This window comes from Saccostrea cucullata, unplaced genomic scaffold, assembly GCF_032062105.1.
Source record: "Saccostrea cucullata isolate Sc308-1 unplaced genomic scaffold, CSIRO_AGI_Scuc_v1 ctg5425, whole genome shotgun sequence".
Classification (NCBI taxonomy): domain Eukaryota; kingdom Metazoa; phylum Mollusca; class Bivalvia; order Ostreida; family Ostreidae; genus Saccostrea; species Saccostrea cuccullata.
In genome coordinates, this window is record NW_026938739.1 from 11105 (window position 1) to 83193 (window position 72089).

Sequence of the window (72089 nt, forward strand, 5' to 3'; positions counted from 1 at the left end):
TTACAATTAGCACTAGTTATTATTATTATTATTATTCTTTTTTTTCTTCTTTGTTCTTACTTTTTTTCCGCGAGTGTTCTCAGAAACTGTTCACCCAACTGAGCTAAAACCTTTTTAGGGTTAATAGGTGTGTAGTGTAGGTGTGCGGAACGAAGGTCATTTTGCGCGCATACGCATGCACGTGCGTGCGCGTGGTATGAGTGAAATGACCGATATACTTAATATAGCTATAACTTTCGCATTTTTTAACTAAATGACTTGAAACTCATTATATGAAGACATATCAATAGTGTAGATAATATGACACTGTCAAATTAGCACGAACTCACGCGCATGCACGTGCGCTTCGCTCTGATTGGCTGAAACAAAAATCTCAATATCTTTTCAGTTTTTTTATGAAATTATATGAAATTTAAAATACAGGCATACTTTAGGATGTTCTACAATATGATATATAGCAATTTTCTTGAAAACACGCGCATGCACGTGCGCTGCAATCTGATTGGCTTAAACTTTAAATGGCTATAACTTCCTTGTTTTTCACCCAAACAGGATGGGATTTAGAACATAGACAGATATAGTAAACTCCTACAAGAAGGTATGGTCATCATGCACATACATGCACGTACGTTCACGTGAGCTTCGATCTGATTGGCTGAAACAAAAATTTCAATATCTTTTCTGTTTTTTGACGAAATGCTATGAAATCTAAAATATATACATACTTTAGCATGTACTACAAAATGATATATAACAATTGTCTTGAAAACACGCGCATGCACGTGCACTGCAATCTTATTGGCTTAAACTGTAAATGGCTATAACTCCCTTGTTTTTCAACCAAACAGGATGGGATTTAGAACATAGACAGACATAATAGACGCCTACAAGAAGGTATAGTCCTCATGCACGTTTGTGCACGTGAAACGAGTAATATTAAAAATACGCTTAAATGAGTGTATTTATTAATACTTCTTGATTAATTGATTTGATATTAAGTATATTAAAATATATAAATAGTGTAGACAAGATGATATGGTCACGCACATGCATTCAGATGAGCACGCGTGCAATGCTAAAATTTAAATATATTTTGTATTCTTCTGGAAAAACGTTTAAGTCTAAATTGCATAAAGTGTGTCTTATTTAATAGCGCTTACAGGGAATATGGCACCAAAAGGGAGTTGGGGAGCGTTTGGGGAACATCTGTAACGGTCCCCGTTACAATTAGCCCTAGTTATTATTAAGGTCTTCCGTCTTCAGCGGAAGACCTTATTGTTTTTCTTAGGTTTCTTTTCCACTATTTTTCTTATCATTATTTTTTTCCTTACCGATTTTGTGCATGTGAGTTCTTGGAAACGGCTTGATGGATTTTCATGAAACTTTCAGGTCTGATAGAACATCAAAAAACCTAGAAATAAAATTTTTTATTTTGATGACGTCACTTCCGGTTCGGAGATATTCGCGATTTTGTCATTTTTAAAGGGTCACTTTGTCCGGCAATGTTCTCAAAAACCGTTGAAGATAGAAGTATGAAATTTTCAGTGATGATAGAGCAACCTTTGGAGAAGTGAATTGAGTATATTACAACTTCCGGAAATTTGAAGCGCCGACGCTCGCTATGGCGCGAAAATAGTCCTATGAAGAATTTCAAAAATTTTGACACCTTTTCAAAGATAACTTTTTACCTAGAAATATTTTGTTAAGACATGTAGAACAAAAGAAGTGTAGAATTACAAGATCTTTCAAATGATATCTCGAAAAAAGGGCTGGCCCCTAACATTAAGGGCCTAGAGGGGCCAAAAGTATTTTCTTTATATCTCAAAAAGTATTGAGAATTTGTAATACGTCAAAGAAGCAAAGTTGTTCAAAATATCAAGCTTTATCTAATGGCGTCGTCAAAAAACGTCCGGCGACGTCACTTCCGGTCAAACCGGAAGTAGTCATAAATTGCATATTTTGCTGTTCTTGACTGGTTTTTGGATATCATATGTCACTGGAAGCTTAAATCTTAATTTCCCGTCCGTCGTCGTCACTTCCGGTCAAACCGGAAGTTGCCGAAAAGCTTAATTTCGCAATAATTAACGTAGATTTGAAGGATAAAACCATTTTGTGACTTCATCACTCTTTTTTTTAAAAATGAAAGTTACTTTTTTTCGGAAGACCTACTCGTTGCTTTGCAACGAGCTCGGCTCTAGTTATTATTATTTTTTTTCTTATTTCTTCTCTGGTACTTTTTTTGTCCGCGAGTGTTCTCAGAAACTGTTCACCCAACTGAGCTAAAACCTTTTTAGGGTTAATAGGTGTGTAGTGTAGGTGTGCGGAACGAAGGTCATTTTGCGCGCATACGCATGCACGTGCGTGCGCGTGAAATGAGTGAATTGACTGATACAGTAAAACTGTTATAGCGAAGTCCTGGGGACCTGTGAATTTAATTCGCTGTATCCGTAATTCGTTATATCTGTATAACGAATTCGTATATCCATTATTGCAAATTCGCAATATGCATGTTTTCCTTCAGGTATTACTACCAAATATGTTAGGGAAGCAGATATTACAAAACATATCTTCGATAACTAAGGTTTTCTTTTGAATTGAATTTTATGTATACTAATTCTAAAAGGAAATAAAGTCAGTTCAATTTATAAATTTTTTATAATCTTTGAAAGTTCGTTATAAAAGATGTAAATTTCATTATATTTACACTTAACGGGACTCAAAATCAATTCGCTATATCCGTAAATTCGTTATATCAGAGTTCGTTATAACCGTAAAATTTTACAAAGGTTTGTTAAGAATTTTGCCGGTGACCCAAAAAAACTTCGCTATATCCGTGAATTCGCTATATCCGTGTTCGCACTAAACGAGTTTTACTGTATATTTAATATGGATGTAACTTCTATATTTTTTGATGAAATGTTTTGAAACTCATTATATAAGGATATATAAGATGTATAGATATGACGACATGGTCAAATTTGCATGAACTCACGCGCATGCACGTGCGCTTTGCTCTGATTGGCTGAAACAAAAACCTCAATATCTTTTTTGTTTTTCGATGAAATGCTTTGAAATTTATAACATAGTCATACATTAGGATACCCTACAATATGATATATAAAAATTTTCGTGAAATCACGTGCATGCACGTGCGCTGCAATCTGATTGGCTGAAACTTTAAATGACTATTACTCCCTTGGTTTCCAACCAAACATGATGGGATTTAGAACATAGAAAGACATAAAGGACTCCTACAAGATGGTATGGTCAACATTTACATGCATGCACGTGTGTGCACGTGCGCTTTGCTTTGATTGGCTGAAACAAAAATCTCAATATCTTTTCTGTTTTCTGACAAAATGCTTTGAAATTTAAAACATAGGCATACTTTATGAAGTCGTACAACGTGATATATAATAATTGTCATGAAAACACGCGCATGCACGTGCGCTGCAATCTGATTGGCTTAAACTTTAAATGGCTATAACTCCCTTGTTTTTCAACCAAACAAGATGGGATTAAGAACATAGACAGGCATAATGGACTCCTACAAGAAGGTATGGTCATCATGCACGTGCGTGCACGTGCAATGAGTAAAATAGTGTAGACAAGATGATATAGTCATTACGCCCATGCAATGTTGTTTAAATCTTAAATGCATAGATTATGCCTATTTTAATGAAACTTACAGGAATATGGCACGAAAAGGGAGTTGGGGAGCGTTTGGGGAACATCTGTAACGGTTCCCGTTACAATTAGCACTAGTTATTATTCTTTTTTCTTCTGACCAAAATTTTGTGCAGCCGATTTCTCGAAAACTGTTTGGTGGATTTCAATGAATTTTTCAGGAATTATAGGTTATTATATGAATTTTATATAAAATTCCGTTTCTTGGAAAATTCTCTACTAGTGCCAAGTTATGGGCAATTTCCTGATTTTAAAATGCAATTTTGTCTTCGAATGTTCTCGAGAATCGCTCAAGATATTAACTGGAGACTTGTTAGAGATGATAGACCATGAGTTATAGATGTGCAATTTTGCCTTCGTTTGTGTCATCAGTACTTCCGGTCGTTACGGGAAGCGAATTTAAAATTGTGCACTTTTTCAACTTTTTTTGTTTTTCAATATTTTTCTTTGATATAATTAACGTTAATGAAGACCCTTCTGGAAAGGCCTAATATATGATTTATTTAAGAATTGATCAATCAACAAACTAGATATTCGCATTTAAAAATCTGAAGTGGGTCCAAGATGGCGGCTGTCTCCCTTAACACTGCCATTAAGCTAGTCAGGTTCTAGAAGGTCAGCCGAGCGTTTGGTTGAACGAAACTTCTACCAAACAGATTTATGAAATGTAAAGGACTCGTTGAAATTACGTTGCAATTCTGTTTATAATTATAGTCTTAATCCGAGGTCTTCTCAAACGCATATTGAAATTGCTTTTGTGTGTTTCTCAAAGTATACTACAACATGACTACAAGAGGAAATACGATAAATACAACCTTTTGTGTTGCACGACGAAAAAATTATCCTTAAACCATGGTTATAAGTAATACCTTTTCAATAAACTTGCCTGATTAAACAATTACTATCTTTACTTGACTATTGTTTATTTTCCACGCAGGCTTGTTACATATCAAATCAATAGAAAAGACAAAAATTAAGAAAAAACAAAGATTGTTTAATAAAGGTAATATGAATATTTTTTGTAATAAATGCAAGTTATTGCACAAAAATGGTATCAGGTACCTTGACCTACAGAGGGCGAGAGATTTTTTTCAGCGAAAAATTCCAGTCTTGTCATGAATGTGTAACTCATTTCTAAATTTCATTGAAGCTATCACATCCATTCAATAGAACAAATATTTCAAAGGAATAGCGTTAAGAACTATTCTTAATGTTTGGCGCGAAATAGTGTATCTTGACCGGACTTTTGTTGTAATAAATGGTCTGATGTAGAAATCAACAGAAATAAGAAATAGATAACATTGACATGCCTGTATATGGAGTTGCATGGAATAAAAAGTTGCATACATATCGAATAAAAGAAAGTAAACAGTATCATTTGTTCGTCAGTGATAGATTATCTCTCCTAAAAATTACTGTTAAAACTCAAGTAACAAATTCCTATGTGATTTTTATGAGCAAAATTGGGCTAGCTAGCTCTCATTTCATAATTCCAAAATGAATTTAAAAAGAATGTAATTTGTTTTAGAATCCAAAAAGGCAATCTTGCGACGTTTCCATTTTCAATTTGAAGCGGGTTCTCAATGGTGAAATTGGTAGTGCAATGGATGATGGCGATTCGGGTTCAGTCCCCCTTGTGTCCGATTTTTTAAATCACTTTTTCAGTTTGATTTTACGGGGTTTTTTTCGGAATCGGACGGAAGACCTCTCGTTGCTCGCAACGAGTTTCTTTTCTAGTTATTCTTATTCTTTTTTTGACAAAATTTTGTGCAGGCGATTTCTCGAAAACTATTCAGCAGTTTTTCAAGAAACTTTCACAAAATATTTGTCATAATATGAAGTTGTTACATCCAAAGAGAAATTTGGAAAATTCGCTTCTTGTGCCAAGTTATGGACAATTTCCTGATTTTAAAATGCGATTTTGTCGCCCCTTTTTGTCGAAAATGGCTAAGTATATAATATGGAGACTTATTGGAGATGATAGATCATAGCTTTCTGGTTTGCAGAATCACCTTTTTGTGCGTCGTCAGTACTTCCGGTCGTTACGAGATGCAAATTTTAAAAAACTGTTTTTTCTAACTTTTTCGTTTTTCAGTATTTTTCATTTATTTTTGGTATTTTAATAAAAACCCTCCTTATGATGCTTACTATATAATTTGTTTGAATGTAGACAAATCTATACTCCATATATTAGCATTCAAAAATCTGAAGTGGATCCAAAATGGCGGCTGTCTCTGTCAAAGCCGACATTTCACAATAGGGGTTTACGGAGGCAGCTGAGCGTTTGCTTGAACGAAAGTAACATAAGAATAAATGAAATGTAAAGGAATACTTGGATTGTCACGTCGTAGTTACGTTGCAGTTCTGTGTCAAACTAACGTCTTCTATAATTGGTTTTGGCTGGTTTTCAAAGTAGAAAAAGAAAAGACTAAATGTGCAAATGAAATTCAATACCTAATTTCTTTTGTGCACCGTGGAAAAACAGATCTTAAATCATACTTATAAGTAATACTTTCTCAAAAAATAATATCAATTAATATTGTAAGTTTAAATCTTAACCACTGTTTTTCCTATTCACACTTGTGTCATACTAAACTAATAAATAAGACAAAAATAAGAAAATGATTTTTTTAAGATCGCTTCATGGAGTTTATTTTAACATTCTTGTCTCAAAGACCTGATTCAAGTTATTGAGCATAAATGATATCTGATTCCTTGACCGCTGTAGGGCGAGCCATGTTTTTCGGCGAAACGTTTCAACCTTTTTCGATTAACTAATCAGGATAGTTCTGTTTCTGGATAAACAGGAAATTGAAAAAAGTTAAAAATTCATAACCGTTTCACGGCTTTAGTGTTACATGCATATATACAATATGGAAGTTGTAAAATGTGTTAAATATACTTTCTAAACCTCGAATCTAAGGCTATAAGAACGTTCTTTTTTTAAATTTCATTGAAGCTATAACACCTATAAGGCTATTTAATAGAACATTCCAGAGAAAAGGCGCGAAGATTAACTCCTGGCGTTTTAAGAGAGAAGCACTGTTTCGTAAATATATACAAGTAGATTTAGAGTAGAGGTCCTGATAGCGTAATATTTAGTGTGTTGGAATTTCATGCTGGCGACTTGGGTTCAATCCCCCTTGTGTGCAAATCTTTTTTACTTTTTCAGCTCGATTTTACGTTTTCTTTCCGGAATCGGACGGAAGACCTCTCGTTGCTCACAACGAGTTTCATATCTAGTTATTATTATCATTAAGGTCTTCCGTCTTCACGGAAGACCTTATAGTTATTGTACTGTTTCTTATTAAGGTCTTCCGTCTCCAACGGAAGACCTTATTGTTTTCGTTCGGTTTCTTTTTCCCTATTATTATTATTTTTTTCTTACCGATTTTGTGCACGCGATTTCTCGAAAACGGCTCGCCCGATTTTCACCAAACTTTCAGATCTGATAGATATTCATCTGAATCTTGTCGGAAATTTTCGTCATTAATGACGTCACTTCCGGTCGTGAGATATAATGATTTTCAGATTTTTAGAGTGTCGATTGTCCTGAGATCTCCTCCTAAACGACTTAAGATATCGACTTGAGATTTTCAGTGAAGGTAGAGGAAGGATTGTAGATGTGACATTTTGCATATAGACCTTTCCAGGTAAAAAGGCATCGATGCTCGCCTGGGCTCGAAAAATAGGCTCATACGCATCTCGCAAAAATTGATACGTTTTCTTTTATATCTTTTTACTTGGTAGTATTTTGTTAAGACATATATAACAAAAGATGTGCAATATAGTAAGACCTTTCATTTGATATCAAGAAAATGGGGTTAGCCCTTCAAATTAGGGGCATAGAGGGTCCAAAATTCTCTCGCCTTCAACTCTTTAATGATCAATATTTTGTGATACATTACTGAAGCAAAGATATTCAACTTAATGATTTGCAACAATATATATTAAAACTTTGATCATATGTTACGTAATAAAGGGTCACAGGGGGCTAGAATGCTAAATCTTTGGCGCTCTATATCTCGAAAAGTGTGAATATTTTGATAAGCAATTAAACAAAAGATGGTCAAAATAATGTTCCCTACAATATGCATATTTTTAATTTTTTCATTTTTCATTTTTTTCGTCGACACTTCCATTGAAAACCGGAAGTACATGTCGTTTAAATACATGTATAGCAATTTTTTTTCATTTTCTAATGAATGTAATTGTTCATTATAGAGATTTAAAGAATACGTAGCATCTTAATATTTCCACCGGAAGTACGGTTCGTTCAAACCGGAAGTTGTCAAAAAATGAGTATTTTCCATCGAAACTTTCAGGGATGATTACTGCCTGCTTGATGTAGAGTTGAAAGTAGATTTGGGCATATACGGTCGCACCGGAAGTGAATAAGTAGAACCGGAAGTTGATTGGGATTGACAGATCCTACATTTTTTGTGTTTCTAAACATATTTTGAAGAATTCTTGTGCCTTTTTGACATTTTTTATCCTATCAATGGAAATATCCCAACACAGGTCTTATTCCATCAAATATCGGACGGAAGACCTACTCGTTGCTTGCAACGAGATCGCATCTAGTTAAGGTCTTCCGTCTTCACAGAAGACCTTATAGTTATTCTACTGTTTCTTATTAAGGTCTTCCGTCTTCACGGAAGACCTTATAGCGATTCTACTGTTTCTTCTTATTAATATTATTTTCCTGACCATCTAATTTTGTGCACGCGATTTCTCGAAGACTACTGTGTGGATTTTCACGAAATTCTCAGAAACAATGTGTTGTTATCTGAAGTTATTTTATCCGAGAGATTTTTTGGAAAGTCGCTTCCGGTGCTAAGTTACAGACCTTTTCCTGAATTTAAAATGACATTTTGTCCGCGGTTAATCTCAAGAACGGTAAAAGATATTAATGTGAAACTTTCAGGGATTATAGATCGTGATATTCACTATCCAGGACGCGACCTTTCGTTCGTCGTCAGTACTTCCTGTTGTTTTCAGATGAAAATTTAAAAAGTCGAATTTTCTAACTTTTTTGTTTTTCAATATTTTTGAATTATTTCAAAATGTTTAATAGAAATCCTTCTAATTAGGCTTAATATATAATTTGTTTATAAATTGATAAATCCAAACTCTAGATATTAACATTTGAAAATTCGAAGCGTATCCAAAATGGCGTCTGTCTCTGTCAACTCCGACATTAAGCGCGTAGGGGGTTATGGAGTCACCTGAGCGTTTGGTTGAACGAAACTAACATAAGGATAAATGAAATGTAAAAGAGTACTTTCATTGTCACGTCATAGTTACGTTGCTATTCTGCTTTAACTAAAGTTTTAATTCGAGGTCTTCTCAAATTGATTTTATCTGCTTCTCAAATTAGAAAAAGATGAGACTATATGTACAAATGAAATACTTTATCTACAACCTTTTGTTTTGCATCATGGAACAACAGATCTTGAATCACGATTGATATACAAATGAATTAAGTATTCAAAATACATATGTGAGGCTCAGAGATCATATGGTCATCTGAAAATTTTATGTTCAATTTGACGAATACATGTACGGTGATAATAATAGAATTATTTTGACTTCTTCCTTGGAAAGTCCAATATGAATGAGTGTATATTTAGAGGCAAACACCATAGTGCGGGTATTACTGTCTCATGACAGCATCTAGTTCCATTTCCAATTGTTTTCTTTATGATAAACACTACAAAAGTGAACCTTGTTAATTTCATGGTAATACCCTGTGGTATGTATATTTCTCTATTACTGAAAGGTCAGGTGTCAACCTGCATGTATATCACTGGCGTATAAATATACTAAGAAAAAATAGATGTTTTGTTTATGTTTACTAAGTAATTTGATATGATATATCTTTTTAACAAACAAAATAAATAATGAATTATCTTCGGCTCAAAAGCAAGTCACTAGCGCAACGCTGTCCACTATCACCGAGGGCTCGCGAGACCGAGAACTCCACTTACTGGTAAACAGCCACATGGAGAAACTGACATTGCCACATGGATCTGCACGTACTCCATCATCTGATACAGACATCGTCCCTTAGTCATTACCACCCAACTTCTTACGCAACTCAACTTCTTCTGTTATTTTAACATCCATACAAATCGGTTTCCTGACCATGCTGACCAACTCCCGTTTCATCAACTGCAACATTGCATTCAATATGGCGGCGGAGAAGTGACATAGTGCCTATATATGTTCGTGCTTCCGACAACCTAAATCTAGGTCACATATATAATTAAAGTTAACAAGATTACTTTCATCATAATTTAAAATTCTTTTGTTGTTTATTTTATAAATGTTGATATTTGACTACGGTAACTAAATAATCAATAAATTTGTTTCGTGTTTTTTGGGACTATTTTTTTTATAGTAAAATTTGACATCATGGGGCCTTGTGCATTTCAAATCTACTCAATTAGACGGTATTTCGATTTATTTTAAGATGGTTATTTCAAGTAAAAATGGAAACATAAGGAATCACTGTCTAGTTTTGAGAGTATGCCAGGGACATCAACAATAGTGGGAAACATGGGATAATTTTAGCATAACGGGCTTCGCCCGTTATGCAAATTATCCCATGTTTCACAATATTGTTCGCCCGTTATGCAAATTATCCCATGTTTCCCACTATTGTTGATGCCCTGGCATACCCTCAAAACTAGACAGTGATTCCTTAAGAAATCGCCGATTTTCAGTGTTTGTTTTCTTTATATTTAAATTATATTATTATTATGCTTTGAAATTTATCAATAAATCAATTCCTATACATAAAAGGAATAAATGATATTAATCAGAAAACACCCTGTTTACTGGGAATAAACGTAGTTCTAAAAACTTGTAGTGTTGTGCGTGATGTTTTGGGTAAAGAAACATGGCGATGAAGGAGTTGCCTATCCCGTTAGTATATAGGTCCCTGACCATATACAGGTGAATTAGGGCTTCAAATTTTGACCTTTACTCGTCACTCAGGGTCATTGAGCAGTGAGGGATCTTTATTCTGCCAATGCCTACTGTGACACAGGACCTCGGTTTTTAAGGTCTCAACTGAAGGACCCCAAACTTTCAATTCAAGTGCTGAGTGTAGGGCAAAAGAATAGTTGCTACCCATTTATTTTATTGACTTAGGTCTGTCACAGCCTAGATTTGAACTCACAACCTTCCAATCACAGAGCGAGCGCTCTAGCGACTGAGCTAAAGTGAACGTTTTTTTTTTATAGGATATCCAGTGTCTTTAGGATATCCATACAAAAACAGGTTTAATCTTGAAAACAATATTTTTTTACCCAATTACCAGTTTTATTCATTCCTTTTTTACTAATTAAACGAAAATAATCCTATGAACAGTATATTCTTTGTTTGTACAAGTTTTCACCTTAATATTTCCACATGAAATTTTAGCTTTTACTATCTGCTTTTTAAAATAGGATTAGGAAAAATGATAATCTTCCTTTTAATAAAAATGTTTAGAAATTCAAGCTTTTAACTGTTTTTCAGTCTGTTTTTGACATCCGAGACATTAAGACAGTGTTTATGGTCATCCTATACCCAGTGAAATCTCTGACAAACAAACATGTGGGCAGAGAGGAGATTTTGACAAGGACAAAGAATGCAAATGTATTAACTGTGTGGGCAGTGTTCTACTGCACAAAATTATTTGGCAAATATACTGCAGTGTTTTAAGCAAAACAGATTCTCTCCATTTTTTCCCCTTTTTATGAAATGTACCCATAATAATAAAATTAGTCTGACTAAAAATACATAAATTTCTCCCCATAAGTCATTTATATCATATATATCTATATGAATTTACTTTTATTGCCTTAATGTACTTAAATTTAATGAGGATTTAAAACTACAATTTTATTTTGGTAAATTAACACATGTACATACAATTCATTTATTCACAATATAGCCTTTTTCTCGGTTAATTTACTTATTTAAGGCCTAAATGACTAAGAATTCCTCATAAATCAAGGTCAAAAGAGAAAATGCCATATCCTTTCACCAGTAACAACTGAGCATTATAACCTTGCCTTCATTCATTATGTATCATATATAAACCCATTATACCAGGTTATTTTTTACTCTTAGTGCATAAACGAATTGGATGGTGATAAAACACTTGTCTTGAAATAGAACAATGGGAGACATCTTTATGCTAATGAGCCCTAACACCTTCTTGACAGTACAGTATAGATTTCAGTTGAAGAGACAATCAGACACAATAATATGTCAGCTGATTTTAAGTGTCAAGCTAAAAATGCGGATCATTTATAATATTGGTTAATGATCGAAGCCAATTGTAAATTAAGAACAGGAATCTTAAGTAATTTAAGAGTGACAAAATAACTGACCAAACAATATGACTGCATGAACTGATCTTTGTCAGCAGTTAAACACAATACCTGGCTGTTCTTGATGACAATGATAAATAAGAGGCCCATGGGCCTTATAGGTCACCTGAGTATTATGCAACAACTTTCCAGTGATTGAATTTGATTCATGTTTTAAGCCAGATGCTATGACATTCACAATTTTGAAAGAGGCACCATTGATCATCATAACCATACACTTAGCAGTTGCTTAGTATGGTTACTTAATACCCATAGGCAGGGTTGGGGAACAAAAAATGCATTTCAACTACTCAGTAATATTCAGCAATAATCAGTAGTGCCCTTACCACACATGAACCCCTGATCCTTAGGCCTAGATCCACACATTGCACAATTTTTGAAAAGGCATCTACCTGGTATGCTTTTCAAAAATATTTGATTAATACCAAGGAGCAAATTTCAAACAATTCATTCATTTTCAGTACATGTACCGGTATATAAGTACAGCCCCCCTCTATGGTACCCCTGACCCTGGGGCCTTGAAATTCACAATTCTGGAAGCTTAGGGCCCTTGATCATCATAACTATATAGGTAGTTTATCTGCTTAATACCCAGGAGCAGAGAAGAAACTTTCAAAGATTTTATGTATTTTCACTATATAATCAATAGAGCCCCACCCTAACACCAGAACCCTGACCCTGGGGCCATAAAATTCACAATTTTGGAAGAGGCATTCTTGCTCATCATAACTATGTACTTAATTAGTTTATTTGAAACCTAGGAGCAGAGAAGAAAATTTTCAAAGAATTCATGTATTTTCACTATAGAATCAATAGAGCCCCGCCCTAATACCAGAACCCTGGCCCTGGGGCCATATATTTAACAGTTTTGCTAAAGGCACTCTTGCTCATCATAACTATGCACTTAGTTAGTTTATTTAATACCTAGGAGCAAAGAAGAAGATTTTCAAAGAATTCATGTATTTTCACTATAGAATCAATAGAGCCCCGCCCTAATACCAGAACCCCTGGCCCTGGGGCCGTAAATTTCACAATTTTGCTAAAGGCACTCTTGTGCATCATAACTATGCACTTAATTAGTTTATTTGATACCCAGGAGCAGAGAAGAAGATTTTCAAAGAATTAATGTATTTTCACTATATAATCCATAGAGCCCCGCCCCAACACCAGAACCCCTGACCCTGGGGCCGTAAAATTCACAATTTTGGTAGAGGCACTCTTGCTCATCATAACTATGCACTTAGTTAGTTTATCTAATACCCAGGAGCAGAGAAGAAGATTTTCAAGGAATTCATGTATTTTCACTATATAATCAATAGAGCCCCACCCTAACACCAGAACCCCTGACCCTGGGGCCATAAAATTCATAATTTTGGTAGAGGCACTCTTGCTCATCATAACTATGTACTTAGTTTGTTTATTTAATACCCAGGAGCAGAGAAGAAGATTTTCAAAGAAATAATGCATTTTCACTATATACTTATTTTGCCCCGCCCTAGCACTAGAACCCCTGACCCCAGGGCCTAGAATTTCACAATTTTGGTAGAGGACTCAATGCTGATTACAATCATGCAAACAGTTTGACTGCTTGATGTCCAGGAGTAAAGAAGAAGATTTTTAAAGATTGCATTAATTTTAGTGGTTTTTGCCCCACCCCTCAGGCCCCAGGGGGGCAGGGATCATGAAATTCATAATTTTTGTTCCCCTTTACCCATAGATGCTTTGTGCTAAATTTGGTTGAAATTGGTTCAGTGGTTGCAGAGAAGAAGCTGAAAATGTTCAAATGTTACTACACAAGACGCACAACACATGACGATGGACGAAAACGGATAGCAATAGGTCACCTGAGTTTACTCAGGTGACCTAAAAACTGAGGTTTGCATGAGGGTCCATAATTCAGAAAGTCCCTGTCGTCAGGAGATAAGAGAGGCTCCTTGTTTATCAGACCCTTACCCAAATTGAGATCAATACATTTATTAACAGTGCCTAATGAAAAAGAGATGACATGCTTTGAGGAAACGAGTGAAATGGAGGATTTATATTATTGTCCACAACTATTGTGCTTTTTTCCCATAATACCTTTGTTGCTAAAAACTAAAGGATGACAAATTTATTCAGTGTTCACTGAAGTCTAAGAGTGTGTCAATAATTGTAACCTCTAAATAGCATGTCACAGAAGACCAGAGATAAACATTTAGCTTGGTTCTTGCAAAATTAAATTATTAAAGTACATGTACTACTGAGATAAATGGAAGAGACATCATATCACACAAAACACTGGTAGCTTAATTATAGTGACCTTGATTTCTAATGTAAGAGGTGATTTTTTTTTTTATTTGTTGAAAAAAGAATTTACAAAATATTGGGGTTGTCAAATTGATAAAAAAATTGGTCATCAATGACTAGGCCCCAAGACCAAAATCTGAGAACAGATTTGAGTCAAAAATTTTGATTTTGAATAGCTTGTCATTTTTAATACATACATTGACATTCCATAAAATATTTGCAGGTTTCTATAATATACCGTGCAAGTGGAAATTTTAGTGAGAGGCAAATTTAGCGATTTCTACCTAAAATCTTGTATTTTATTTTTAGCGAGAAGTAATTTTAGTGATTTTAAAATGCTAACTAAAGAAGCTATTTCAAATAATATGCAATTAATTTTTAGCGATATTCAATTTTAGCGATGTCAGCACCCTTGCTAATAATGCCAAAATTAAATCCTCGCTAAAAATTCTACTTAAAGGGTATTTCAATTTAAACACATGTTAAAATTTTGTTTCATTATCAAAATTATTTGAAAAGTTATATTGATTTGAATTGAAATTTTGACTTAAGTCTGATCTCAGTTTATGGTCACGAGGCATGGATGGCCCATCTTTTCATCCCAGTCATGGATTACTAGCTCATCCAGTATATGAGGACTCTTTCATTATTTAACAAGAGGCCCATGGCCTTATAGGTCACCTGAGCACCTGTCATTTAAAACTTTCAATTGAATTTGGTTCGTGTTTTAAACAAAAGGCATTGACATTCAAAATTTTGAAAGAGGCACCATCATTGCTCATTATAACTATACATTTAGAAAGCTTAGTTTGGTTTCTTAATACCCATAGAAAGAGTAGGAAAACAAATAAGAGGCCCATGGGCCTTATAGGCCACCTGTATATCATATACGTAACAGCTTTTCAACAATTGAATTTGGTTCGTGTTTTAAACCAGAGACCATGAAACTCACAATTTTGAGAGAGGCACCATTGCTTATTTATAATAACTATACACTTAGCATGCTTACTCTGGTTACTTAATACCCAGAGGTAGATCAGAGTAACAATGAAAACAAATGCATTTCCACTTTATAACCAGTTGTGCACCCCACCCCACAGGAACCACTGACCCTGGGGCCGCATATTTCAACATTTTGGAAATATAATCAATAAATTTTATTTCATCATAAATGGTTTATCAATAACAAATAGCAAATTTTAAAGCAATTATTTATTTTCAGACTCTGTAACCCACCAACCCCTCATACCCCTGACCCAGGGTCCTGGAAATTATCTAACCATTTTGGAAGAGGCACCTTTATTCAACACAACTATGTACTTGCATGAATCACTGGCCCAGGAGCAAAGGAAAAGATTTTCGAAGAATTCATGCATTTTCACTATATAATCATTAAAGCCCCACCAGAACCTCTCACCCAGGAGCCCTGGCTTGGAGACCATAAACTGAGAACAGACTAAGTCAACAAGAAATCTGTGAGCCAATACTCACTAGTAATACCCCCGCTCTAATGTAAATAAACACTATCTTGTTAAGGGTCCTCCACACACATACAGCTTATGTTCTCATATTATTGAGCATTACTTTTAACAAGCATATCAACCTTTAACCAGAAGTCTCTGTCGAGACTGTAGCTCTACTGGTTTGTACTTATAACAAAGGATGAGAAAAGAAGCCATTGCCATCAGACCAAAACTGTAGAAGGAGTAGTGTTTTAAAGGATTTTCACAGACATTACTAATTTTAGTAACAATGGCAACACTGTTCATCGAAATCAAAAACCGATGCATCATTTTATGCATCTTACTGCAGTCTACTTGTGTGCCAAGTTATATTGAAATCAAACCAAAACTGTAGAAGGAGTAGCGTTTTAAAGGAATTTCACAGAAAATTCTATTTTCAGTAACCATGGTAACACCGTTCATCAAAATCAAAATCCGATTCACAATTTTATGTATCTTAGTGTAGTCTACTTCTTTGCTGAGTTATATTGGAATCAGATCAAAACTGTAGGAGAAGTAGCATTTTAAAGGAATTTCACTGAAAATTCTATTTTTAATAACCATGGCAACACCGTTAATCAAAATCAAAAACCGATGCACTATTTTATGTATCTTAGTGTAGTCTACTTGTGTACCAAGTTATATTAAAATCAGACCAAAACTGTAGGATGAGTAGCGTTTTGAAAAATTGTTTACAGACAGAAGGACAGACACATCAGACAGACGGACGGACGGACACCTTACTATTGCATAAGCTCTTCTGGTCTCTGACCAGTAGAGCTAAAAACTGACCAAGGATAAAAATGTAATTTATATGGAATTTTTAAAATAATAATTTCAAAAAAATTTTCCCAAGGAGTTTTCATTTGTAGGACCAAAAATTTTGTCTTACCCTATCGTATATTTTTATGCTCACAGAATAACCATAAAAATTTAATTTTATCGATCAACATATTTTTTAGAGAAATTAATTTAATTTATAAACCAGAAGTCTCTGTCGAGACTGTAGGTCTACTGGTTTGTACTTATAACAAAGGATGAGAAAAGAATCCATTGCCATCAGACCAAAATTGTAGGAGGAGTAGCGTTTTAAAGGAATTTCACAGAAAATTCTATTTTTAGTAATCATGGCAAAATTGTTCATCGAAATCAAAAACCCTTGCACTATTCTATGTATCTTAGTGTAGTCTACTTGTGTGCTCAGTAATACTTAAATCAGACCAAAATTGTAGAAGGAGTAGCGTTTTAAAGGAATTTCACTGAAAATTCTATTTTTAGTAACCATGGCAACACCGTTCATTGAAATCAAAAACGTATGCACTATTTTATGTATCTTAGTGTAGTCTACTTGTGTGCAAAGTAATACTGTAATCAGACCAAAACTGAAGAAGTAGCGTTTTAAAGGAATTTCACAGAAAATTCTATTTTTAGTAACCATGGCAACACTGTTCATCGAAATCAAAACGGATGCACTATTTTATGTATCTTAGTGTAGTCTACTTGTGTGCCAAGTAATATTGAAATCAGACCAATACTGTCAGAGGAGTAGCGTTTTAAAGGAATTTCACAGAAAATTCTATTTTTAGTAACCATGGCAACACTGTTCATCGAAATTAAAAACTGATGCACTATTTTATGTATCTTAGTGTAGTCTACTTGTGTGCTAAGTAATACTGAAATCAGACCAAAACTGTAGGAGGAGTACCGTTTTAAAAGAATTTCACTGAAAGTTATATTTTTAGTAACCATGGCAACACCGTTCATCGAAATTAAAAACCAATGCACTGTTCTATGTATCTTAGTGTAGTCTACTTATGTGCCAAGTTACATTAAAATCAGACCAAAACTGTGGGAGGAGTAGTGTTTTGAAAAATTGTTTACAAACAGACGGACAGACAGACAGCTAGACAGACGGACGGACGACGGACACCTTTCTATTGCATAAGCTCTTCTGGTCTCTGACCAGTAGAGCTAAAAATAAATAAAACTCATTTTCTCTCAAATACATCTAGAGAAAAATCAAGGAAGACTTATTTTGTATGGAAGAAACATCATTATTCAATGAATTAGATTTAAGCAAATAAAGTGCCACGCCACAGCATGATACGCCCGTCAAAATATTACACAATTATCTTTAACAGTTTAGACTGCAAGAAAATCACTTCAACCTTGATTCTATGATTTCCATGATTTTTCCATTTTTAAAAAAAATATTTCTTTATCCATCCCCTGTGCTGTAGGCATAATTATAACAAATATTATATAACTGACAGATTTCTATACAACTGTTTGTGTTAGACTTTGTCAAATGCCGGCCATCATAATAAACAATATCAAATTAGTCTTAACAACTTAATCTATGCCAAATTAATTTTGAAAAGAAAGGCTGGCCATCAAATGACATATTCTATAGACTGACCAGCAGTTCTTCTGTCTAATCCCCAAAGGATACAGATAAGGCAGCCCTTGATCAGATAGCCTTCGTACATTGAACTCATTAATTAATCTTTGACTGGATGCTTGTCTACTCATTACTCCCTAAATATTAATGGATCTGCACTTTTTATCCTAAAACACTTTTAAAACATATAAAATACTCCATGATTTCTTTTTAGATTTAATGCCAGACAGCTAGTTTTATATTTAATTCATATGGTCAAGTAGGCATGCTGATTCAACCCCACCCCATAAAATTAGTTTTTAATTAATTAATATTATATAATATCAGATTATTAGTTTATTGTGCAATATCAAATAAGTTTTAATTACTATTCATCAAATTCATTTTAAAACTTAGCTAGCCAACAAGAGCTATTTTTAATCTAACAGCTAGGCTGGCTGTCCATTTGCCCAATACCCAAGGGATAACACCAATGCTCTACTAGTTACCTCCTCACACTAAACTCATTAATTTCTCTCTAATTTGACATGCAACTTTCTGCTATCAAAATTCTTCCTGACCAGTGCTTGATAATTATGCCCATGGGACAAACTGAATTCCTCTCATTAACATTGAAATTTGTTTAAGATTGCTGTAAAGTATATGATGAAAAAATAAGTTTTTACTTGATTTAATACTTTTTAATAAGGATACAACTCTATTTTTTACATTTTTAGGATTATGAAATTTAAAATTTAAAAAACTTAGTTTTTTAAAAATTTTCACTAAAATTAAAGGTCACAGTGACCTTGAAATAGGTCGCGACACACCTTCTACCTAAGATGTATACTTTTGCCAAGTTTGATAGCTCTAGGTCTAATAGTTTTCTAGATATGAGCCGGACAGGATTTTTCCATATTTGGCCATAGCATCTTTATTAAAGGTCAGAGCGACCTACTTTTGGTGCGCGACACACCGTCTACCCAAGAAGTATCAGTTGACAAAGTTTGATAATCCTAGGCCTAATAGTATTGAAGTTATGAGCCGGACACGAATGGACAGATGGAGAATGGACGGACCTGAGGGCTATAACATAATACGTCCCATCTTAAGAAGGGCATATAAAAAAATTGAATTAAAATTAAATGCACTGATGTAGAAAAAATATTTTCAAAATCATTGGTATCAAAGTTCCTTTTTGGAGTTATCTTTCCTGTTGCCCGGGACTCAAAAACTTTGGCAAGTCTCCCCAATAGTTACTGGCTACTGAACTAGACAGACATAAAAGAGGAAAACTAGAGATGCACACTATTCATTAATATTTATAAACACAATGAGATGATGTATTATTGAAACGCACAGATTAGTGTTCAAAAATATCAACTTCCAACACAGACTCTGTTGACAATGTCAGTGGGTTGATTAGCGCATTAGCCTGAAAGTATAAATAACCTAAAAGTTCCCGTCATACCGGCATTCGTTGTTTACGAATTAATATGTAACATAAACCTAGTCATTTGTCTTTCATAGAAAAAAACGGAAATCTTTTTCTTGGTCACTCCGTGACCATGCCATGTGTTCATTGTTATGCGTGTCCTACTTTCTCTTTCAAAGACACTCTTACAAGCGGTTTCCAGGCAATTCGCCGATGCAAAATCAAAATGAAACCGGAAGTAAAAGTATTTTTTTCTCTATATAAGTCACAAGTCACATGGTGTGGAGGACCCTTAATATAAACAAGTTCAATTACAGGTAGATGAACAGAAAAATATGAAGTTGACATCAGATTCACATCAAAATTAATCCCACCATATGGCATGCCTCAAAAAAGAGTGTACTAAAATTTCAAGCATCTGCTATGAAAAGTTAATGAGAAAACTGTGACGAAAACTTGTTATGTATGAAACAGACGCACAGACAAACAGGAAGTTGACATCGGTTTTGAACAAAAATGTATCCCACCATATGACATGCCTCAAGGAAGTTTGTGTAAAATTTTCAAGCATCTGCGATGAGTAGTTGCTGAGAAAACTGCGACGAAAACTTGTTTTGTATAAAACGGACAGACGCACAGACAAACAGGAAGTTGACATCAGATTTGACCAAAAATGTACCCCACTGTATGGCATGCCTCAGAGAAAATTGTGTTAAAATTTCAAGCTTCTACGATGAGTAGTTGCTGAGAAAACTGCGACGAAAAATTTGTTACGGACAGACACACGGACACACAGACAGACACACAAGGGTAAAACAGTATACCCCCCTCTCCTTCAGAGCGGGGGTATAAAAAATTTTATTTTTATCAAAATTATTTCAAAAGTTATATTAATTTGAAATTTTGACTTCAGTCCATTCTCAGTTTATGGTCTTGGGGACTGAAATTCATAAATTTGGAAGAGGCATCCTTCTTCATAACTGTTTTTCTCAGTTAGACTGTTTAATACCCAGGAGATGAAAAAAAAGGTTTTCAAATAATTAATGTATTTTCACTATATCAAAAGAACCCCACCCTAAAACCAGAACCCTCGACCCAGGGGCCATGAAACTCACAATTTTAGAAGATATTCTTGCTCATCATAATTATGTACTTGGTTAGTTTGTTGAGTACCCAGGAACAGAAAAGAAGATTTTTAAAGAATTTATCCATTTTCACTATATAATCTACATAGCCCAGCCCTAACACCAAAACCCCTGACCCTGGGGCCATAAAATTCACAATTTTGGAAGCTATGTACTTGGTTAGTTTATTAAATACCTAGGAGCAGAAAAGAAGATTTTCAAAGAAATTATGCATTTTCACTATATAATCTACATAGTCCCACCCTAGCACTAGAACCCCTGACCCTGGGGCCATGAAATTCAAATTTTGGAAGAGGCAGATTATTCAACATAACTATGTACTTGGTTTGTTTATTAAATGCCTGGGAACAGAGAAGAAGATTTTCAAAGAAATAATGCATTTTCACTAACATAATCTATTAAGCCGGACCCTAGCACTAGAACCCCTGACCCTTGGGCCATGAATTTCAATACTTTGGTAGAGGACTCAATGCTCATTACATTCATGCCAACAGTTTGACTGCTTCATGTCCAGGAGTAAAGAAGAAGATTTTTAAAGATTGCATTAATTTTAGTGGTTTTGGCCCCACCCCTCAGGTCCCAAAGCAGGGACCATCAAATTCACAATTTTTGTTCCCCTTCACCCATACATGCTTTATGCCAAAATTGGTTGAAATTGGTTGAATGGTTGCAGAGAAGAAGTTAAAATATTCAAATGTTAACATACAACAAACAAGTCACAAAGAACGACGAACACCGCATGATGGATGAAAACAGATTAGATATAGGTCACCTGAGTTTACTCAGGTGCCCTTAAAAATGCATTTCAACTCATTAGTAATAATCAGCAATAATCAGTAGTGCCCCACCCCACAAAGCCCCAGACCCTGGCGCCACACATTTCAAAATTTTGGAAAAAGCACTCAGCTGTGCTCATCATAAATGCTTGATTAATACCAAGGAGCAGATTTGAATCCCCTTCACCAAAGGATTCTTTTTGACAAGTTTGATTGAAATTGGCCCAGTGGTTTTTTGAGAAGATGAAAATGTGAAAAGTTTATGACAATGATGACGGTAACAAAAACAACAACTACAGTAAAACACGGTTATAGCGAAGTCCTGGGGACCTGTGAATTTAATTCGCTATATCCGTAATTCGTTATATCCGTATAACGAATTTGTATAACCATATATAGCGAATTCGCAATCATGCATGTTTTCCTTCAAGTGTTACTATCAAATATGTTAGGGAAGCAAATATCACAAAACATACCTTCGATAACTAAGATTTTATTATGAATTGAATTTTATATACAAATGCTGAGAGAAAAAAAAGTCAGTTCAATTATTCAAATTTTGAAATCTTGGAAAGTTCGTTATAAAAGATGTCAAATTCATTATATTTATCCTCAACGGGACTCAAAATCAGTTCGCTATATCTGTAAATTCGTTATATCAGAGTTCGTTATAACCGTAAAATTTTACAAAGATTTGTTAGGAATTTTGCCGGGGACCCAGAAAAACTTCGTTATAACCGTGAATTCACTATATCCGTGTTCGTACTAAATGTTTTACTGTATAGACAACAGACAAATTTTGATCAGAAAAGCTCACTTGAACCTTTGGCTTAGGTGAGCTAAAAAGCTAACAGAACTTAATTCATTATTTACTGACCTGATAGTTGGCAAACATATTGGTCACAGCACAACCCTGGATGACCCTCAGCAGAGTGATGAAGCACACTCTCAAATCCTGGAGCACAACGTGTCTTCTTGCAGAAGTTCATGTTGCACACACATTGGTAGCTACCTTTACAACAACTGTTTACATGCTCGACCTGAACAAGAGTTGAATCCATTGGACACTTTCTCTTTATTGCAATGTCTGCACATTTTACTTTCTCACATTTCTTAGAAATGATTTCTGAAAATTTTCAAAAAATTATTACAAAAGTAGCAACATTTAAGACTGATGCACAATTATTTTAGCTTAATCCATATAGTACATATAATTTACACACTGGTCAGAATAATCTGTAAACATCAACTTATTAATTCAAACAAGAGGCCCAAGGGCCTTATTGGTCACTTGAATATGAAACAATTTAACAATCCATAGAGGATCCGAGGAATATAAAATAAACTGATAGAAATTGGTGCTTTAAATTCTTGCCCAAAAGTAATGGAAATAAGTTGATAGGGATCATTGGAAAAATTAAAGTATTCAGTAACAATTACTAATTAAGTCTAGTATTCAGTAACTACTCATAATTTACCGTAAAGTGGAAACTTTAGTGAGGCGCAAATTTAGCAATATGTCCTTCAGATTGGTATTTTATTTTTAGCGAGATGTAATTTTAGTGATTTTAAAATTCTCACTTTAAAGAAGCTATTACTAACAAGAGGCCCAAGGGCCTTGAATCGCTCTTCTGAAAAGTTGTACATTCTATCACTTCTATTTGAAGCCTCTAACTAAAAGTATCCTAAGACCAAAGTTGCATCAACTGAAAAGTTTGATGATTCTTAGCAAATTAGGACTGAAGATATGTTTTAAAAAGCTATTAAAAAACCATAATTAGGTCATAAGGTGACCTACTTTAAGATTGAAGTTTCCTGAGAACTCAATTAAGATGCGTTGATAAACAAAGATTGAAGATTCTAAGCCAGTAAGTACTTGAGATACTGCAGAAGTACATTTTTCCACGTGGATTAATTTACGCTATGTATGTGGTCACAAATTGTCCGTGGAATTTTGTCCAAGCATACTTAATATCGATGAATAGATGAAAGGCATATAGTAACAGTATAAGAAATCCATGTAATTTTCTACATGTGGATGAAACAGAAATTGAGATTCCGCGGAATTATGACCTAATGGAAAAAAAGTATGTCCGCAGTATTCAAAAGTAGGTCACCGTGACCTACTTTTTGTCTACATTCTCCAAAAACCCAAGATGCATCAACTGACAAAGTTTGATGATTCTAATCAAATAGTACCCAAGATACTTAAATATAGCCATAAAATGTCACAGGTAGGTCACTGTGACCTACTTTTTGGTCATCATTTCCCAAAAACCCAAGATGCATCAACTGACAAAGTTTGATGATTCTAAGCCAATAAGTAACTGAGATATTCAAAAGTAGGTCAACATGACCTACTTTTTGGTCAACAATCTCCGAAAACTAAAGATGCCCAAACTGATAATGTTTAACAATTCTAGATCAATAAGTTCTTGAGATGCTACAATATAGCCATGAAATGTCAAAAGTAGGTCAAGGTGATGTTATTTTTGGTTTACATTTCCCGAAAACTCAAAAAGATGCATCAATTGACAAAGTTTGATGATTCTAAGCCAATAAGTACCAGAGATATTCAAAAGTAGGTTACCCTGACCTACTTTTTTGTCTACATTCTTCGAAGACCCAAGATGCATCAACTGACAAAGTTTGATCATTCTAAGCCAAAAAGTACTCAAGATACTTAAATAAAGCCATAAAAACTCGAAAGTAGGTCAGCACGACCTACTTTTTAGTTGTCGATTTTCAAAAAAATAAGCTACATCAACTGACAAAGTTTGATGATTCTAAGCCAGTAAATACCTGAGATATTCAAAAGTAGGTCACCCTGACCTACTTTTTTGTCTACATTCTTCAAAGACCCAAGATGCATCAAATGACAAAGTTTGATCATTCTAAGCCAATAAGTACTCGAGATACTTAAATATAGCCATAAAATCTCAAAAGTAGGTCAGCACGACCTACTTTTTAGTTGTCGATTTTCGAAAGAACAAGATACATCAACTGACAAAGTTTGATGATTCGAAGCGAATAAGTATCTGAGCTAGTCAAAAGTAGGTCACAGTTACCTACTTTTTGGTCGGCATCCTTCGAAAACCCAAGATGCATCAACTGAAAAAGTTTGATGATTCTAAGCCAATAAGTATCGGAGATACTTAAATAAAGCAATAAAATGTCAAACAATAGGTCACCGGGACCTACTTTTTGGTCGACATTCTCAGAAAACCCAAGATGCATCAACTGACAAAGTTGAATGATTCTAAGCCAATAAGTGCCCAAGATACTTAACTATATAATGACCTACATTTTGGTCGACGTTTTCCGAAGTCCCAAGATGCATCAACTGACAAAGTTTGATGATCATAGGTCTGAAAGTATTTAAAATATGCCTTTCAAACAATTTGAAAACAAATGTCTGCAATATTCAAAAAGTAGGTCACAGTGACCTACTTTTTAATAAATACGTTTTAAGCCTCGAGATGCATCAACTTACAAGATTTGATTATTCTAAACCTCTCGGCATCTGAAATAATCAGATTAAATGTTTAAGAGAGGATTAGCCATTAAATTCAGAAAGTACGTTACAGTGACCTACTTTTAATTTGACATTGTTTGAGGACCCAAGATGCATCAACTGACAAAGTTTAATGATCATATGCCTTCAAATCAATTTGAAAACAAATGCCAGCTAAATTTAAAATGTAGGTCAACGAGACCTACTTTTGAGTTAAAATGATGTGAAGTCGTAAGATGCATCAACTTACAAGATTTGATGATCCTAGTCTTTATAGTAAGCAAAATATAAATGTTTTTATTAAGTGTAAATTAAGGTCAACTTTGAAGTGACCTTGAGACCACGCCCTTTGCCCCAGGGTAATTCCCCGTGCAAATTTTAATCTTCAACATATCTTGATCCTTGTATGCAAGTTTGGTGAAAATCTGCTTGGTGGTTCTGGAGAAGAAGATTTTTTAGCAACCAGTACTTTTTGTTTTGTTTTCCTGATTATCTACCATTGTTTTAGGGTCCAAACCCTAGTTTAAGTACAAATGGTAGCTCTTGGGCCAAGGATCCCCTATGACAAATTTGACACTGATTGGCCAAGGGGTTCTTGAGTTATGGCCCATATAGTCTGGTCCTGATTTTTAAAAAGAAGGCTAGAAATAACTTCTAACGGCAAATTATTATTATTTGGTCCAGCATAGTTTTTTAACCTATTTCGAGTATGCTGAATTAGAAAAATATGCTGGCCTTCATGAAAATGGTGTTAGAGAGGTCAAAATGGCGATTCAAAATGGTGGACATCAAATTTATCTAATTTTCTTGTAATGTCGTTCAAAATGGAGAAGTAGTAAAGGAATATCTGAGTGTATAAATACAAGTGTAAAAAAAAAATAATAAGATGCTATCATTATAAGTTTAACAAAGAAAATCTAGTCGTTTCTACACTTAATTCGAATTTTCTCTGATTTATTTTTCTATTGTTTCTATATTATTCTTTGTTCAGGATTTTACATTTGCAAATAGCCATACACTGCAGATTTGTAATTTTCCCTCTACATCTCACTATTCTACAATTGAATGATGCAGTTTTAAGTTAAAAGTCACAAGAGGCCCATGGGCCACATCGCTCACCTGAGCATTGTGGCTAGGAAAAAGTAGTAACTGGTTTATTATTGAAAAGTTTAAATCCATAAGTTTGGCCCTGCCCTACCCCTGGGGGTCATGATTTGAACAAATTTGAATCTACACTACATGAGGATGCATCCATATAAATATGAGCAATTATGGCTTTGCTATTCTTGAGAAGAAAATTTTTAAAGAGTTGTCATATATATTTCTATATAAAACTTTGGTCGGCCATTGTGGCCCCGCCCTACCCCCGGGGGTCATGATTTGAACAAATTTGAATCTACACTACCTGGGGATGCTTCCATATAAATATGAGCAATTATGGCTCTGCTGTTCTTGAGAAGAAGATTTTTAAAGAATTTCCCTATATATTTTTATATAAAACTTTGGTCGGCCATTGTGGCCCCGCCCTACCCCCGTGGGTCATGATTTGAACAAGCTTGAATCTACACTACCTGGGGATACTTCCATATAAATATGAGCAATTGCCAATTATGGCTCTGCTGTTCTTGAGAAGATTTTTAAAGAATTTTCCTATATATTTCAAAATAAAACTTTGGTCGGCCATTGTAGCCCCGCCCTACCCCCGGGGGTCATGATTTGAACAAACTTGAATCTACACTACCTGGGGATGCTTCATATAAATATGAGCAACTATGGCTCTGTTGTTCTTGAGAAGAAGATTTTTAAAGAATTTTCCTATATATTTCAATATAAAACTTAGGTCGGCCATTGTGGCCCCGCCCTACCCCCGGGAGTCATGATTTGAACAAACTTGAATCTACACTACCTGGGGATGCTTCCATATAAATATGAGCAATTATGGCTCTGCTGTTCTTGAGAAGAAGATTTTTAAAGAATTTTCCTATATATTTCTATATAAAACTTTGGTCGGCCATTGTGGCCCCGCCCTACCCCCGGGGGTCACGATTTGAACAAATTTGAATCTACACTACCTGGGGATGCTTCCATATAAATATGAGCAATTATAGCTTTGCTGTTCTTGAGAAGAAGATTTTTAAAGAATTTTCATATATATTTCTATGTAAAACTTTGGTCGGCCATTGTGGCCCCGCCCTACCCCCAGGAGTCACGATTTGAAAAAATTTGAATCTACACTACCTGGGGATGCTTCCATATAAATATGAGCAATTATGGCTCTGCTGTTCTTGAGAAGATTTTTAAAGAATTTTCCTATATATTTCTATATAAAACTTTGGTTGGCCATTGTGGCCCCGCCCTACCCCCGGGAGTCATGATTTGAACAAGCTTGAATCTACACTACCTGGGGATACTTCCATATAAATATGAGCAATTGCCAATTATGGCTCTGCTGTTCTTGAGAAGAAGATTTTTAAAGAATTTTCCTATATATTTCAATATAAAACTTCGGTCGGCCATTGTAGCCCCGCCCTACCCCCGGGGGTCATGATTTGAACAAACTTGAATCTACACTACCTGGGGATGCTTCCATATAAATATGAGCAACTATGGCTCTGTTGTTCTTGAGAAGAAGATTTTTAAAGAATTTTCCTATATATTTCAATATAAAACTTTGGTCGGCCATTGTGGCCCCACCCTACCCCCGGGGGTCATGATTTGAACAAACTTGAATCTACACTACCTGGGGATGCTTCCATATAAATATGAGCAATTATGGCTATGCTGTTCTTGAGAAGAAGATTTTTAGATAATTTTACTATATATTTCTATATAAAACTTTGGTCGGCCATTGTGGCCCCGCCCTACCCTCGGGGGTCATGATTTGAACAAACTTGAATCTACACTACCTGGGGATGCTTCCATATAAATATGAGCAATTATAGCTTTGCTGTTCTTGAGAAGAAGATTTTTAAAGAATTTTCCTATATATTTCTATGTAAAACTTTGGTCGGCCATTGTGGCCCCGCCCTACCCCCAGGGGTCACGATTTGAACAAACTTGAATCTACACTACCTGAGGATGCTTCCATATAAATATGAGCAATTATGGCTCTGCTGTTCTTGAGAAGAAGATTTTTAAAGAATTTTCCTATATATTTCTATATAAAACTTAAGTCGGCCATTGTGGCCCCGCCCTACCCCCGGGGGACATGATTTGAACAAACTTGAATCTACACTACCTGATGATGTTTCCCCATAAGTTTCATCTTTCATGGCACAGTGGTTCTTGAGAAGAAGATTTTTAAAACATACCACCAAATTTTCACTTATTCTCAATTATCTCACCTTGAATGAAGGCGTGGACATTTATTTGAATAAACTTGAATCCCCTTCACCCAAGGATACTTTGTGGCAAGTTTGGTAGAAATTGGCCCAGCGGTTCTTGAGAAGAAGTCGAAAATATGAAAAGTTTACAGACAGACGGACAGACAGACAGACGGACGCCGGACAAAATGTGATCAGAAAAGCTCACTTGAGCCTTCGGCTCAGGTGAGCTAAAAATGGTGATTCAAAATGGAGGATATTCATTTTTTTCAAATAATTTCTTAATGTCGTTTACATAGGAGAAAGGATTTGTGAATACATGTATCTTACTGAGCGTAGTACAACTATGTAAAATGACAATAGAACACTAATTATATGATCACTTTAAATCGGAAAATTTAGTCATTTAAATTTAAAATTTGTTATTTAGCTCAAAGTTGTAATTCAAATGACGTTTTATACATTAGATTTCGTAAAAATACCCAAACTGCTCAATTCTGATTCGTTTTGCAGAAAATAAAATACAGTTTTTTTTATTCATTTTGAAATAATGTTCAAATACGCAATGAAAGTTGAAGGATATTTTTGTTAATGACTTTTTATAAGATTTTTATAACACGGATTATTGTTTAATTACTTCTATTATTAAGATAAATTTTTGACAAGAATTCCGAAAACATTTTCCCTATTATCTGTCTCACCATGCTTCTTAATTCATATAAAAAGTTAATAATAATTGCTGTTTTGAGGACAATATGAAAATTATGCTACTTCAAGAGCATTAAGGTGAGTGAACATTGTACATAGTTCGAGGGTTGCTAAATCATATCAGTTGTTGGAAATTCTTCATCTATTTTTAGTCCAGTATAGAAAAATAAATGTTTCTGTTCATGTGGAAGGTCTAGTGCAACATAACTTAGTAGTAGGATTTTTAAAATGATGGACCACGACTAATTAGAGGGCTAGTAATTGTTACATCATATAAATCTGAATATACATGTATTATAATATCCAAATATAAACATATTTATTAAGAATTATCAGTATAATGTACGTAAACCATAAATTTTCTTGATTGTCCAGCTCTTATTTTGTGTCCCTACATTTGCATTTTGTTATCCTCAGTCAAAAATTCAACTGCATTCTCAAATATTTCATGTTGTGAACAGATAATTTGTATTGAACATTGTTGTATATATAAAAAAATTTGAAATTTACAAAATCTGAAATTGTGTTCAACCCCCCCCCCCCCCCCCTCGATTCTTGATACACCCTTACACTATCCTAAAAAAGAAGTGTGGATCAAGTTGCCTTGTAAAGTTCTTGAAGTGTTCAAGGAAATTTTGTTGTCAAGAGAAGTGTTGACTAGATCTAAGCCAAAAATGGCTTAGGCCTATTGGTACGACAGCTTGTAAGTGATAGGAAACATGAGGAATCTGCAGGCACTCTTAAATTGCATAATTATACAACTGTTCTCGCCAAAATATGCATACAATGTGATTCCAGATGATAAAGTTTGAGAACTTTCCTGCTAATAGAATAACCTTTCTACCCTAAAAGACAACAAATCTATACAAGCTAGGTCACAAAATAAAGAGCTACAGATGTACATGTCGTGAATATCAGAGATTTTTTTAAATCCCCAGCTTGAAAAGCAGGAGGATATAGAGTAATCTCTTATCCGCAACTCATCTCATATATCACTGAATGAAATTTGATGAAACAATCACACAGAATCTTTATTACATATTAAATTCCCATTGTGACCTCCTATTTTACTTTTTGATCCGACACATATTTTGGGTTTCCCATAGCAAAACATGGACACTGTCATTATACCGTATAACGGGTATTTTCTGCGGTTGTCCAATTTTTGCAAAATTTTGCGGATGGAACATTAGTTAGAAAATTCGGGCGACATCGAAACTACGATAGCAGTTCGGTAGTTTTTTTTCGATCTCATTTTCCACTTTTTAATCCTGTGTGTCTTGAGACTGTGATTAATAGCTTGTGTATACAATATGGCTTGATTGTCTCTTGAATTTCATTCAAATCAGATGACTGACAGTATTTGTTATGCCTTAATGCACGTGACAAGTGTGAATTTGGGGGTGGTTGATTATGCAACTGTTTGTTTTAGCTTTTTTGATAGCAATTAATTTTAAGTGCACAGGTATATTAGATTATGGCTTGGAGACATTAGTTATCATTATCTTTATTTTATAATAATATTTTCATTTGGGACTAGGCATAATTTTACAAAGAGTAACTAAAAGCAATTAGTAATTTAATCAAGTTTAATAGTGTAATACATGTGCCTGGATGATTTTACAAAACGTACTAAATATACAGTTTTTTTTCAATGGGTGGCATTGTAGCTCTCCTGTCTAATCAATATATTTTTGTCGGAGAGCTACAGATCTGCAGCTATTAACTCAACACCACGGCTATGTCTTAAGGTACATCAATAATCTGATAAGAGAGATAACTCTTAATGACATAAATGTCTATTATTCCTTTATGAATTTTAAAGGTTGAATTGTCTTTTTTGTCCAATTTTGCCCCGCTATATTTGTTTGTATTTTACTTATAAAATACACTTGGAAAATCATTAAGGTTCAAGCAACATTTTATATGAGTGGGCAAAGGATTTATGAGCCTTAAGGTTTTCTGCAAGTTCCATTGGGCTGCAAAAAATCTTTATGTTTAGCGTTAGCGGACGACTTGGAACTCGGAAAACGAAAGGTACATTTGAAAACAAACACATTATAAAAATGTACAAATACAGATGTTTGCCACACAGTTAACTCTTTGAGATCGGCACCCCTTTTTGTGTACCAAAAATTTTAATTTCGCTAAACCGAGTTTATCTTTGACACAATGTATATTCCCAGATGATGTAGAGGAATTCTTCATGATGTGCTTTTCCATTTCAGTATGTGTGTTTTTATTCGGATAGAAAGATTTTTTTACTCTAGTGTGGACACTAAAAAAAAAATAATAACTGAAACGTTGCCTAGCATGCAAAATTATAAGTCATGTTCTGTAACTTCGAGGTTCTAAGAAAGTGTTATTAACAAAATGGTTAATATAAGATGCCTATATTATTAGAGCCGTAGTATTAAGGGATATGCCTATCTGCATGGCCTCATACAAAAAATATTAACACCAGTGCTATCCGAATTATTTAATAATTGCTTTAGATATATAAATATGTATACCGGTACATGTATTTCAACACAATTTAACTAAATATGAAAAGCCGCGATTGCAGGTAAGCTGATGCCACTGCAAATACATGTACACTGCAGTACACCCATCATTGATCAAACTATGCATTTTTAGCTCACCTGAGCCGAAGGCTCAAGTGAGCTTTTCTGATCACATTTTGTCCGGCGTCCGTCTGTCCAGCTGTCCGTCGTCTGTCTGTCCGTAAACTTTTCACATTTTCGACTTCTTCTCAAGAACTGCTGGGCCAATTTCAACCGAACTTGCCACAAAGCATCCTTGGGTGAAGGGGATTCAAGTTTGTTCAAATGAAGGGCCACGCCCTCATTCAAGGGGAGATAATTGGGAATTAATGAAAATTTGGTGGTATGTTTTAAAAATCTTCTTCTCAAGAACCATTGTGCCAGGAAAGATGAAACTTATGGTGAAACATCCTCAGGTAGTGTAGATTCAAATTTGTTCAAATCATGTGCCCCGGGGGTAGGGCGGGGCCACAATGGGCAACCAAAGTTTTATATAGAAATATATAGGAAAATTCTTTAAAAATCTTCTTCTTAAGAACAGCAAAGCCATGATTGCCCATATTTATATGGAAGCATCCCCAGGTAGTGTAGATCCAAGTTTGTTCAAATCATGACACCCGGGGGTAGGGCGGGGCCACAATGGCCGACCAAAGTTATATATAGAAATATATAGGAAAATTCTTTAAAAATCTTCTTCTCAAGAACAGCAAAGCCATAATTGCTTATATTAATATGGAAGCATCCCCAGGTAGTGTAGATCCAAGTTTGTTCAAATCATGACCCCCGGGGGTAGGGCAGGGCCACAATGGCCAACCAAAGTTTTATATAGAAATATATAGGAAAACTCTTTAAAAATCTTCTTCTCAAGAATAGCAAAGTCATAATAGCTCATATTTACATGTATATGGATGCATCCTCAGGTAGTGTAGATTCAAGTTTGTTCAAATCATGACCCCCATGGGTAGGGCGGGGCCAAACTTTTGGATTTAAACTTTTCAATAGTATTGTAAACCAATTTCTACTTTTTCCTTGCCACAGGTGAACGATGTGGCCCATGGGCCTCTTGTTTGATTTTGCTTTAATTTTTTTTTTTCATTTTAAAACTTTTCATAAATCTGAGATGGAAACCAGACAATCTTTGAATAGACATATCACTAATTAATATCTGACGAGATTTGATCGATTCCAGGAATTCATTTTAATTTTTCTTAGGATTTTAATGTCGAGCTCATATGCTAAAACATGACAAGTAACTCTCGGCTGTATTTTTTTGTCAAGCAGGTGAGAATTTGTATTTTGGGGATATGATCGTGAATGGTCAAGTCATTCCGACATTTGGACTCTATTTTACAGAAACCAATTTCTATAACGTTTTTGATATGATGTTCAATTGTTGTGTCCAAGTGTTAAGTGTCGATACCCCCCAAAAAAAATAATTAAAAAAAATAATAAAAATAAAGTTCAGCAGCATTCCTTTCACTACTGCTTTTGATACAGTCTGCATACATGCCAACTTTCCCGATTTAGGCGGGATCCTCCCCATTTTACCCTTTCATCCCACCTTCCCGATCGGGAGAGAAAAATTGCCCTAATTTCCCGATTTGGAAAAAAAATCATCTTAAAATTTCAGATTTAGAATCGAAAATAAAACTCGGATTCCGGGATAATTTCGCATTCAAATCAGAGAATGAATTAAGAATACTTTATATATATATATTCATGTGTAAAATCATAACTGCCATTACAGCCTTACACTACGCTGGCAACTTTAAACTATACATATACTGAATGCGGTAACTAACGTAATCTTACATGGAACTTGAACAGATTTTATTGTAATATAATTACAATGGGATTGAGCACAAGTTCTGAAAACTTATAACGCCCTCTCCCTATACATGTAAATTACACATTTCATTCTTTGCAGTATTCAGTGAATCAAACCCCCACAATAAGACATGTGTATCTAGTATGTGGATTTTGTCAAAATGTAAACATTTATGTAAAAATTCATTTCTGGCGTTCGCATACTTGGGACGTACGAAAAAAATAATAATATGTGTCCTAAACTTTGCCGTAATCAAAGTAAGAAGGTGGATCTATGGAATCCGGATAGGGCCACGCAATTCACTATCGCATCATCGCACCATCGAGGTTTAGGTCGATAGTGCGATGAAGAGATAATGCGATGACGATGAGGCGATGGTGCGATAGCGATGAAGTGATGGTGCGATAGTGCGATGACGATGATGCTATGGCGCGACAATGCGATGACGATGGTGCGACAATGCGATGACGCGATGGTACGATGACGCGATGGTGCGATAGTGATGACACGATGATGCGATGACGATGGTGCGATAGTACGATGACGATGAAGCGATATTCACTATCGCTCAATCGTGCTGTCGCACCATCGCCATCGCATTATCGCGCCATAGCATCATCGTCATCGCGCTATCGCATCATCGCTTCATCATTATCGCACCACCGTTTCATCGTTATCGCGCCATCGCATTATCGCGCCATCGACCTTTAAGTTGATGCTCGATGGTGCGATAGTGAAGTGCGTGGCCCTATCCGGATTCCATATGGATCAGATCTAAATTTTTTAATCTTACATGTAGATATGGATATTGAAACTCAAAGTCTAAATATTTTTTTATGTGGAATGTGTAGGTCTAGACGTCTGCAACGTCATGAATACTACCTCCGCCTTTTTCTCGAAAGTTCTTTTCCCACTAACATGTCAGAGTTATCTATCTTTACTTATTGTCACCACGTAAATAGAGAAAATCAATTTATTGACGGTACCTCAAATCTCCAAAATGAAGAATCCGATTGAATGAATAATATATTTAGTATTTTTGTAGAATAATTTGTATATACATCGCTGTACTGTATACTGCGTACAATATTATTTTCTTCAAAGTGCTTAGTTGACACAGAACGGATATTTTTTTTTACATATAAATTTGTAAATAAATAACTTTCAATATACAGACTAACACTACACAGTCAAATTTAAACTTTACATATACTGAATTAAGTAGCATGCAAAAGATGAAAAATTGAATGTGTAAATATGTTGATCTGGAGAGCGTATATATATATGTCTCTAACGTCATCAATACTATTTCCGCCTTAATCTCGAAAGTTCTATTCTCATTCACAGGTCAGAGTTATCTTTCTTTACCCACCTTATACATACTACGTAAATAGAGAAAATTTCAGTACCGAAAATATAAAAAATGCGGAATCTGATTTAAAAACAAATTATATATTTAGTATTTGTAGAAAAATGTCTGTTTTACATAAGAATATCTTGAAAAAATATCTAAAAACAAAAAAAATAAAAAATTGACCAAAAACTAGAACTGTCCAATAGGGACAAATACCCCCCGCTGGGTTTTTCAGAGAAGGTGCCAATTCAAAAATACTTTATGGATCTAGAGATGTTCACAATTTACTTTAAAAAATTTGCAGTGAAATAAAATTGCTCATCATGTTTCTTTATGAATGAAACGGAGGTGCAACCAAATGAAACATCAATACTAATACATTGTAATTCCATTGTAACATTTTTTTTTATTTTTATCATTTAATTTTTCTTCATTACTGCATTAAAAAAATATATTGCAATTATGTGTTATGTCACTCTGCAAACTGATTGTTGAAAAAAGAAACCATTATACAAAATCAAATTAATCTTGATATATCAATTTGAAATGCATTTTGAAAATAAAGAACTGGTCATCCAGTAATGAAGTGTTTTGACAGACAATAAATTACAATTAAGAGAATAAGAGAAGAGAGATCTTTAATTCTTGTGCCTTATTCCCTGAAGATTTGATAACACACACACACTTGATAAGAGATATGCCTAAACAACTTCCAACACCAAACTCATTAATTTATCTTTAACTGGATGCATGTCCAGTCATTATTCCCAAGAGACAAATGAAATTACATTATCTTCTGTGCAATGTAAAAACTGTTTTTAACACTTGATGTTTCTTTTTTTTTAAGTTTTTATGAGTAGTTTTAAGCTGTAGTTCATGTTTTTGTACAGATATTCTAGATTCTATGTCTCAAACCTTATACATGAGCCCAAAATGAACAAGTCAATTAAAATTTTAAAAAACCGGTAAAATGCAGAAAAATGAACAAAAAGAGTTGAAAATTCCAGGTGCACAACTTCATATGGTGAATAATAATTGTACAAATTTTCAGATTAATCCTTGCGATAGTTTCTGAGAAACGGTCCAAACAAAACCCCAAAATAAAAATGAAAAAACACCTGTAAAATTCAAAATAATAATCCAATCAAGATGAAAAATATCAGGTGCACAACTTCATATGGTGAATAATATGTGTACAAATTTTCAGACAAATCCTTCCAATAGTTTCTGAGTAATGGTCCGGACAAAGTCTCGTCTACAGACAGACGGACAGACGGACAGACGTACAGGGTGATTCCAATATACCCCCCCTAAACTTCGTTTGCGGGGGGTATAACAAATTCACTTCCGGTTCGGACAGGAAGTATTGGAAACACACGAAAACAACTTCAAAACAAATAGAATATCATGATCTAATACTCCTGTAAATTTCATATCTTTACCTAAAACCGTTTCCGAGAAAACTGCCGGACAAAAGTCCATTTTAAAATTCGAAAATCGGCCATAACTTCGGACCGGAAGTGAATTTTTCAAAAAACGGAATTTTATATAAACTTCATATATCAACCTACTTACATGAGAAAAATTGTGAAAATCTATCCAGCCATCTCTGAGTAATCGTGCTCACAAAATTTGGGAGGAATAATGATAATGATAATAATAATAACTAGACTCTTGTTGCCATGGCAACAAAAAAGTCTTCCGTTCCTGTATGATACCGTTTGCATTGATTTTTATATGTAGAGAAACGTGAACATTAAGTAATAATTCTAATATTGTAAAGAAACTAAGTTTTTCCTTTCAGTACTTGCAGTCCTTTGATTTTTAATGCAAAAATGAATGAATCTGTTGTCCTCATATATAATACTGTATGTGTGCAGTTTTTTTTTTTATCAAGAAGTATATTTTAACTATTTTAAATTTAATGGCTGAGTATCTATAAAACATTGTCTCAGAACTTACAGTACTTTGATTTTCACTACAAAAAATATCCTTTCAGTCCTTGTGGTACATGTGCTTTAATCTTTATTGGCTGACGAAAATAGCTTCCATATGTTACTTTTTGTATGCATTGATGTTTATGTGTAGAAAAACAAGCTAGTTTATACTACATGTACACTGTGGTGAGAAATAGGTTGGTATGTAAAAAAAAAGTCCTCTCAGTACTAAAAGTACTTTGATTTTTATTGCAATTTTAAGTTGTCAACCTTATATATATGAGACTGTATTTATTGATTTTGTATGAAGAGAAACATGTAAATACAAGAAAACATTGACGTTACCATCAATTGTCGCCCGGGAAATATATAAAGTAAAAAATGAAAATGAGTCTTGATCATCAAACCGCTTTGATGTGTGTGAAAAGGCATGCGTCTAATTGATGGAGACGATAGTCGCGAATATTTTGAAAACTTGTAGTCGGATAAAAGTAAATAAAAAAAAGATACCATTTTAAACTTGATCAATTCCTCAAGTAAATGTTGGCTGTATAAAATATCAATTGAAGTTAAACACACGCATCACCTATATTTAAAAATGTATTAATTTTCAATTTTAGAATATAAAATACGAACTGTGCAGAGTACGTTTTTATCCGAGAAGTAAAATTCGATGTTCTAAAAAAAGGGACCTGTCGTTTTTTTGATAGTAAATGATAAGCAACTTTATATATTAAATATGAAAAACATATATATTTTTACAGATTCACTTTATGGAAGTAAATATATTATATATCTCGTAATTTTTAAACGTAAAGAACATTTTGATTAACAATCTTTTAAATGTTGAGAAAACCTTCAATTCTAAATAACTAACTCCCATCCCAATCCCCATACACCAACACTTATATTATATGTATAGAGCAGCCCGGTCCTCCGGGCTGCAATAACCTTCATGTAATTTAAAGTAAAAAATGTTCCATCAGTACTTTCAGTACTTTGATTTTATAAATGCAAAACGAAAGTAGATGAAATCTAAAAAACGCGTTATCTGATTTTAAAACAAATTATATATTTGGCTTCTATGGAACTATCTCTATTATGCCTAGAAATATTTTGAAAAAATGTTCAAAAACAAAAAAGTCGAAAATTGACCGAAAAACAAATTCACTTCCGGTGCGGACAGGAAGTACCAGAAACACACGAAAACTACTTCAAAACAAGAACAATGTCATAATATAAAACTTCTGTAAATTTCACATCTTTACCTCAACTCCTTCTCAAGAAAAATTCCGGACAAAATGTCATTTAAAAATTGGAAATTCGGCCATAACTTCGGACCGGAAGTAAATTTTTCAAAAAACGGAATTTTATATAAACTTCATATATCAGCCAACTATTATGTGAAAAATTGCCGAAATCTATCCAACCATCTCTTCGTAATCGCGCTCACAAAATTTGGGAGGAATAATAATAATAATAACTAGAGCAAAGCTCGTTGCAAAGCAACGTGTAGGTCTTCCGTCCTGTTTGACCGGAAGTAGCATTAATTTTTAACAAAAATGAGAAATAACGCCTAAAAATGGTTTGAATCCTTTAACGCTATGTTAATTAATGCAAAAATAAGCAATTTTTTGCTACTTCCGGTTTGACCGGAAGTGACGACAACGGACGAAAAAATTACTTTTTTGCTTCTAGAGACATTTGTTACCAAAAAACTTGTCAAGAACGGCAAAAATACGCGTTTTTCGACTACTTCCGGTTTGGCCGGAAGTGATGACGCCGGACGTTTTCTGATGACTTCAATAGATTAAGCTTGTCATTTTGAACAACTTTGCTTCTTTGACGTATTACAAATTCTCAATACGTTTTGAGATATAAAGAAAAAACTGTTGGCCCCTCCCTTTTTTCGAGATATCATTTGAAAGATCTTTAAATTCTGCACTTCTTTTGTTCTATACATTTTCACAAAATATTTTCAGGTAAAAAGATATCGAAGAAAAGGTGTGAGAAATTTTGAAATTTGTGATAGGTCTATTTTCGGGCCATAGCGAGCGCCGATGAGCGTCACTTCCGGTAAATTTGATATACCTGATGCACCTCTCCAGACATAGCTCTACCTAGCCTCAAAGTTTGAAGTTTCTATCTAGAGCCGTTTTTCGGGAAAATTGTGGACAAAATGACCCATAAAAATCAGAAAATGGACGATATCTCTAGACCGGAAGTGACGTCATCGAAACGGAAAAAAACGCATAAGGTTCAAGTGATGTTCCATAGGTCCTGAAAGTTTCTTAAGATTTTGTTGAGCCGTTTTCGAGAAATCGCGTGCACAAAATCGGTAAGAAAAAAAAAAATAATAATACAAGTGAAAAAGAAACCGAAGAAAAACAATAAGGTCTTCCGCTGAAGACGGAAGACCTTAATAATAAAAAGAAACAATACAAACACTATAAGTCTTCCGTTGTGAACGGAAGACTTAAAAAGAAACAATACAAACACTATAAGTCTTCCGTTGTGAACGGAAGACTTAACTAGATGCGTTCTTGTTGCTGGTGCAACAAGCAGGTCTTCCGACCGATTTTCGTTAGAATTCTATGCTGCGTCATCCCAAAAAATTTCAGAATGTATTTTTTTCGTTTACGTTCATTTACAGCAGCCTCTTAACATATCTCATGATTATTACAGGTAGTCCTCAAAATATCTCAAAAATAGCTTTTAAAAATCGGCAAAATCTTCCACACGTGTTATAAAAGAGAGAAAAGTCATTTGCAACTGAAAAAAGACATAAACAAAGAAATTTTTTTTGAAACGGCCCCAGCGGGATTCGAACCCCCGACAGTAGGACAAAGTTTGGTTCGGTCATATCTTTTGAATAGATGCACGCATCAAGATACTGAACACATATTTAGAATTCTCATAAGACACACTATAAACTCTGTAAATCCTAAAGAAAAATATTGAAAAACAAAAAAGTTGAGAAATGAGACTTTTTGAATTCACTTCCGTTTGCGACCGGAAGTGCCGACGACGAAAAATAAAGGTCGTTGCCCATAACGGAGTTTGATGTTCTATCACCTCAGTGAGTTTCACTTTCATATCTTAAGCCGTTCTCGAGAAAACTGCTGGACAAAATGCCTTTAAAAAAAAACGAAAATCACCAAAAATCGCGAACGGAAGTGAATTTTGAAAAAATGAAAAACACATCTGGAGATATTCTCATGATGCATCTTCCCTGAGAAAATCTTTGAAATCTGTCCACTCATAGCTGAGATATCGGCTGTATTATGAAAATAGAATAATAATAATAATAATAATAAAAATAAAAAACAGAAGGAAAACAATTAGGTCTTCCGAAGGAAGTTGGAAGACCTTAATAAGAAACAGAGTAAAAACAATATGTTCCCCAACTTCGTTTGGGGAACATAATGAGCCTGGTGTTAAAATTATGTTTCTATTATGTTTCAGACGAGGATATTGAATTTAAAAAATTAAAAATGGAAACTGAAATTCAAATATATTTAATCAACGTATTTAAAAAAAGTAAACTTAAAAAATCCACTTGGTAGTAGAAAAGATTATTATTTATTACTTCACGCTGAAAAAAACAATTTTATACACCATGAGTTCATCTAAATGAAAGTCATATTTATTCTATTTTATCCTGCAACTACCCCTTGCATTGACCTAATAAAGGTAACCTAATAAACGAAAGCTTTATTCGGTCACTGCCCTAATAAAGCCTCGTGCATGTATTCCGACGTTCCAAAAGCATTGTGACGTCATGTATATTACAACGTTTATGCCATGGCGTCATAGTTTCAACTGTAGAGATGTGCCTAAATCTGTCGAAAAAAGCTAGTTTTGGACGTTCAAATGGTAAAAATATGCTGCATGATAAACAAAATACATGATAACTCTTGAAATATAAGCGATATTTGGGCTCGGGTCGAAAACGTAAGAGGGCTCGGCAAGCCTCGCCCTCTATCACGTTTTCTTACCCTCGCCCAAATATCGCTTATATTTCAAGACAGTAACCATGTATTTTATATATATCGGGATTGGACCTCTATCTTTTTTTCATGGTATTGGGGGGGGGGGGGGGGGGGGTTATTGTATCAACACAATAAAGATTGCATGTATTTAAAAATGTTGGTAATGTTTAGAAACTGAATTCGAGACTGTAACGACATTACATTTTCAATGAGTAATGCCAACGTTGTTTTGAGGTGTCTTAATTATTAAATTGCTCATAAAATACTGGAAAAATGAGATAATTAAATTATATATTTAAAAGTTATCCATATTTGCATTCAGAAAGTACCAGCTAGGCTATATAAGGGCCCGTTTTCTCGTATACAGCAGTCATTAATTAATAACATTTAGTAGAAATATTATTTAAAAAAAGAGTTGGGGTATCTTTTGTTCTATTTAAACCTTTTCCTTGCAATTGCTACTTAAAGGATTAATGTTTGCTTACTTTACTGTACTTAGATTAAAATTATTGGAACAAGAGATGTTTGTAAAACACTTATGCCCCCCTCCCCCCAAATTGGATTTTTCCTAAGTCCAAAAGTGCATAACTCTGTCTAAAATGGTGCAATCGTACCCAAAACAAAACTTGACTTAGATATTCAGCTGAAAAATCTGTATACTAAATTTTATTTCATTATGTGCAACCTCTGCAAAGAAAATGAACGGAAACTGCAAATAATTGGAATTTTTCTAAGTCAAAGGGGCATAACTCTGACAAAAAGGTTGTGATCGAACCCAAAACAGAACTTGTCCTAGATATTCAGCTGAAACATCCGTATACTAAATTTCATTTGAATATGTGCAACCTCTGCAAAGAAAATGAATGGAAACGGCAAATAAGTGGAATTTTTATAAGTCCAAGGGGCATAACTCTATCAAAAAAGGTGCGATCAAACCCAAAACAGTACTCGACCTAGATATTCAGCTGAAACATCTGTATACTAAATTTCATTTCAATATGTGCAACCTCTGCAAAGAAAATGAACGGAAACTGCAAATAAATGGAATTTTTCTAAGTCCAAGGGGCATAACTCTGTCAAAAATGGTGTGATCGTACCCAAAACAGAACTTGACCTAGATATTTACCTGATAAACCTGTATACCAAATTTCATTTCAGTATATGCAGCGGTTGTAAAGAAAATGAACGGAAACTAAATGGACAGCAGCAAAGCAATATGCCCTCCCTTCTTCGAAGGGGGGCATAATAAATATGACTCTTTTATAAGCATTTTTCTTACATCCGATTACTTTGGTTAAACAGGTGCTTTTTCATTATCAATTTGACGCTTTTTTTTCCTGACGCAACTATTTTACGTCTTAGTTGACGTCACAGTACAGCATCCGTGACGTTTTAATGGTAACGTTATTCGGCGTCAAAAGGGTTAAACTATGATGAATAAGAACAAGAGGCCCACAGGCCTTATAGGTCACCTGAGTATTATGTAACAACTTTCGTGTTTTAAACCAAAGGGCATGAATTAAATTCTCAATTTTGAAAGAGGCTCAGGCACCATTGCTTATCATAATTATACACTTAACTTGCTTACTTTGGTTACTTTATACCCAGAGGTATATCAGAGTAACAGAGAGAAAATGCATTTCCACTTTATTACTAGTTGTGCATCCCACCCCACAGGAACCACCAACCCTGAAGGCACATATTTCAAAATTCTGGAAATTTTATCATAAATTTTATATCATCATAAATGGTTGAATAATACCAGAAAGCAGATTTCAAAGCATTAATTTATTTTCAGACTATTAACCCCCCCCCCCCCCCCCCTTTCCCCAGCCCAAGTACTCCTGACCAAGGGGCCATGAAATTAACCATTTTGAAAGAGTCGCCTTTCATCATCATTAGTTATATATTATTATAATAATTAGATCATTGGCATAGTACCAAGAAGCAAAGGAAAAGATTTTCAAAGAAATAATGCATTTTCAATATATAATCAATAGAGTCCCGGCCACCCTAACCCCAGAACCCCCAACCCAGGGGCCCTGAAATTCACAATTTCGGAAGAGGCATCTTTCCTCATTATAACTATGTACATAGTTCACTGGTATATATTTTCAAAGAATTTATGCATTTTCACTATATAATTAGTAGAGCCCTGCCCTAGCACCTAAGAACCCCTGACCCTGGGGTCATGAAATTCACAATTTTGTAATAGGCAGCCTTATTCAACATAACTATGTACTTAGTTAGTTTATTTAATATCCAGGAGCAGAGAAGAAGATTTTCAAAGAAATGATGCATTTTCACTATATAATCTATATAATTCCCTCCCTAGCACTAGAACCCCTGACCTTGGGGCCATGAATTTCAAAATCTTGGTAGGGGACTCCATGTTCATTAAATTCAAACCAACAGTTTGACTGCTTGATGTCCAGGAGTAAAGAACTATTAAGAAGAAGATTTTTAAAGATTGCATTAATTTTAGTGGTTTTGGCCACACCCCTCAGGTCCCAGGGGGCAGGGACCATGAATTTCACAATTTTTGTTCCCCTTCACCCATAGATGCTTTATGCCAAAATTGGTTAAAATTGGTTGAGTGGTTGCAGAGAAGAAGTTGAAAATGTTCAAATGTTAATGCACGATGCACAACGCACAATACACAACGACTGACGAAAACAGATAGCAATAGTCACCTGATTTTACTCTGGTGACCTAAGAAAAAGTTGCAACACTGACATGAACAATTACTTTTGACAGACAGATATTGATCACAACAATCCAGCCACCAGCCCTTTAACTGAGCCCCTTCCTTTTAAAGTTAATTAGACACATAACTGAAATGTGATCAGAAAATCATTTATCAAGCCGTCAAGTGGATACATGTAATATCAAATAACAACAATATTTGTATGCATTCTGTCAGCACCAAATATTTGAACCATATCATATTTTAATTTTTATATCCTTGCTCTCAACTTGTCTGACAATGTATGCATTATCATGATTATTTTCAATTATTGCAAAAAAAATAAGTGTACTAGAAAAAGCAGAAGTAGAAAAAGTGCTTGGCCAGAAACTTTCTGGGTGGTTGGTCCAGTCCTAATTTATCAGGACAATATCAATACTGGCATTCAGTGGTCACTTGATTTATTATAATAAAAAAAAATTAGTACAGAAACATGAAAGCCAGCTAGAATTAAAATTCTTAGTAACTTTTTCAAACTACTATAATTCAATACAATAATTTTTAAAACCATTTCATCTTTAACATGTTTAAAGTAGCTGTGCAATGTTTTAAAATTGTTAAAGTGGTTTGCTTTTTACCATTCTGCTATGATTTATATGCCTGTTGTATAGTTCTATGTAAAATACTACCATTATAACTACATTAGGCCCTAGTGTTGTTATGTGTGACTGTCATTTAATTCAAATATTTGTCACTGGATGACTAGATTAGCTTTCTATCACGTTAGAAAATATGTTCAATATAAGGTGCTTCACAGATAACAGATAAGTAACCTTAACATATTTCTAATGACATTTTGACAAATAGATAAGTGAAACATCTGAACATTATGACACAACTTTCCATCTTATCAGGTAATGACAATTAAACTGTGCTTTCTTCTGAATCCTGGTTTGCCAGCTGCAGTCCAGTTCAATCTTAGGTAATATTACATAACGCACATGTCTTCTGAATTGCAGACTGCATGTTGCCAAACAAATTACAATGATACACAAGCAATTATAAACCTAAAAAGTATGGTTGGTAAACATTCTATTCTAATCATTGCTTAAAATCATTGTTTAAAGTCCCACTCAAGAACTTTTCACTCATATGGGACGTCACTGTGTGATGGTGAAGGGCTTCAAATTTAGACCTATACTTGGCACTCAGGGCCATTGAGCAGTGAAGGTTCTTTATCGTGCAAACGCCTACTGTGACACGGGACCTACGTTTTTAAGGTTATATCCAAAAGACCCATAACTTTCACTTCTAATGCCGAGTGTTTAGCAAAGGAACAATCACTACCTATGTTTACGTTTTAGGATTGATGTGTCGCCGCAAACGAGAATCGAACCCGGGCTTTATACGGATCACGAAGGGAACGCTCTACCACTAGGCTACCGTGACCGGTTAATCAATTTTGAAGTACAATGTATAAGAACAATATTATCAACGATAAAGCATCTGAATCTATCTGTAACTTAATTTTTGTTTTATAGGATTAAAATTTTTTTTAATTGGCATGAACGCTCATTAATTTAACATTCCCTAGCTGCAACATTTTGTTATATTTTAAAGCAAATGATTCCCTGTTTAAACAAGGTTATAGCCCAGTTTAATTCAAAATGTTAATGAAATCATTTTACCCCTAAAATGTGACAATGAAATGTACATCCTCTTTACAGAAAATAATGTGCAGAATTATAATTGTACTCTCAAAAATTTTTAACAGAACATTTTTATTGCAACAAGGGCATGACCTGGCTTAGATATGTGCATATTGTGGCAATTATGCTGGTCATATTGAATTCTGATCAAACAAATCCTGTAAACAAAGCACAAACATATTCCAATTTAATCTGGCTTACAAATCTTTAATTGTTAATTAGTTTGATTTGATCATATTGATGTTCATTTTTCGATCTTGATTTATTTGTCTGTTCATTTCTTAAACTAATCTGAAAGTTTTCAAGATTAATAAAACTACGTACTTTCAAATGGATTTTAATATGCTCAACAATGCTTCAGCTTTTAAATGTAATTCTACTTCAAGCAATTAGATTACGGTATACTCTTAACAATTCATCAATACCTTTAATACCTAAACATAGGTAATCAGAGATTACAGAGCTCACCTCAACGAATGTTGTCTTTAAGTAAGGCAAATTAAGTCACACAATTAACCAACAAAAAGTGTACATCCAAAAATGCAAAATTTATGCAATTTTGATACTTTGGAATAGACCTATATAAAAACTTAAAACTAGTTCTTCATCATGAAAATGTAATTAAAATCCAGCATCTGAAGCAAGATTGAGAGTTTTCATCCCTCGATGCATCATTTGTGCAACTTTGGTTTATATAAGCCTTATAGTTTCTTGGTGATAGACCTGCACCCATAATATAACTTTTACGAGGTCTATTTTCTGGAAAATGTATGTCGAATTCAGCATCTGAAGCAAGTCCTTTACTGTGAATCCTAAGATGTATCATCCATGCAAGTTTGTTCAACATAGAGCTCAGAGTTACTTGGAAATGAAACCTATATAAAAAAACTAACCTTTTCACTAATCCGGAAAATGTAGGTCAGATTCAGCTTCTGAAGCCAGCCTAGTAGAATGCACCCTTAGATGTATAATCCATGCAAGTTTGGTCATTATAGGGCTCAAGGTTACTTGGAAATGAATCCTGCACCATAAACTTTAACCTGTTTACTCATCCAGAAAATGTAGGTTAGATTCAGCATCCGAAGCAAGTCTGGTAGTATGCATCCTAAGATGTACCATCCAGGCAAGTTTAGTCATTATAGGGTTCATAGTACCTTGGAAATGAAACCTGCACCAAAAATTTTAACCTGTTCACTCAACCAGAAAATGTAGGTTAGATTCAGCATCCGAAGCAAGTCTTGTAATATGCATCCTAAGATGTACCATCCATGCAAGTTTGGTCATTTTATGTCTCCATGTTTCATAGTAACTTGGAAATGAAACCTGCACCATAAACTTTAACCTGTTCACTCAACCGGAAAATGTAGGTCAGATTCAGCATCCGAAGCAAGACTGGTAGTATGCATCCTAAGATGTACCATCCATGCAAGTTTGGTCATTATATGTCTCATAGAAACTTGGAAATGAAACCTGCACCAAAAACTTTACCCTGTTCACTCAACCGGAAAATGTAGGTCAGATTCAGCATCCGAAGCAAGTCTAGTAGAATGCATCCTAAGATGTACCATCCATGCAAGTTTGGTCATTATAGGGCTCATAGTATCTTCGAAATGAAACCTGCACCAAAAACTTTAACCTGTTCACTCAACCGGAAAATGTAGGTCAGATTCAGCATCCGAAGCAAGTCTGGTAGTATGCATCCTAAGATGTACCATCCATGTAAGTTTGGTCAACATAGGGCTTATAGTTACTCGGAAATGAGACCTACACCAAAAACTGCACCAAAAATGTTAACCTGCACCAAAAACATTAACCTGGTCATTCCTTTGCTGAAATTGCAGCATCTGAAACTTTGACTGGTACAATGAAACACATTAGAAACATCTTCCATGCATGTCTAATCAATATAGGACATAGAAGTACTTAAAAAGAAAACTGCTCCAAAAAACTTAACCTTAACACGGGACGCCGACGCCGAGGGTATCACATAAGCTCCCCCCAACTTCGTTGAGGTGAGCTAAAAAGCACTAACATTAAAAAAAATTATGATACAGTAATCCCTGATTAAAATTACACCTTATTCTTTGTATGAATTAAAAACCTTTTAACTTCATTTGAGCAGACAACAGATTACTTGACATCATCCTAACTACAGTATAATTCTTTGTGACATTCACAATGCTGCTCCTATACAACTCAAAATTAATGTGGATTAATCTCATCTTGCAGGCACACTTTACAATCATTCTACAAAAACATGACCAATTAAGATTTTTCTATGTCGCTTACAAATATACCGTTCTAAAATCTTGAATATAAATTTTATGATCGATTTCAACCCTAAGTCTCAACATACACACATGGTTTTGTAAATATTTACCTAAATATATGCATTTAAGGATATCCGATCCTCAGCCAAGAAGGATAACTCCAAAAATTAATATTTAATCTGAAGTGCATCAAAATGAAGCTTGAAAATTTTCCTTTTTCACGCAACAATTTTCATTTTATTCATCTTTATATGATTCAAGGTTTTTGGAAGTCTTAGAAATGGTCTTATAAAAGTTGACATATTTGTACCCTATAAAAGGAAAAAAAAAATGATACAGTTTTAGAGAAATAAGATTTTCTTGAATCCAGCCTTAGATACCAAAGCTTATTAGCATGATATGAAATAAGAAGTGATTTGTGGTGTCTTGCAATGATAGCAAAAGCCTTTTACACTATGTATTATAGAAAAAGAAATAAAAGACAAAAAATACCAAATAAGTATAAAACCATGACAATTTCTCTGAATGCCTGGATACCTATCGTTTTTTAACCTAAAATATATTTGTTGATCAATTTGCAATTAGAAAATGAATTGCTAATATTCCAATTTGCTTTTTCTGCAAAAAATATTGGAGATTTGACAATTTTCCCTATATAATATGATTAACTTTAATCTTTAACTTTAAAGAAATACTGTGGATAAATTTACATAACTGTGGATTCAGAGATACTTTTATGAGTATTTTTGATTACTTAACTGCTAATTTTATAAACCTGAGGATCGAACTACCTTAAAATTTCAATAAGAAAATAATGTAATGTTGAATAAAGTGCCACGCCACAGCATGATACGCCCGTCAAAAAATTACAATTAACTTAAACAGTTTAGAGTGCAAGAAAATCATGTAAACCTTGATTCTAAAATTTCCATGATTTTTTTTTTATTCCTTAAAATATTTGTTTATCCATCGATATCCCCTGTGGTGTAGGCATTAATTATAACAAATTACATCATTGATAGATTTCTATACTGGTTGCATTAGACTTTGTCAAATGCCCATCATATTAAACAATATCAAATTAGTCTTAACAACTTAATCTATACCAAATTAATTTTGAAAATAAAAGGCTGGGCCATCAAATGACATATGCTATTTAAACTGACCAGCAGTTCTTCTGTCTAATTCTCAAAGGATACAGATAAGAAGATGCTAGCTAGCCTTCCTAAATTGAACTCATTAATTAATCTTTGACTGGATGCTTGTCTACTCATTACTATAGATGAATGAATCTGCACTATCTACCATAAAATATTTTTGAAACATATAAAATACTCAATGATTTTTTATTTTAACATTTAATGTCAGAAAGGTTTTAATATGCAATTTCTATGGAAAATGGACATGCTGATTCCAACCCTATGAAATTAGTTTTTTAAATTAATAATATTATATAATATTAGATTAGTTTATTATGCAATATCAAATTAGTGTTACTGACTTTTCATCAAAAATCATTTTAAAACTTAGGCTAGCCAACAAGAGCTATTTTTAATCCAACAGGCTTACCCATCTGCCCAATTCCCAAAGGGATACAGATAATACCGATGCTCTCTAGTTTGCTCCTCACACTAAACTCATTAATTTCTCTCTAATTTGACATGCAATTTTCTGTTATCAAAACTCTTGACCAGTGCTTGATAATTACACTCATGGGAGACATGGGATTTCTCTAACATACATAATATCTGTTACAGATTGCTGTCAAGTATATGCTGAAAAAAATAAGTATTTTCTTGATTTAACACTTTTTTAATAAGGATACAACTAAAATTTTGCATTTTTTAGGATTATGAAATTCAAAATTTAAAAGACTTAGTTTTTTAAAAAAATTCACTTAAATTAAAGGTCACAGTGACCTTGAAATAGGTCGCGACACACCTTCTACCCAAGATGTATACAGTTGCCAAGTTTGATAGCTGTAGGTCTAATAGTTTACTAGTTATGAGTCGGACAGGATTTTTCCATATTTGGCCATAGCATCTTAATTAAAGGTCAGAGCGACCTACTTTTTGTGCGCGACACACCGTCTACCCAAAAGTATCAGTTGACAAAGTTTGATAATCCTAGGCCTATTAGTATTGAAGTTAAGCCGGACAATGGACAGACGGACAGACGGACAGACGGACGGACGGACACGAAGCCTATAACATAATACGTCCCGTCTTAAGACGGGCGTATAAAAACAAATTCAACTGCAAATCTTCATGTCGCTTCATTTACATGTATTTACAATTTCAAGATGGAATTCTCAGCCATAAAAGAGTTCCAAACAGATTCCGATGAATGTTCAAAAAAGTTTTTTTATCCTATATGAAAAGAAATCAAACCACTTCTCGCAAAGAAATGCATGGATCTTCTTTCATGCGAAATCATTGCAATTGTTGCTAAAAATCAATAAACTTCCATAACGATTTTGTTTTAAATTTCTCGAACAGAATGCAGATTTCCAAGTCAGCTATTTTAGATGATTACATTTTGGAAATAACAAAATGAATTACAGAACAAGAGGCCCATGGGCCACATCGCTCACCTGAGTACTGTGGCTAGGAATAAAGTAGAAATTGGTTTATTATTGAAAAGTTTAGATCCAAAAGTAAACTTTTGACCAGTTATGGTTTTACTATTCTTGAGAAGATGATTTTCAAAGAATTTTCCCATATATATTTCTATGTAAAACTTTGGTCGGCCATTGTGGCCCCGCCCTACCCCCGTGGGTCATGATCTGAACAAACTTGAATCTACACTACCTGAGGATGCTTCCATATAAATATGATCAATTATGGCTTTGTTATTCTTGAGAAGAAGATTTTTGAAGAATTTTCCTATATATTTCTATGTAAAAATTTGCTCGGCCATTGTTTCCCCGCCCAACCCCCGGGGGTCATGATTTGAACAAACTTGAATCTACACTACCTGAGGATGCTTCCATATAAATATGATCAATTATGGCTTTGTTATTCTTGAGAAGATTCTTAAAGAATTTTCCCATATATTTCTATGTAAAATTTTGGTCGCCCATTGTGGCCCCACCCTACCCCTGGGGGTCATGATTTGAACAAATTTGAATCTACACTACCTGAGGATGCTTCCATATAAATATGATCAATTATGGCTTTGTTATTCTTGAGAAGAAGATTTTTAAAGAATTTTCCTATATATTTCTATGTAAAACTTTGGTCGCCCATTGTGGCCCCGCCCTACCCCCGGGGGTCATGATCTGAACAAACTTGAATTTACACTACCTGAGGATGCTTCCATATAAATATGATCAATTATGGCTTTGTTATTCTTGAGAAGAAGACTTTTAAAGAATTTTCCCATATATTTCTATGTAAAAATTTGGTCGCCCATTGTGGCCCCGCCCTACCCCCGGGGGTAATGATTTGAACAAACTTGAATCTACACTACCTGAGGATGTTTCCCCATAAGTTTCATCTTTCCTGGCAGAGTGGTTCTTGAGAAGAAGATTTTTAAAACATACCACCAAATTTTCATTAATTCCCAATTATCGCCCCTTGACTGAGGGCGTGGCCCTTCATTTGAACAAACTTGAATCCCCTTCACCCAAGGATGCTTTGTTACAAGTTTGGTTGAAATTGGCCCAGCGGTTCTTGAGAAGAAGTCGAAAATGTGAAAAGTTTACGGACAGACAGACAGACGGACAGACAGCTGGACAGACAGACGGACAGACGGACGCCGGACAAAATCTGATCAGAAAAGCTCACTTGAGCCTTCGGCTCAGGTGAGCTAAAAACTGTTGTCTCTCTTCAAAATTTAACTTCCATAATGGTAAATCAGGAAAGTTTTTGCATTAAAGGTAAAATCAATGAAATATTAAAATTGTTGTAAAAATTAAACGATGCCAGATTTGTGTACACTTCTTTTTTTTTTTCAAGTTCACTATGTCTTTTAGAGAATTATGATGTTCATTTTGTTTTTCACGTTTTTGAGACAATTATTTTTTTTTATGTTTTATATCTTGAATTGGTCCATTTAACGTAGAATGACTGTTTAGAGGTATTGCAATTTAATTCATATTGCATGATTCTGTCGTATCTCAAGGGGCAAAAAAGATGATAGCAAATCCATATTTCAAAATCTAAAACTACCTAAACAAAATTTGCATGAGAGGTCACTGCAAAGCTCAAATGCTATATCATGCAGACATGCATAGTTGATATACTGTAAACGTATTACATTTAGCGGTGTATTCTTTTTAGCGATTTTGGCGGAAAGCAGAGTCCGCTAATTCAAGTACATCGCTAAATGTCTTGTATATTTACTTTTATAACTAGCAAATTCAGACAGCGCTAAATCAAATCTACGCTAACTTGTTGAAAATTGAGTTTCCGCCAAATATCGTACACGCCAAATATAATACATTTACAGTAATTAATATAATAACAAGAGGTCCAAGGCTACAATGCTCACTTAAATAACTTTTGACCATTCTGTTCTTTTAATATCAGCAATTTATTTTCCTTGCATATTATGTAAAAGTTAAATCACATACCAACTGCATGGTCCAACCTTACCTCAAAATATGATTTGAACAAACTTATATATATTATATTATATATATTATATATTATATAAAGGTTTGGTTTACTTTACAAAAAGATGTTTTCAAAAAGAAGTCTTTCCTGTAAATTTAAAATGTAAAACTTTGATTGTTGACTGTGTCCTCACTCTATTCCCAAGGGTCCTATGATTTTAAATGACTTCAAAGTATACTACCTGAGGATGTTTTCATCCAATTTTTACTGTACCTACTGGTTTGCTTTAATCTAAAGAAGTAGATTTTCAAAGACTTTTCCCATGTTTTCCAATCTAAATATGCCCAGTTTGACCATACTGTACCTTTCAGGTTCATTTTGAAATATCAAATTACATAATAATGCATCCATTAAAAAATTTAAAAAAAAAAAAAAAAAAAAAAACTTTATACACATGTATTCCTATGTAAATCATTGATTGCCCACAGTGGCCCATTGGTAACCAACTGGTCCATTATTTGAACAAATTTGAATCTATTCTATAAGTAACAAAGCTTTTTGGCCTCAGGAGGAGTGAAGTGAGTGAACATTATAATAAGTAATAAGCAATTAAAAAAGGGGGGGGAACAAATAAAACTTTTAAGCTGTACATAATTGTGTACATATCAAGATAATAAACAAAAAACAACAAGAGGCCCAGGGGCCAAGTCGCCCACCTGCATACTGTGGCTATGGTAAAAAGTAACAAGAGGCCCATGGGCCTTATAGGTCACCTGAGCATTGTGCAACAACTTTCAAACAATTAAATTTGGTTCGTGTTTTAAACCAGAGGCCATGAAATTTGCAATTCACAATTTTGAAAGAGGCACCATTGCTTATCATAATAACAGACTAAAGCATGCTTACTCTATTTACTTAATACCCAGAGGTAGATCAGAGTAACAATGAGAAAATGCACTTCCACTTAATATCCAGTTGTGCACCTCATCCCAAAGGAACCACTGACCCTTGGGCCACATATTTCAAAATTTTGCAAATTTTATCATAAAATGGTTGATTTATACCACAAAGCAGATTTCAAAGCATTGTCTATTTTCAGACTATGTACCCCCCAACCCCCCGTCCAGGGAGGGGGGCATAAAAAATAACCATTTTGCTAGATGCACCTTTCTTCATCATAAATATATATACTTGGATCATTGGCATAAAACCCAGGAGCAAAGGAAAGATTTTCAAACAATTAATGTATTTTCACTATATAATCAATAGAGACCCACCCTAACACCAGAACCTATGACCCTGGGGCCACAAAATTCACAATTTTGGAAAAAGCACTTTTCCTTATCATAACTATATACTTAGTTTATTTAATACCCAGTAGCAGAGAAGAAGATTTTCAAAGAATTAATGCATTTTCACTATATGATCAATAGAGCCCCACCCTAACACCAGAACCCCTGACCCTGGGGCCATAAAATTCACAATTTTGGAAGAGGCACTCTTGCTCTACTTAACAGTTACTATGTACTAACATAGTTTATTTAATACCCAGAAGCAGAGAAGAAGATTTTCAAAGAATAAATGCATTTTCACTATATGACCAATAGGGCCCCACCCTAACACCAGAACCCCTGAACCTGGGACCACAAAATTCACAATTTTGGAAGAGGCTTCTTGCTCATCATAACTATGTACTTAGTTTGTTTATTCAATACCCAGAAGCAGAGGAGAAGATTTTCAAAGAATAAATGCATTTTCACTATATAACCAATAGAGCCCCACCCTAACACCAGAACCCCTGACCCTGGGGTCATAAAATTCAAAATTTTGGAAGAAGCACTCTTCCTCATCATAACTATGTGCTTGGTTAGTTAATTTAATACCCAGGAGCAGAGAAGAAGATTTTCAAAGAATTAATGCATTTTCACTGTATAATCAATAGAGCCCCACCCTAACACCAGAACCCCTGACCCTGGGGCCATAAAATTCACAATTTTGGAAGAGGCACTCTTGCTCATCATAGCTACGTACTAGTTAGTTTACTTAATACCCAGGAGCAGAGAAGAAGATTTTCAAAGAAATCATGCATTTTCACTATATAATCTATATAGCCCCACCCTAGCACTAGAACCCCTGACCCCTGGACCATGAATTTCACAATTTTGTAAAGGACTCAATGCTGATAACAATCATGCAAACAGTTTGACTGCTTAATGTCCAGGAGTAAAGAAAAAGATTTTTAAAGATTGCATTAATTTTAGTGGTTTTGGCCCCACCCCTCAGGCCCCAGGGGGACAGGGGCCATGAAATTTATAATTTTTGTTCCCCTTTACCCATAGATGCTGTTTACCAAATTTAGTTGAAAATGGTTGAGTGGTTCCAGAGAAGAAGCTAAAAATGTTCAAAAGTTTACAACCGATGTACAATGTACGACGACGGACAAAAAGAGATAGCAATAGGTCACCTGAGTTTACTCAGGTGACCTAAAAATCAGTTCAGAATTGAAAAGCTTATATACAAAATTGTCCAGATCTAAAGAGAGGGGACGGGTATGACAGAAGGTGACAAATTCTTACAAATAAGAGGACTAAATTGAAGGTAAAAACTTAATTGTTATACAAACAAACTTTAAAAGAAAAAAATCAAATGGGGGTGGGGGTGGGGGCTAGGGTGGGGGTTGTTACTGGCACTGGTGAATCTGTCTATGTCCACATCCCAATGAACCTGTTAATCTGAATATCAGCAAAAATTTATTGGTACAAGGCTCTTTCAAAATACATTACCTATCCCTTTTATTAGCCTAAAAACCTACAATTACATGTAACTTAAGCAGCTGTCATGACGTTGAAATAATCTTTCATATATAAAAATAAACATCCAAGTTATTTAATCCTCTTTTTCAGTGATTGATGAATACAAAATTTAATAATCACCTTGCTTCTTTTAACCAACAACTGGCAAATGAGGCATTAAAATATTTTTTCTGACTTGTTTGACAATAATAATGGCATTCAGGTCACCATTAGTATTAGGGATGGAAAAATAGATTTCAAGAGATGCGTATGTCTGGGTTTTTTTTTGTCTGTTTCTTCAATTCAGCTGTGAAAATCTCATGGATGCTGGGCACCTGAGAGCTTTCTACTGTTATTTGGCACTTTGATTACTTTGGAATAAAGCTGTTATCACATATGCATTAAGTAATCACATTTTATAGAAATTATGTTATGGATGAAGTAATTTATTTTAAGTAATACTGCCAATAGTTCTTACTGAAAGAAACAGCTTGAAATTCTAAATGATAGGGTCAACAATAAAAATGACATGTTTGATGTACTCCAACTGACCAATCAAAATAGCCCATACCCAATCATTTTTTTTTCAGCACTTTGAATTTTTAAATTTCTTCTTTTTTTTTTAAATTTAGTTTCAAAATAGAGATTATATCATTTTAAAGCTAAGGTATAAAATTTCTGTAGGAAATTATTTCTGCTTTTAGATTGAAATTTTTCATAGTAATAAATATTAAATCTGTCTAGTTATCCAGTGTGTTTTGAAAAGATCAATATATAAATTTCTCTGATTTTTATGATAGTTATCAATTTGATCAATACTTTTAATAAAAAAAAAGTACCTACCTACCCACCCTAAAAAATGCGGGTCGGAGTAAATCAAACAAAAATATCTTGAATGATGGTCTAAGAATACATCTATCATTATATCATGCAGGTCAGAAATACCATCAAGTGGATCAAGTAAACTACATAAACTGATACATATATACAAAACTTACATATTTGAGATTTATAATATACATATTTTACATTTAAAAGGGCTTTGCAGAACAAACTTTTGTTTGACATGGAATTCATTTTTGCAGTTCAGTGTGTGATCAATATATAAATTTCTCTGATTTTTATGATAGTTATCACTGATGAATGTTTTATGTTGTCGGGTCGGAGTAAATCAAACAAAAATATCTTGAATGATGGTCTAAGAATACATCTATCATTATATCATGCAGGTCAGAAATACCATCAAGTGGATCAAGTAAACTACATAAACTGTACAAAACTTACATATTTGAGTTATAATATACATATTTTACATTTAAAAGGGCTTTGCAGAACAAACTTTTGTTTGACATGGAATTCATTTTTGCAGTTCTACTGACTGTTTTATGTTGTCCTGAATTGCTGACAAATGTTTCGTTGTATTTTATGGGGGGAAGGAGGGGGGGGGGCTAGTATTAAAACTTTTGATTTAAGATAATAATGGAATATTTGATTATTAATGGAGAAAAAAGTTTATTGACAATCAGGAAAGAAGAAAATATGCACTGTCCTGCTCTTTTAAGTTTCACAATTTAATGGGCATTTGTTTTATATCATCATACCAAATTGTTTTGACAATACATGTACATCACTTCCTGTAATGATCTTTCAGTGCTTGATGTAATCATATTGCATGTGTGCATGTTTTACTGATGAATAATGTGTACCGATAGCAGACATTGTTTCTGAAACGAACCAGTAGTCAGGTTAAAGATAATGCATAAGCATTCCAATCCATGCATCTTTTACCCTGGAATAAATTTGTGGCTCGATATCTTCGGAAAAGTTTCGACAAGTGTTTGTCTTACGCCGTATTTACATGAATTGAATGAAGTTAAGTCCCCCCATTGAGCTGGGGAAAATGAAAGGAACCCAATGAAAGTATCTCTATGATAAGGAGTTTTATTTTTAGTACACTATATACCTTGGCCGTTTACCCTTTTTTTCTAATATATGCACGTAGTTTATCACAAGTTTTAAAGATCCAACAGCAAAGGACACATTTCTTAATTACTAAAAAATAATACAAATGTTGTTTGTCTTACCTCGACAGATCCCTTTTTCGCTGCCTGTTATCGAGCCCCCGACTTCAGAAGTCAGGGCACACTCTAGCCCGTCCCCACACTTGCCTACAATTTCAAACGGTCCTCCACATGTCTCGTTGACGTTCTTGCCACACACTTGACAACACCCGCATACATCTAGAATCGTTCCCCGGGGACAATTTTTTGGGGGGTCAGGGCACATGCTGGGGTTACATGGAGTACACTTTAATGCACCGACGCCTGCATAACTTGTGCACATGAGACACAGCGCCAACACACTTTTAACAATTCCATCCCAAAGCAGACGACAGTCACCAGTACCCCTTAGCGGAGAAGAGCGCATCCCGACTCTTCATTTAGAAATTTTTGAATTAGAAAAATCTCTTTTTAATTTCTCTATCCGGTCGACAACACATAAAATAAACGATCCAGGTTATAAAGTAAAATGGACATTCTGTCATCTCAAACTGAATTCGAGTCCATCTAATACCGTCTGCTTGTGTTGACTTCCGCCAAGAAAAGGTCCAAGCAACGCCAGTAGGCGGGGCAATATGCAGCAGGTGCAAATCAAGGTAACTTGACTGACCAATCAGCAACTGAATTTGATTTGCGCAGTTACTCATTCATAATTTTTTTTCATTCATAAAATTTCTCGTACGAGTAGTTTGTGTGTTTATTCAGAAAAAGCATTTAATGGGGCTTTAAAATTGACCAAACGTATACGAACGTTTGGAAGATCACAGCTAGAGAGAAAGAGATAGGAAGAGAGATATTGACGAGAGAGATTGATGAATGTATGCTACAGAAACAATCAAAAGCTACCTTTGTAAAATTCTTGAAATTTTATTGTAATCATGAGGAGTATGTTGTTTTGTAATAATTTAATATAATCTTAATTTAAGTAACCAATGGTAACACCGTTTGTGGCAATTATATATATATACATATACATGTAAACCGTGATCAGAATGATGTAACATTGAGTAGCCTATTTTCTGTAGGAGCATGATGTTTGAAAGAATTATAAAAATTTCAATCTTTAAACAAATAATGCCATAATCAATTTTTCCGGTGGGAAAAAATATGCAAAAATACATGAATTATTACATTTTTGTTGTAAAAAATTTAGAATATTTTGAAAAAAAAAATTTTCTCGCTATAAGGTATATAAGTCGCTTAAAATATGGTAACCAAAAGAAAGATAATATATAATTATATTTATCCTGCCTCTGATAAAAATCTAGAAATTTCATTGGTTGAGAGCAATACTGTATTAAACGATGTTATGCTGTCTACCCACATAACATTACTAATGTGCTCCCTCCACGTGACCTACCCACCATATTAAAAATTTACCAACCACACTTCAATTTAGGCCTACTGCTTTCAGGTGAAAGGGAGCTTCATAACTGACGTCACGATGCGTCTGACCACAGCAATGGATGCAGTACGATTTGCTTCCCTCAGTGAAAGCGGTATATCGATATTATGAATATTTAGTCTTTTAGAGAACCATCGGCAGGATAAATTCGTTATGTAGACACTTAGAGGGATAATCCGGAAATATGTGGGGTCCTTGAAAAAATCCATAGTTTCTCGTAATCGAAATCCGACAAACATGTAGACTTAAATAAATGACTTTACATTTGTAGAGTTGTGAATTGTCTTTGTTGTTTTATTCAGAGCGCGGAAATATAAATTCCGGAAAACAAAGTTTACACCATCAAATATACACACATTCTGATTCATACTTTAAGTCAACACAGTTGTATTTTCGGAACTACATGCTTGGATGTCTGAGTTACCTACTTACATAATTATGTATGCTATGAAACTGACACAGTTACAAGTTTGGATTTACAATCTTACAAGATTGCGTTTACTTTACAAGTCTGGATTTTTGAACACGATTACCCTCCATATTTGTCTAGCTCTCGGACTCGATCGGAGTATAGCATCGTACTCTATATGCGTTCGTTTTAGTTTCTGAAAAAAAAGATACTATTACAATGTTGCCCCTACTTTTACTGAGTATTGTATTTTTGCTGTAGTAAATTTTCCTTTCTATATCCCACCTCCTTTTCTTACTTTCTGCTGCCGTAAAGTCGAACCCCTATAAATTTCAATATATGGACATTTTTGACTAACTTGTCAGATTAAAACCCCCTTCTTATTTCGTTATTATACCCCCCGCTTGAAAAGCGGTAGGGTATATAGTAATCGTTAATTCCGTCCGTCCAGCTGTCCGTCCGTCCGTCTGTTACGCTTTGTGGTACCCATCTCTTATCCGCAACTCCTCTCATACCACTGAATGAAATTTGATGAAACTTTCACAGAATCTTTATTACATATTGCCGTTGTGCACCTCCTATTTTACTTTTTGATCCGACACATATTTTGGGTTTCCCGGCCACAGCAAAACATGGACTTTGCCATTTTAACTATATGGAGGCGGGGGTATCATTTAGTGAGCTCATCGCTCACAGTACCTCTAGTTTAAACTTTGAAACCGTTGTTATATCATTTGAATAACACAAGTTCAAACAGAACTTCACAAAGTTTAAAATATTGTCTATCTATGCTTTCAAAAGTCAAGTAACAACTCCACCAAATACTACTATAAAATTAAGTTTTAGATCCAACTTATACAGTCACATGTTTCAATGTAAAATAAATGAAAACAGACCTGACAAGTATGTAAGATAAATAAAGTTTGTGATAAAGTTTTTAATCTTCAGACGTTCAAATCCATTTTAATAATAACAAAAAAAGAAACACTGCACATGCAATCAGTTGATAAGAACCCCCCCCCCCCCGGGAGGGGGGTCGGATGTAGTTTTTGTTCTCCCTCCTTTGTTTTAAATTTGGACGTTTATTATTTCGACTTACTCCCATTTTAAATAAACCTTGTACACACGATTTGAACACCGTGTAAACCAGAGGTACTGTGAGCAATGAGCTCACTAAATGATACCCCCGCCTCCCATATGGTTATAACTGATGACAAAGCATGTTTTGCTGTGGCCGGGAAACCCAAAATATGTGTCGGATCAAAAAGTAAAATAGGAGGTGCACAAAGGCAATATGTAATAAAGATTCTGTGAAAGTTTCATTAAGTTTCACCCAGTGTTATGAGAGGAGTTGCGGATAAGAGATGGGTACCCTAAAGCGTAACAGACGGACGGAAGGAATAACAGCTGGACGGACGGACGGGCATACCGATTACAGTATACCCTCCCACTTTTCAAGCGGGGGTATAACAAACACACGCACGATCGTGTGATATACTATGTAATACTTTAGGAAAATTATTTGCAACAAAAACACGGTTTAATGTAAGTTTTTAAACTAGATCGTTATAAATAACTTTGAGCAATACAGCCTATCAGTTTACAAAATAACAAATAGTACATGTACAACAATGAGTCTAAACTGGGGGGGGGGATTCTAGCTAGGTCAAGTATTCCGCAGTCCCACAGTTCAAATCGTTTACAGAATAAAATTTTTAAAAAATTTGGATATAACAGTACATTATAATTCAAAATTATAATATGATATCCAATGAATATTTGTTCGTTATGCCTGTTTGTAATTATCAAATTAAACATGATCAAAATTTTTATTGGACTCCATGTTAGAAACAATAAGATATTATACAGGAAGAATAAAAATCCGCTTATCAAATGAATTAATTCTTCCTTGATACTGCGAATAACTGCTTTTTATGGGTTTTTTGGTTTTTTTTCTTTTTTTTTTTTTTTTTTTTTTTTATAAATATTCCATTCATTATGATAATGGTGAAGATAATATTTCGTCGTAAATATTCAGATATTAAATTGATATTATTCCGTCAATTTCTCTAATAACATAGAAAGTACGTGTGTGTTTTATACACCAATATATTTACTCACCTTAAAATTGATTTTTACTCAAATCAAAATGAAATTGTGTAGAAAATGGTGTCCCTTGGGTCAATCTTTCATACAAGAAGTTGAGTCGTGTTGACCTGTCCGAAAAATAAACTCCGGAACAGGAAGGAAATTCTCATTAAATATTTACTATGTTGAATTTGTTTTAACAAATTTTGATTCCAATAAACGGAAAATAATTCTTTCTACATTATGTAAAAAAATCTCGAATAAGAAAATAAATGTTGATCACACAAAATATTACTCAAATTTGTTCTTTAAAGCTACAAATAGATTATTTTTTAACTGGTCATTATATTTTACATTTAAAGGTTTTAATCTATTTTCTTAAAGTTTTCCCAATTTTACAAAAAAATATTTTTGATTGAAAAACGTCTTTTAGTCAATTCTTGGATAATATACTGTATATTTTACCGGCAAAGCACGGAGTTTTGTACGAATATAAGTCAGATAAGTTTTACTTCCGCCAAACTAAACATTAGATCATAAAGTAATTTTTCCTTAAATATCGACCCTTTGTCCAGATAAAAAGAGAGAAATAAAGGTGAACAACTTGATGGTTCATCTTTTTCGTTTAATTCTTGGATGAATAATCGGAAATCAGGTGTTGAATCATTGAAAGATTTCATGCCTAGATGAGGGAATTAAACAGCTTTAGACTATAATCCATAGAATAACATTTTTGATCTTGAATACTGTTCTTTATCTCCATATGTTTCGTTGCTCTTCTAATAAATTGTACAATCTATCTGAAGTCTCGAAGCATCCTGAATATTTGAATAAAGCCTTGAAATTCCAAAAGTAGGTCACCATGACCTACGTTTTGGTTAAAACACACCGGATCATCAACTGACAAAGTGTGTTGATCCTAAGCCCCTTATTATCTGAAAAATTAAGATAAAGCCACGAGACTTCAAAAGTAGGTCACAGAGACCCACTTCTTGGTAAACATTATCTGGGACCCCAAGATGTCCCAAATGACAAGGTTTGGTTATTTTAAGACTCTTATTATTTGATTATTTAAATAATGCCTCGAAATGACGTTGACCTACTTTTAATCTAACTCATTTTGAGAACCAAGATGCATCAACTGACGAAGTTTGATGATTCCAAGCCAATAATTACTTGAGATTTCTAAATATAACAATAACATTTCTATAGTAGGTCACTGAGACCTACTTTTTGGTTGATTTCTCCAAAGACACAAGATGCATCAACTGACAAAGATTGTAGATTATAAGCCAATTAAAACCTGAGATATTTGAATATATCCATAAAATTTCATAAGTAGGTCATAGTGACCTATATTTTGGTTGAGGTTTTTTGAAAACCAAAGATGTGTCAACTGACAAAGTTTGATAATTCTAAGCCAATATTTATGTATACATAGCCATAAACCTTCCGAAGTAGGTCACTGTGACCTACTTTTTAGTTGACTATTACCAAGGACCTAAGATGACAAAGTTTGATGATTCAATGCAAATAAGTACATGAGATATTTAAATATAGCCCTAAAATTTCAAAAGTTGGTCACAGTGATCTACTATTTGGTTGAAGTTCTCTGAAGACACGCGATGCATCAATTGACAAAGTTTGATGATTCTAAGCTATTAATTACCCGAGACATTTCAAAAGTAGGTCACCGTTACCTACTTTTTGGTTGAGGTTCTCTGAAGAGCCAAAATGCATCAACTGACAAATTTTGATGATCCTAAGTCAATAATTACTCAAGAAATGCAAATATAGCCATAAAATTTCAAAAGTAGGTCACTGTGACCTACCTTTATGTTGACATTATAAAAGGATCCAAGATGCATCAACTCACAAAATTTGATGATCATAGGTCTGAAGGTATCCAAGATATGCTCGTTTAAAGAATCTGAAAACAAATGCCTGCAAATTTAACAAGAGGCCCACGAGCCATATCGCTCACCTTGAACATCGAGCACATGGGATAGTTAAAAAACACAAATCAGCTCAGTATTGAAAAGTTTACTTGTTGGGGGAGGGGGGATTTGAATGTTTTATTACTTGAGAATGTTACTTTATCAATAAAGCATACATATATAATTTCGCCATACTTGAGAAAAAGAGTTTTAAAGATTTTTCCTATATACAGTGTATTTCTATGTAAAGATTTGATTGCCCATCATGGCCCCACCTTACCCCCAAGGGTTATGATATAAACAAACTTAAATTAACTCTAACTGAGGATGTTTCCATATGAATATCACCATTCATAGCTTTGCTGATATTGAGAAGAAGATTGTTAAAAAGATTTTTCCTAGGTATTCCTATGTAAAAACTTTGATCAGTCATTGTGGCCTGCCGTATCCCCGGGGTCATGATTTGAACAAACTTGAATCTACACTACCTGAGGATGATTCCACATGAATTTCATCTTTCCTGGTCCAATGGTTCTGGAGAAGAAGATCTTAAAAAAATTTCCTATACATATTCCTATGTAAAACTCTGATCAGCCATTGTGGACCCGCCTAACCTCAGGGGTCATTATTTGAACAAACTTGAATCTACTCTACCTGAGGATGCTTCCACATAAGTTTCGCTTTTCCTGGCCCAGTGGTTCTTGAGAAGAAGTATATTAAAAGATTTTTCTGTATATTCCTATTTTAAACTTTGATCACCCATTGTACATGTAGCCCTGCCCTACCCCCGGGGGTCATGATTTGTATAAAATTGAATCTACAATACCTGAGGATGCCTTCCACATGAGTTTCATCTTTCCTGGCCCAGTGGGTCTGGAGAAGATTTTTCCTATATATCACTATGTAAAATTTTGATCAGCCATTGTGGCCCCACCCTACTCCCGCGGGTCATAATTTGAACAAACTTGAATCTAAACTACCTGAGGATGCTTTAACATGAGTTTTATCTTTCCTGGCCCAATGGTCCTGGAGAAGAAGATTTTTAAAAGATGCCGTTAATTTTTCATTAATTCATAATTATCTCCCTTGGTAGAGGGTTTGGCCCTTCATTTGAACAAACTTGAATTCCCTTCACCCAAGGATACTTTGTGCCAAGTTTGGTTGAAATTGGCCCAGTGGTTCTTGAGAAGATAAAAATGTAAAAAGTTAACGATGACGACGACAACTACAACAACGACAGACAACGGACAAATTTTGATCAGAAAAGCTTACATTGAGCCTTTGGCACAGGTGAGCTAAAAAGTAGGTTATTGTGACCTTCTTTTCAATAAATATGTCCCAAAATGCATCAACATACAAGATTTGATGATTCTAAACCTCTCAGTTTCTAAAATTATGGCCTTAAATGTTTTAGAAAAGATAAGCCATGAAATTCATAAAGTGACCTACTTTTAAATTGACGTTTTTAAGGACCCAAGATGCATCAACTGACAAAGTTTGATGATCATAGGCCTTAAAGCGCCCAAAATGTGGTTTCAAATCAATTTGAAAATGAATGCCTGCAAAATTCAACAAGTGGCCACATCGCTCACCTAAACAATTTGAACCATACTTTTCTTTACCAGATTTCAACTTTGTAATACCAATTGTGACCCCATCCTACACCCAGGGGTCATAATTTGGAGAAAGTAAAATCTACACTTCCCTAGTGCTTCCACATAAATTTCATTTTTTCTGGTCCAGTGGTTCTTGGAGAGGACATCTAAAGATTTTTCCTATGTATTACAATGTAAAACTTGGAATCCCTATTGTGACCCCACCCTACCCGCTGGGGTCATGATTTGAACAATTTAGAATCTACACTAATCCAGAAGGATGCTTCCATATGAGTTTGAGCTTTCCTGGCCCAGTGGTTCCAGAAAAGATATTTGAATAGATTTCCTATCTATTTCAATGTAAAACTTGGATTCTCTATTTTGGCCCCACCCTCCCCCGGGGGGGGGGGGGGGGCATGATTTGAACAATTTAGAATCAACACTGCCCCAGGATGCTTCCACTTGAGTTTCAGCTTTACTGGCCCAGTTGTTTTTGAGAAGATTTTTAAGTCACCAGAGTAAACTTAGGTAACCTATTGCTATCCATTTTCATTTGTCATCGAGCACAACATTTCAACATTTTCAGCTTCTTCTCTGCAACCACTCAACCAATTTCAACTAATTTTGGCATAAAGCATCTATGAATGAAGGAGAACAAAAATTGTGAATTTCATGGTCCCTGCTCCGCTAAGGCCTGAGGGGTGGGGCCAAAACCACTAATATTAATGTAATCTTTAACTAGAACTGTCCAAACGGGACAAAATACCCCCGCTGGGTTTTTCAGAGGTGCTAAATCATGAATATTTTATGGATCTAAGAAAAGAGAGAAATGCTAAAACATTTTTAGTGCAAATGTAATTGCTCATTATATTTTTTACAAATAAAATGAAGGCGCAGCCTAATAAAGAAAATTAGACTAAATATATGGACAACACATGAATTATGAACTTTTTCTGTCAGTGACCTTGAACTTGCATAAATGACCTTGGTTCAAAGTCATGACACAACCTCAGGTCATAAGCAATGTTTGTGTGAAGTAGTAAATTCAAGTTTTTCCATTATAAAGAAAGATATGGACCAGACACAAATTATAAAATTTTTCTTCCAATGACCTTGAACTTCCCCAAATGACCTTGACCCAAGGTCATGGCACATCCTTAGGTAGTGAACAATCTTTGTGTGAAATTAGAACTTACCAAGTTTATCCATAAGAAAGATATGAACCGGACACGAATCATGAATTTTTTCTTCCAGTGACCTTAAACTTCCCCAAATGACCTTGGGTCAAGGTCATGACACACCCTTAGGCTATGAGCAATCTTTGTGTGAAATTAGAACCTACCAAGTTTATCCATAAAAAAGATATGGACCGGACATGAATTATGAATTTTTTTCTTCCAGTGACCTTGAACTTCCCAAAATAACCTTGGATCAAGGTTATGACACACCCTTAGGTTATGAGCAATCTTTGTGTGGAATTAGAATCTACCAAGTTTATCCATCAGAAAGATATGGACCGGACACGAATTATTAAATTTTTCTTCCAATGACCTTGAACTTCCCCAAATGACCTTGACCCAAGGTCATGGCACATCCTTAGGTAGTGAACAATCTTTGTGTGAAATGAGAACTAACCAAGTTTATCCATAAGAAAGATAAGGTCTGGAAACGAATTATGAATTTTTTCTTCCAGTGACCTTAAACTTCCCCAAATGACCTTGGGTCAAGGTCGTGACACACCCTTAGGCTATGAGCAATCTTTGTGTGAAATTAGAACCTACCAAGTTTATCCATAAAAAAGATATGGACCGGACATAAATTATGAATTTTTTCTTCCAGTGACCTTGAACTTCCCCAAATGACCTTGGGTCAAGGTTATGACACACCCTTAGGTTATGAGCAATCTTTGTGTGGAATTAGAATCTACCAAGTTTATCCATCAGAAAGATATGGACTGGACACGAATTATGATTTATTTCTTCCAATGACCTTGAACTTCCCCAAATGACCTTGGGTCAAGGTCATGACACACCCTTAGGTCTTGGGCAATCTTTGTGTGAAATTAGAACCTACCAGGTTTCTCCATAAGAAAGATATGGACCGGACATGAATTATGAATTTTTTCTTCCAGTGACCTTGAACCTTCCTCAAATGACCTTGGGTCAAGGTCATGACACACCCTTAGGTCATGGGCAATCTTTGTGTGGAGTAATAGATTCTAATGTTCCTCCCTAAGAAAGATATGGACCGGACACGTTTGCACAGACAGACGGACAGACAGACAGCTAGACAGACGGACGGATGGACAGACGGACAAGGTGATTCCTATATACCCCCCAAACTTCGTTTGCGGGGGGTATTAAAATATTCATTTTTACTCCTTGATATCAAGCTGTCAAACTGTTTACATGTTTGTTATCAGCATTGAGTCCTCTACCGAAATTGTGAAATTCATGGCCCCAGGTTCAGGGGTTCCAGTGCTAGGATGGGGCTATATAGATTACAAAGTGAAAATGAATTATTTCTTTGAAAATCTGCTTCTCTGCTCCTGGGTATTAAATAAACTAACCAAGTACATAGTTATGTTGAAAAAGACTGCCTCTTCCAAAATTGTGAATTTCATGGCCCCAGGGTCAGGGGTTCTGGTGTTAGGGTGGGCCTCTATTAATTATATAGTGAAAATGCGTAAATTCTTTGAAAATCTTCTTCTGTGTTACTGGGTATCAAACGAGTGAACTATGTTCATAGTTATGATGAGGAAGGATGTTTCTTTCAAAATTGTGAATTTCATGGCCCCAGGGTCAGGGGTTCTAGTGGGGCTCTATTGATTATATAGTGAAAATACATTAATTCTTTAAAAATCTTCTCTGCTCCTGGGTTTTAAATAAACTATTAACCAAGTACATAATTATGTCGAATAAAGCAGCCTCCTCCAAAATTGTAAATTTCATGGCCCCAGATTCAGGGGTTTTGGTATTAAGGTGGAGCTTTATTGATTACATAGTGAAATACATTAATTCTTTAAAAATCTTCTCTGCTCCTGGGTATTAAAAAAATGAACTATGTACATAGTTATGTTGAGGAAGGATGCCTCTTCCAGATTTTTGAATTCCGTGGCCCCAAGGTCAGGGTTTTGGTCTTCGGGTGGGGCTCTAATGATTGTATAGTGAATATGCAATAATTTTTTGAAAATCTTTACCTTTGCTCCTGGATATTACGCCAATGATCTAAGTACATAATAATGATGATGAAAGATGATTAATTTCAGGATTCTGGGTTAGGGGTACTTGAGGTTGGAGGGGGTGGGGGTATATAGTTATAAATACTTTGAAATCTGCTCTTTGGTATTAATCAACCATTTATGATGAAATAAAAATTATGATAAAATTTATTAAAGAATTATGAAATATTTGCCCCCAGGGTCAGTGGTTCCTGTGGGTGGGGTGCTTAACTGGTTATAAAAAGGAAATGCAATCTCTCTGTTACTCTGATCTACCTCTGGGTTTTAAGTAACCAAGTAAGCAAGTTAAGTGTAGTAGTTATGAAAAGCAATGGTGCCTTTTACAAAATTGTGAATTTCATGGCATTTTGTTTAAAACACAAAAAATTCAATTGTTTGAAAGTTGTTACATAATACTCAGGTGACCTATAAAGCCCGTGGGCCTCATGTTTGATGACCTCCCCTATTTTTGTCTTCTCTTGATTATCTCCCCTTAGAAGAGGGCTTGGCCTTTCATTTTAACAATTCAAACTCCCCTTCACCAAAAAATGCTTTATACCAAGTTTGGTTAAAATTGGCAAAGTGGTTTTGAGAAGAAGTTGAAAGTGTGAAAAGTTTACAGACGGATGGACAGACGCAGAGGCAGATGGACGGACAGCTAGACAGACCGATGGACGATAGACATTGGATGATCAGAAAAACTCACTTGAGCTTTCAGTTCAAATGAGCTAAAAATGCCATTAAATATTTATTATATTCTTTTAATGTTTTATACTCTGCTATCGATAACTTGCATAAACAAGAGCATGGGCCTTATATATCACCCGAGCATCATGTAACAACATTCCAACAGTTGAATTTGATTCATGTTTTAAACTAGAGGCCATGACTTTCAGAATTTTGAAAGAGGTGCCATTGCTCAAATCAATAGAGCCCCATTCTACCACTAGAATCTCTGACCCTGGGCCATGAAATTCACAATTTTGGAAGAGGCACTCTTGCTCATCATAGCTATGTACTTAGTTAGTTTACTTGATACCCAGGAGCAGAGAAGAAGATTTTCAAAGAAATCATGCATTTTCACTATACATGTATAATCTATATAGCCCCGCCCTCATCATAAATATGTATGTAGTCACTAGTTACTAGATAGTTAAATATCCAGTAACAGAGAAGAAAATTTTTAGAGAATTAATGCATTTTCTCTATATAAAAAATAGAACTGTCACAACTGACCTCAAGTTGTGTAGGATTCTTTTTAGATAATATTTTGGCAGACTTCCTGTGCACCAAGAAAGAACAAGATTTATAAAAATTAAACAATAAATTTATCTGCATATGTACAATGAACAAAACATGGCTGAAAGTTCAATCATAGTTGCCACGGACCAGTTTCACACCATGTCGGTACATCATCTATTGTCCACCATAGTGTCCCGTCCGGTCCACCATACCCTAGGTAGCCTCACCACGTAAACAAATCCTCCCGTCCGAATAAAGCTTAAAGCTGAACACGACTCGTAAATAGGCATACGCCATTTTCGATAGCATTATCTACGATACATCAATACTAGGGTATACTCGTCGCATTCGTTACACCTGACTGCTTTATTGTCACGGGTATCGGCGTGGAATGGCGACCCGTGTTCGTGCTGGTTATCTTGCATTGCCTTTGTTTATATTTTATTGCAGTTACGTTTATCTGTGTTGTTTGTATACTGCACTGACTTATACTACTATAATTGTAAACTTATTTGGTATCTTATTTTCCTGCATTAGACGAAGTATTACGTTATTATTGTCATACCGAGTTCTGTATAGCATACGCCCGTCTTCGCCGGTGTCTACTGATTACACTGAACAGTGACTAAGTTCTGCCCTATTTATAGGGGTCTGCAGAGTAGCGAGACTCGGGAACTAAAATGGCCGACAGATTCCTTTTTCGAATTGTGTTCAGCTTTAACATACAATTTTGGTCACCTACAATTTTCATAGGGTTTTCTAATAAAATGTTCAAAACACATATCTGTTCAAAATACTAGATTTTACAAACAAATTACAAAAGAAAACATGTATTTGCCGTTTGACAAGTAAATGAATTAGAGCGTAAATATATACATATACATTCTCGCTACATTGCTAACAGTTTTACATAGAATATTGCCCTTTAACACGTACATCAAAAATATTGAAAAGTGTAAAAACTTACTGAGCTGTGGCATTTTACACAAGATAAACATACTGTCGGTCCCCAGGTCTTGCTCTCAACGCCGCTATAGACATCACTGAATCCCAAGATCACTCAGCAGGGGAAACAGAGCACACCCAAGTTCACACAGCATGGGTTACATAAAAGGCACACCCAAGATCACTAAGCATGGGTAAAGTATAACTCCCGGCGTCCAGACCTCATCTGACAAACACTAACCAACACCCAGTATAAATAACTGACCAAACGGGTTCGATGAGTATACGTTGATAAAAATAGCAACAAGTACAACTCAATGACCAATAGTGCTTAAATGAAATAAACAATAACTCCTAATGCCCAAATAAAGATAACTCTTACCAATACCTGTACAATCAGCTAATATTATACATTGACACAATGTCACTTGTGACAAAAACCCTCCCTAACACCAGAACCTTTGACCCTGGGGCCATGAAAGTTACAAATTTGAAGAGACAACCATGCTCACATGTCTTTAAAACATTGCTGTGACGTCATGCCTTTGTTCTTGCAGTCTAAAAATTTACCTGTAGCCGTCAGATTACAGTAATTACCAGTCTGATAATATATTATCGGACGGCAATGATAACAAAATCGGACAGTATTTAAAAAACAAAAAGAAGAGTGAAATAAATGTTAAATATGTCCAAAACCAAAAAAAAAAATGTTAGGAAAAAAATTCAGGGAAAGCAATCGCAAAGAAATCAAGTTGCTATACAAAATAGCAAATCCATGAACATGATGAACAAATCGAGTTTAAACCTTCCTCCTTTAAAAGTGTTTTTGATACAGCACTTTGAATAAGCGAATTTAATCCATTTCTGAGAAATAATCGGCAAATCTATTAATTCTATAAGGATTGTTTCCAGGTGCCTGCACTTTTAAAACCTGAGAATTTCCATTATATAAACTAAAACTCCATGATGAAAAATCCCCTCCTTTTTTCCTTTCCATGGTGATGGTAGTAATATCACCAACAAGAGGCCCATGGGCCACATCACTCACCTGAGCACTGTGGCTAGGAAAGAGTAGAAATTGGTTTATTATTGAAAAGTTTAAATCCAAAAGCAGTCCCATGACCAATCATGGCTTTGCTATTCTTGCTTCAGAAGATGATTTTTAAAGAATTTTCCTATACATGTATATGTCTATGTAAAACTTTGATTGGCAATTGTGGCTTTCCCCTATCCCAAGGGATAATGATTTGAACAAACTTGAATCCACACTACCTGAGGATGCTTCTATATAAATATGATCAATTATGGCTTTGCTATTCTTGACAAAGATTTTTAAAGAATTTCCCTATATATTTCTGTGTAAAACTTTGGTCAACCATTGTGGCCCCGCCCTACCCCCGGGTTCATGATTTGAACAAACATGAATCTACACAACCTGAGGATGCTTCCATATAAATATGATCAATTATGGATTTGCTATTCATGAGAAGAAGATTTTTTTAAAAAATGCCTATATATTTCTATGTAAAACTTTATTTGGCCACTGTGGCCCCGCCCTTCACCCGGGGGTCATGATTTGAACAAATTGGAATCTATACTCCCTGAGGATGTTTCCATATAAATATGATCAATTATGGCTTTGCTATTCTTGAGAAGAAGATTTTTAAAGAATTTTCCTATATATTTCTATGTAAAACTTTGGTCGGCCATTGTGGCCCCGCCCTACCCCCGGGGGTCATGATTTGAACAAACTTGAATCTACACTACCTGAGGATGTTTCCCCAAAAGTTTTAACTTTCCTGGCACAGTGGTTCTTGAGAAGAAGATTTTGTAAACATGCCACCTAATTTTCATTAATTCCCGATTATCTCCCCTTGAATGAGGGCGTGGCCTTTCGTTTGAACAAACATGAATCCCCTTCACCCAAGGATGCATTGTGGCAAGTTTGGTTGAAATTGGCCCAGCGGTTCTTGAGAAGAAGTCGAAAATGTGAAAAGTTTACAGACAGACAGACAGACGGACAGACAGGCGGATAGACAGACGGACAGACGGACGCCGGACAAAATGTGATCAGAAAAGCTCACTTGAGCCATCGGCTCAGGTGAGCTAAAAAAAAGAATCTGTATCAATTTCAATTTATGCACAAAATAAATAAAAATGTTCCAAATTAAAAAAGGAAATCATTCACGACCGGACCCCTGTCCTCCTTAGCTAAACGACTGTTATTGGATGAAAAAAAAAACAAATAACTATCAAATGAAAGAACCAATGAAATCATAGAATAAAACTTTACTCAGGCAACTCAATCTTCACTTCAGTATCACCAGATGATGATTCAGAATCCTTGTCATTTTCAATGTTCACTGTATCAGTCC

The 72089-nt window shown here is 34.7% G+C and overlaps 1 protein-coding gene across 1 annotated transcript; it reads right to left on the reverse strand.

Annotated features, from left to right (window-relative positions):
• Positions 1 to 22475: 22475 nt before the first annotated feature.
• On the reverse strand, positions 22476 to 57403 carry LOC134251121 (cysteine-rich motor neuron 1 protein-like; the record flags this gene model as incomplete). Its single annotated transcript, XM_062733482.1, has 2 exons — positions 56898 to 57403; positions 22476 to 22724 (listed from the first exon to the last, which is right to left on the reverse strand). Coding segments are annotated over exons 1-2 (592 nt in total), but the record flags the coding sequence as incomplete, so codon positions are not given.
• Between the last annotated feature and the right edge of the window lie 14686 nt (positions 57404 to 72089).